The sequence below is a fragment of the Strix aluco genome, chromosome 1, assembly GCF_031877795.1.
Source record: "Strix aluco isolate bStrAlu1 chromosome 1, bStrAlu1.hap1, whole genome shotgun sequence".
NCBI classification, from domain to species: domain Eukaryota; kingdom Metazoa; phylum Chordata; class Aves; order Strigiformes; family Strigidae; genus Strix; species Strix aluco.
Genome location: NC_133931.1, coordinates 28298216 through 28370304, shown reverse-complemented (window position 1 = coordinate 28370304; position 72089 = coordinate 28298216).

The window sequence follows — 72089 nt, the reverse complement described above, 5'->3', positions numbered from 1 at the left end:
AGAACTAAGGCACTTTCATTACAATTAACACACCACTTATAAGAAATGTCCTCCCTTTGCAGCACTTGAGAGTGCCCAAAGAATAACAAATATTAGTTATTTAGTATTTAAGTGACAGATATGAGGTATTATTATTCCCATGAAATCTAGTAATAAAAAGGCAGCCATGACAGGCAGATCAAACTGATACCAAAATCTCCAGTGTGATTTGTCCCACAGAAAGAACTGACCTGATTTTTTACCTAGTTTTTCACAGCTTTCCTTTTTTGGGGGGAAGGAGGGGAGGCTTTTGTTTAAGTATTCTTAATTTAATGAGTTATATTTTCTATAAAGACATTTGTCAAAACAGTTGCCAATGCAGAAGATTCCAGATCCTTAAGTACTTAGAAAGGCTATGTGATATCATAGCTGTGCATATGCTTCAAATTAAGACATGGTTCTCACCAGTGTACATCTGTTGCCAGGCTAGTGTAGATGATTTTTTCTCATTGGAAGGGACCCCAGAATAGCAGTGGTCAGAATATAAATATGTTCTGACATTGCTATTTATCTCGAACCTCTTCATCTTATGTGAAAAACATCAGTGAACTTCAAATCAGATGTTAATACTTCTGCAGTAAAACTGGCCAAACTGCAGTAATAGTAACTGCAGTTACTATATAATTTTTGCTCCCATAAAAAATGAAAAGAGAGTTTGAAAGAGAATAGGTCTGCTAGTCTTTAACAAAGTTCAATCATAAATGTTAAAAATGCTGAACCCGTAGCTTGAGCAAACAACAGAATTCAGTTTGACTGCAATTTCCAAATCTTATTGATTAAAAAAAAGCCATGATTGGCATATATTTTGGGAATGGAATGGCTTGTAAAGTATGACAGCAGCAGCAATGCTGGTACATCTTAGGAAAAAACCCCATGATGCTCAGATGTTAGTTCAGCAGCTACTATCTAAAATATAATCTTTTTCATCTGTTGCAATTTCATCTTTTACTTCAGGGTTTCAGAGAATGGAGAATTGATTAATTCTAGAAGTTAGTGTAAGGTTACACTTCTTTAAATGAAAAATTAAATTGTGTCAAATTATATCACAAAGTCTAAGATGAATCTTAGATTTATCTTAGATTCCTAATACTTAGTATTAACAAATTCACAGTCACTGTTGATTTTCAAAAGATGAGAGAGATTAACATTATATTTGCACACAAATTTGGTGACACAAATATTTTTGCAGAATCACAAGATGGCTGAGATTGGAAGGGACCTCTGGAGGTCATCTGGTCCAAAGCCCAGACTCAAGCAGGGCCACCTATAGCTAGTTGTCCAGGGCCATGTCCAGATGACTTTTGAATGTCTCCAAGGATGGAGACTCCAAAACCCCTCTGGGGAATCTGTGCCAGTGTGCAGTCATCCTCACAGTGAAAAAGTGTTTCCCGATGCTCAGAGGGAACCTCTCATGTTTCAGTTTATGCCTGTTGCCTCTGATTGTCCATAAGTGAAATTACTCTTGAAGGAATGTGATATATATCAGGAAGATCATGCCAAAAAAGAAGAAAGACCTTAACTATGTTAGATGACCTATGTTTTGCAGAAAGAATACCATAGAAAAATGCCACTGACCTCTACTATCAACATGTTAACCTCCACCTTGTTTAAAATGTTATTTCCTTTAGTCATAGATGTTAATATTATTCTGTCTCTAGGTTATTAAAAAAATTACTAATTTTGCAAAAACACCTGTTAAATAATCCAATAATAACCTTTCCCCTGACCCTTAAATATAATTATCAACAAACACAAAAATTCTTTTTTGTACAAAGACAGTAAGGAAGAGTATTTGCTTCAAAACATACATCACTATGATAGCCCCTCTGACAACCACCAAGCTTTGAAAACAATGGGCTTCAAGGTCCATTGCACATCATACTTTCTAATTGCAGAACAGCTAACATTTCAGGCCTTAATTTCCAAAAAAAGGCCAGTACAGCCAGCTCTTCTGCTTTATGCTTCTTCCTCAGGGATCTGTTTTCTAGCAGAGATCAGCTTCATTTAAAATGTAGGTAAAGAAACATTTTTATTTCATAAACATACTCATCCACCTTTTCCATCCTTAGTTTTCCCTAATAGAAAGAGAAAGGATGGGAAAGTACTAGTCTTTCTTTTTTTAAAAAGGTATTTCAACTTCTAAAATATTTGACTCCAGTGAAAACATGTTAAATATTGAATTGATAGGCATATAAACTAGTGCAGCAGTGGTAGTATAAATTGATGCAGAGTCCTTCTTTCTATATTCCCACCACTGATTATGGCAAATGCCAGAACTTTCAAAAATATGATACCACAGCTGTAAACTTGTCTAATGTTACTGGTCATTGCTTGGTTCTCTGAGATAATATTCATGTAAGGAAGTGCATTACCTTATTCTAAGGCTCTTTCAGCAGGAGGAATTGAATTCAAAGGACTGCTTATTTGCAAAGTGAGCCTGAGGATCTGGAGTTTAAACTTGATTACTACACATGACTGCAATGCAGCTGGACACTGGACTTCTCCATTATGAGGTTTGGTATATCTTACCCAAACTATCTTATGGACTAATTCAGTCTGAATACAACAACTCCACTTGTGGAAAAGGGTATCATGTATTTTGCTCTAGACCACAGTTGTAAGGCATATTCAGGTAGTCGTTCCTGTGAATCTCTATGAAATCACTCAGACCAATAAGGTGCAGACAAAATAAGGTACAAGCACCTAATCAGCTACTGTTGCATTGACATTTTGTTCTGCTGCTTCCCAGCATCAGTGGTTTGCATGCCATGCTGAATTGCAAACAATTGGGTACTCGTGATATTATTTCAAAGTGTTGTCTATCTGCCTGCCGTAACAGCATCGACTTTCTGTAAATGACTTCTGTGCATACTTAGAAAAATTAACAATTACTTTCATTTATCAATGCAACTTTGAGTGTTCAGAGAGTTCCCAATCATACTTTTTTTTTTTTTTTCATTTTCCTTGTTATGTGCCCCAAGTTCAGGATGACAGAAATAGCATATCATTGGCAAATTAACAAGTTTATAGTTGGGCATATGTCTATCTCATTTTTGCAAATTGTGTACAGCAGAGAACTGAATGACTTCCCAAAATCCCAAACCAATTCCTCAAGTCCAGTTATACATAAATCATCTTACAATTGTTGCTTCCTTCCTATGAGGCCATTTCTCATTTATTCCTTCACAATGCCATGGATCTTGCCTGATATCATTTCTCTTAGTTGTAAAGGTGATATTTCCCTTCCCTGAGACAATCACAATTAGAGTTTATGGGACTGACCTGCTGCTTTTTACAGTCCGTTTTCTTTGGTTTAGCTTTTTTATTGAATAATTTCGGCAGTATATCACAGCTAGCAATCCTGTTAGTGTCAAAACCATTACATATAATATGAAATAAACATAGTATACATTATAATGCATATTATATATTCCTGTATATTGTGTTGGGGATGTAGTCAATGCTAGCAAAACCAAGACTACTTTTAATTATGTTTGAACTAGTTCTAAACAAATAAAACCATCCCTCTAAATCACCAACTTTGAAAAATTATAATGGTTATTAGGAAAATAAAATTAAAAGAGCATAATATAACAGAGCAATAGATATCAGTTCAGGGTAAAAACAAAATTGTTTTACTTAAATGTTTCTTCTGGATTACATTTTAAAGAAGCAGGTGAAAATTGCTGGAATATTTTTGCATTGTAATCCATGAGTATAAACAGTGGTAAACCTGGTAGCAAGTACAGAGCTCAGGGCCTGGTATAAACCTTATCTGTCTTTGTTGCCATGCTACTGGCAGAACCTAAATAAAAGGTATAAGCTGCAATCATACTTCACATCTTCTATCTTTTTACTTCCCAGAAAAAGGACAGAGATACAATTTATTGATAGAGATGTGGTCCAGCCATATTAAGAAGATATGCATTCACTTCAGAAATTCAGAAATTCTAAGTTCATAGTACATTGTGAGCACATTCTGAGTCTTTCATGATAAGTAACTGACTCCTTTTAGTAACATTTGGCTGAACTAAGCTGTTAATACTTACCAGTTCTTGGTTCAACAGTTCCTAAACTAAGTCCTGTCTTTTTTCCAGTTTCATGTGAGAAAATACTGTGTTATTTGGAATGTGCTGATCAGCACAAAGCATGAAGCTTTTGTAGTACAAGACTGGTAAACATAAATATGTGTAATGATTATATATATGTTTATGTGTGTATTATGTATGTCTGTTATAAGAATGTAATATTGGGTATGGATATACAATGTGTACATGTTATATGCATAAAATACATAAATTGCTATATTATATAGATTATATATATACTATACAGTATATAAGACATGCAATATATAACATACAGAAAATATAATAGTATGAAATAACCTATAATATGTTGCTGTTCTATAGACTGATATATGATTATGCAGTGTATTATGAAGTTTGTATTTTATATTTTATATTATGTATTATGTATCACATAGATGTTTTATATTCTCCATTCTATTCTATGAGCTATGTGTTATATAAATTATATAAATTATTATATTGTGTATATATTCATGTGTATTACAAAAATATATCCTTTATGAGGCTAGAGGACAATATATAATGTTCGAAATTGCTGGTTAAGAGTTTTAGAACTGCCTGAGAAATTTTAGCCATCTCCACTGGCTACTTCAACCTCAATTTAAAGCTGATGGGAGGCATTAGAGAGGTCTTAAAATGCTTTATGTGACTGAGGGCTACCTGCCTGTACAGGATGATTAAGTCCCATTTCTTGCACTTCCAAACTGAGGAGCTAGTCTGAAAATGTTGAGGCTTTTCTGGCTTATCACCCATCTTTTGGGAGTATCTTACTTAATTCAAAAAGAAGTTAAGTAACAGAGGTGGCAGACAGCAAAAGCATCAGGACTGAATACAGAGAAGTACCCCAAATTGCTCTGCATTGAAAGTTCTTTGCTCTTTAGGTTTGTAGTGCCTAAATGTAAACTGCTGTAACTAACACATAGAAACTGTAAAATCGTATATTGATGAAGGGTAGAGGTGAGCAATCAGAAGGAAGTGAGTACAAAGAGCTGTTTGCAAACTGCTTACATGTCCTTTCTTAGCCATTGCAGCTGCAATAGTGCTGCATCAGAGGTCACTAGGAAGAACTAAGATTCACTATCCATCCTTCTGTGACTTCCCCCCACTGATCTCCCAAAACCACACAGAGAGATGAGCTGAGTGATAATCTGGAGTCACTACTTGCCAGAGACCCTTCTGACACTGCAGAATTTATTCCTGCCTTACGGTCTACCCTCTACCAGAAAGACATCAGATGGAGCAGCCTCCCTGTTTATCCAACACATGAGGATTGCTAGTCCCAGAAGGATCTTGAAACCTTCTTTGAAAATGTACTTGAACTTTCAGTTCTTTACTGCTGTGCTGGGTTAGAGAAGGCCTTGGGGATGGTGTACAACCTACATGTACTTGGGTTCATTAGAAAAATGGGAATTCACACAGCTCATCACTGATGTTTGGAAATGCATTAGACATTTGATGAGCCTAAAATAAATGCAACAACCTATGTTCTGTTAAAACAGGAAGAGTTAGACCTTGGTTACAAATATTTGGAGAAACAAGTACAGAAGCATGTAAGGAACCAAACACAAAATGCACAGAAGGAAATTGGTTTAAGGTAGGTAATGGCCTCTATCTGCCATTACAGGACAGCACAGACTTTATGTTATATCAACCGACCACATGCAATGTCTTTGGATGCCTTAGGGAATCTAAAATAGTGCTAAATGCCCATGTTTGTGTTATGGAGTCCTACCCAAAGTATCGCGAAACTCTCATTCTAATTGTCAGGTCTGGATTTGTCATCAAATACTTCAGAAGAACCATGGTCCTTCCACAGGGCTCCATTTCTCCCAAGGCAGTATTACTGATGTATTTGTTTACTTCTAGATGTACTTAGGGCTTTTATTATTTCTGCTGAAGCTTTAAAGCATGTCTGAAGAACTCCCTTACTTCCCTACTCAGTCAAGAACCTCTTAGTGTTCTCATGTAGTTTTTAGCTGTTCTCTGAAAAAAGTGCCTGTGGCAGTAACTTTCTGAGCAAAAAAGACTGGAAATGTCTGATACCCCTCCTGTTTAATTCTAGCCTCAGGAAATCAGTCAACTTGTGAACAATAAGTAGTCCGAATACAACAAACACTGAAAGAGAGAAATATCACTGTGAGGAGAGATTTCATCTCTACATCTTTTCCTCTCATCTCTGCTTTTGGTGAAAAAAAAATAAGTAAATGGTTATGGAATACAGGTGCAGTGGACAATAGTGACCAGAATTAGGAATGAAATTAATAGAATATCCATCCTGTGTATAAAACAAATATATGCAAAACAAGGGATGAACATGCATAAACACTTTTATATATGTGGTCCTCATATAAAGTACTACATATAAGTACTACAGCACATACATACATAGAACGACACCGGGTGGTTTTTTGTGCAGAAGATGCACTGCATCTGGTATACACTGACACAATGTATGTGACATTGCTTTAAATGAGAATTGCATTTGACTACATTATAAAGGATTTGAGACTGTTTGCTGGTTTCAGTCTGAGTAATTCTATGAATTCTGTGACTTCAGACAGCATACAGAAAGGTGACAGGTAATTTTATAAAGCTAGATTTTATCATTTCTAAATCATCAATAATCTCACTCACCACTGACTGACAGTGAGAAAGTGGACCTCTGAAACTACGCTGTCTGATCCACTTTGCAACATGCAGTATTAGTGTGGCTGGGCTGGAGTTGAGTGCTAAGCATCAGAGAATCAGGGGTTAAAGACGATGACACTAGCAGAGACAAAAGGAGCTGCAGCATACCAGGCTGCTGGGGCAACACAATTTAGCCAATAACATTGTATTTCTTATCTAAACAAGTATAATTATCTGTCAGTGTTAATTATTGTGCTGGGGTCTAGATTAATGGAATCCTATAATGTAGCTTTTGTTACCTATAGCTCTGTCTTGTTCACATTTTATGTAAATCCTCACCCCATGTACTGTGTGATGCTGTCAGGCTGTGGTTTTAGTTTTGTAAGAAGACATGCATTTAACACAGATAAGATCATTAATATGTATTTTCAAAATGTTTATGTTTATTTCCAATTAAAACACTTCTGGTCTGGGATTTAAACATATTCCTGCTGTGTTTGGACCCTAAATATTGCAGTGTTGTGTCACCCTCCTGCAGATAACCCAGGGGTGACATTGATACATTTGTTTTATTTGTCCTAGATGAGAGAAATAGAAGGTAAACAAATCACCGTTAATAGTGAGAGATAATTGGGATTAAAAAAAAAATCCCTTCATTTATAAAAATTGGAGTTGTATCACAGAAAAAGTTACATATTCTAATAGAAGTTGTTTTTACTTAGTCATTGTCTTTTTAAATAATGTTATGGTGGTAGCATAACAATGCTCAAGCTCACTATTTCTTTGTCAAGAAGAAAATATAGAATCACTGCTTAAAGTACTGCAAGTTCCTTTTTTTACAAGAAACAGTCCTGCAGGTGACAGATACAGAGCATGTGGGACAGGTATGAGACTATATGCGGTATGAGATTAGTGATTGTTTTGGGTTCTTTCTCTGATGTGCTCTGTTCTTGTTGCCTTTGTGGGTTCCTGCTATGGTGAGCAGGGGACAAGCTTCAGACTGTAGTCAGGTCACAAGCAGTGAACTCCTCCCATTCATGTGAGGAGAGGTGGCAACATGGAAGGGGAGCTCATAAAAAACAAAACTACAGTGTCACTTAACAGACCAGAGGCAGAGCAGTACCAAAACCTCACTGTTCAGGCACATTGGCACTGAGTTTATCAGTACTAACCGATAAGCTTTGTCCATTGTTTGAACATCCACATTTAGTTTGTTTAAAATGTTTAATCAGCTTTGCCTCAAAAGTTGTCTTAAATCCTTCACCAGAACAAGCCCTTGGGCATGTCCTATTTCTTACAGGCAAGGACATACAGTAAGAAGGAAAGAACAGTTTCTGTAGTCTTGTGCAGTTTGACAGGCTTCCTGGAAGTGTTCTGTGTAGTAATTGTCACAAATACATGAATAATTTGTTTCATTACATTTCGAACAGTTTGGAAAAGAAAACAAGAATGCGTTCTCTGGCTTAAAATTTCTATGAGACGATGTGTTTCTTCATTTTATCTGTCCCAAAGATCCGGTATCTACCCATAGTCTTCTTTTCTTCAAATAAATAGCTCATCCTGTATAAATGTTTAAGAAAAATAATTTCCCGTGAAGACCTGAAGGATTTGGCACAGCATAAAACAAGACCTCAGTAGGAGTGATTGCTGCATCACTAACACAAAACTGAGTCATTTTGAGTTTGGGGATAACTTTTATCTATTGTAATTTCTTATTCATGTGAGTGACTTGTGTGACTAGATGCTCAAAGGACTAATTAACTAAACTATTTGAAAATCAAACAATGAATGATTATTTTTTAAAATTCCAGTTGTTCACTAAAGTGACATTCAGGAATGAGAAGCTTTTGAATTTTGTCTTCTTAGGTTGCAATAACCAAAGGGGGTCATTATGAGATTTGCTCCTGTGACACTACCTGATTAGGGACTTCTAGAAATTGAAATATCATCTGAATTCAAAAAACATAAACATCACAGTTATTTCTCTACCATTCAGTTTTCCAGTCTATCCAAAAAAGTCCCTAGATTTTTTCCTATGTCTGTCAAATATGATGGGAATTGCCCACCAAGCATTTATTTTAGAAGAAAGTAATGTTTGTTTGAAATAATTTGGGTTAGACTATCAAGTCTGCCTTGAATTTCCTATTCATTCGAGCAAACCTCTCAATTATAAAATTGTAGAACAATTTAGGTAGGAAGGGACCTCTTCAAGTCCCTAATCCAACCCCCTTTTTCAAAGCTAACTTCAGCTAGATGAGGTCACTCAGGGCCATGTCCATCTGAGGTCTGAAAGTTTCCAGGATGGAGATTTTATCACCTCCTGCTCTAATGGTGAATAATTTTTCTGTTTGTCTCTAATTGGGATTTCCCTTGTAGCAACCTGTTGTTCTTTCACTGTGCACCTCAGAGACACGTGTCTGGGTCCATCTTCCCTAAAACTTCCCTAAGTAGTGGACAATTGTGACTCAACATCTTCCAAGTCCTCTCGTCTCCTGGCTATCCCACGCCAGTTACCCCACAAGTAGGGTTTCAGGCCCTTCACCACCTTAGTGACCCTCCACTGACCTCTTGACAGTTTCTTTGATGTCACTTTTGTTACAGATAACAGGTAATATTGGGCACTATATCCTGGACATTGGGCTGTATTCCAGCCCTCACAAGGGCTGAAGAGAGGGATCCTGTGCAGTTTTTATCCTAAGGTTTAGAAGCATAGACTGGATAAAACCCTGAGCACCCTGGTCTGACCTCACAGCTGACCTCCTGCTCCCATCCTGAATTATCCTATGTCCCCGTGAGAGGTGACATCCCTTGACCTGCTGACTTCAATCCTGCTGATGCAGCCCACTCGGCAATTTGCACTGACCAACCCAAGGGCACATACCTGTCTCATGCCTCTGCTGCTCCTGTGAAGCTGAGATAACAAGAGGTATAACATAGCCCTGTCTCATTTGAGTACATTCATTAAGTTTGAGTAGTGATGGAGACCCACAAATCTATGAAGTGACAAAAGGCTAGCTAAGTGTTGAAAATGTAGAAATGACTAGGCAGTGCAGGTTAAATATGACATATGCAACAATGAGGTTATTTATTTCTCATTAAAAAAGCAGTTTCAATTTTATTTTCCTGTCAACATCTATTAAACTGAAGATGATTCCACAGTGTATGAGTGACAGTTTATTTGTCTGTAAAAACACTTTCACCCCTTTCCATCTTTTTTTTTCCTAAATTAAAAGAAAACCACAAATTTTTTTGCAAGTTTCTGACCTTTATATGACCCTATATTTACTTGCCAAACACATGCTAAGGCAGAGTGAAATTGCTTCTATTTCTGATATAGAACTACATGCTCTGTGGCCAAGTACTTTGTTAAGAAATAATACGTGGTCCGTTTTTCATTTTTGTAAAAAGAACAAAGAATCTGTTCATTTTCCAGAAATGAAAAAGGGACCAGGCATTATTTATAACATCTGCCAAAACTCTGGCCAGGCCACCACCTCTAGCAGCTTTGGAGCAAGGATAGTGTTGGCTGTATTTTCTCAACTCATCTGTGTACACATGCAGGAATTTCTAAATATGTTGATGACTTTTTGCATATCACTAATAAAATGCAAGAGAACAACAGAGCAATTAATAATGTTATGCAGTCATGCACTATTATAAGGCCACTAAAAGATTCAATGAGTGATTAATCAGCTGAATGGTTCATTTTCCTTGGGGGTCTAACGCACAATTAAGATTTATTAATGAACCAAATACTTTTTTTGTAAAAATATAAGTTGAAATGAACAAAGCTGTTGTCTGTCTGTCACCAGATTGTCCCTATGAAACTAATAAAAAATGCAAGATAAGAATGGGAAAAAAGAGATAAAAATCAGTGTAAGAGTCATTGGGTCACAGAGGGAAACTATAGCAGCTCTTTTGGTCTAAAAGCTACAACTATGAAAAAAAGTATCTTTATATTTCAAATTTCTAAGCAGAAGTCAGACATACAGGACCTGGCTGACAGCAGTGGGCTCACAATGGCCATTAAAACCCAAATGCGCTCCCTTACTCTAGGGTTCGAAGGATTCCTGTTCTTACAGCAACATCCTAGAAAAGTGTGAGTTGTCCCCAAAACTGAACGACTGTCACAGAAACTGCTCTGAAATCTATGGAAGAGATGGACACTGAGATATCTTCTATGTGATCCCTTCAAAGCTTCCTGTAGGACCCTGGAGCAATAATTAAACTTAATACTCTGCTTCAACACACTTGGCTTTCTTACTATTTTTTTTTTACAGAACCACAGTGCTTACAAGGCCAAATCACTGATATGTTATATAAAGCAGGGGGTAGATCCTGAAGAGAGCTGTCATTTCTATTAAATCCTTTTAAGAAATAATTAAATCCCTTTTCAATTAACTCCCTCTCCCCCAATGAGGGACTCAATTCCAGTGCCCAATATGAAATAACTTTCAGCCTAGAGATGGTACTAGGAACCAGAGAATATCCTCAGGTAGATGCCAAGTGTCTGACCTCTGGACTCTTAGGACATGGTTGCTTCTTATGGGGATGGCAGATTTTGGCTGGAACTGTTGGAAAAAAACCAGATCAAATAATTTTTTCACAGCCCTTTTCTACTGCATCACTTGGATCAATGCAAATAATAAATATGCTATTCATTTGGGGAATTTATTTCCTATTCTTTGAAGAGTTTACCATGATCCTATGGCATAACAAATTCTAATCAGGACAACAATTACTTAAGTCTTACAAAATATTTACTATGATTACTGCAAAGTACCTATCAGAACTATGCAAAGGTAACAATTATACTAACACTTCTTGCCCTCTGGACAAGAAAATAAGGCAAGAGCTTTTTTAATCATAGATGCTTTATAAACACCTTATATAATGGTAATTTTGTCCTTCTAGTACATGGGCAAAATACAGGTTAAAGAGAAAAACCCGGTGACGGAAAAAACTTAGGAAAAGCAGCTTGTTGGCTGGTGAAGATTTTTGTGTTCTTCAAACCCAGTGTCGCTGCCTTTTACACATATGAGTCTTGGTCTCAACTATCCAAGGCTCAATTCTGGATCATTAGTGAACTTAACAAAACTCCTCTTTCTTTTAGTCGTGCTTGCCTTTAAAGACACTCAGGCCTGATGAAGCACAACTACAGTAGTATGTAAATAAAGAGAACTGGGAAAGGTAAATAGTAAGAGAAGAGATGAAAAGGTGCTTTATGCTGCTGTGTACAATTAAAGTTGAAATACAAGGGCTTCAGCAGCAGGAGCAAAGCATAACACATCAGGGTTTTCTTTTTTCTTTTAACTCTGCAGTTTAGTCCTTTTCTTTGTCTTTCCCCCAGCTCAACAGCTGTGTTCATCAGTGTTCAGAGATAGCTGTGCCTCTTTCAGGTTTCATCTCTCAAGAAAAGGTCAACAAGAGGCAGGAGAAAACATTAAACTCGTTATTTAGTTTTTCGGATCAAATATAGAACTAAGAGTCTCCTGGTACCCACAAATTTCTGGAGACTGCAAATGTGGGCAGATGGGCAGGAGGTCTTAGAAAGTTAGTTAGAGGAGCTGATAAGGGAGAAAAATAGCTACACCAAAGAGATCAAATGAAAACATATTAAGTGCACAGGTTTTATTTAAATTGATATTACTTCCCAATTATTTGTCTAGTATTTTTTCTATTGCTTTTCCCAAACAATAGTCCCAAAAATGAAGGCTAAGGCAATGAAGGGCAATAATGTTTTTTTGTTAAAGAAGAACAAAACCTTCTGTTTACAGTAGTAACAGAACTGACTTTGTTTCTCTTCTACTAATACACTGGGCACAACACTGTGGGACAATTACTATATCTGTAGTATCATGTCAATATGATTTCATACACAGGCTTAAATCCCCTCATCATCCACCTGGCTACATATGCCCTGTCTCAAGTCTGGGGCAAGCCTGTTGGCTTTTTGGGATGGGAAACTTCAGCAAGAGGAGAGAAACACAATATCACAATGAAGAGGATGCACAGAACAGCAGCACCAGCTCACACCTCTGCAGTCCAGGGACTTGGGACCCACCTGAAGCAAGCCCTGCTCACCAGAGGTTGTACAGATACAGCCAAGGAGTCTCCAGTGAGGTCTGGCTGGAAGAAGCCTCTGCTTGTCAGACCTTTTGCATGACCACCACATGCTCCCTTCCAGGTCTTCTTCCCACCGCTTCTGCCCAGCCCCTGAATGGAGACCTCAGTTCCCTGTTATCCTCTCTGCCTTACTGCTCCCTCTTACTCATGCCACAAAGTACAGTGTGGGTGTTACCTTCAGATTCTCACACCAGTGGAACAGCAGAGAGGATCACAGTGATACCCCATGTAGTGACACCTTTTCAACTGGGGCAGGGAGGCCGAAACACAGAACAGCACCTCCTTCTCCCAAGGTCAGAGCATGGATGGGTTTGCCTTCACATCTGTTCTCAAGGTAAGTTAACAAGAAGATATGATCAGAAAATTTATTAGAACTATTTCTTGAATATCCAGGGGTTTTTTGGGAAGAGTTTTGTTCATTGTTGGATATTTCTGTCTGTCCTCCAAAGTCTTGACAAGATATTGACATTTTCCTTACTACTTATTGGGGAGTTAATAATGGCTTTTGGCATCTGTTCTTTTTCCCTGTTTGGATATACTAGGGCAAATAATTATATAATTAATGTTTCCTTTAAGTAACTTATTTTTGTCACTATTTTAAGTCCCACAGTCCTCAGGCTACTTTCTTCTCTTAATGTTTTTGAATTCATTCCCATTTTTACAGAAAGCTCATGTACATCCTTCTTTTCATCCCTGTGGTCTGCTTTTTTAAATTTGTTTTACAGTCTCAACTTTGTTCTGTAATTCTTTTGGTTTTCCTCCATACTTGAATAATTCCCTACATGAATCATACAGATTGTGAACTAAGCTGAATGTTACAAAATGCAAGAATATAAGATCCCTCCAGTAAATAAGGTATGCTACATTTCTGTAGTTTTAAACTAGCATGCCTGAATTACAAAAATATTTGTTGTCAAGAGCCTATATAAAAGCTGTGCTACAGAAAATTTGCATAGGCCTCTTCAAATTTTGAGGCAAGTCCACAATACCTGAATGACTCAAAACAAGTTCAGCCACAGTTTTTCTGACTGTTGAGGTCCAGAGATGCATATTCTGTGAATTAGTTTGTTAGTATATTCAAAGGGATACCATTCTTTTTGCTGCAACTGCACTGCTCTTCAAGGAAATAAGCACTAATTGATGCTGCTGTATAAGGAAAAGTAGCCATTCTTACCCTCACATTTATTCTTTCAATTCTCAGATTTCTTATTTTAATACTTCCCATCCCACCAGAACTTATGAAAGATGTATTTCCCTGTCTTTGAAACTGAGAGGCAATATACAGCTCTAAGCCTGTATTTTTAAGATGTTTCATGTTAAAAAACAGATGTTTGCTGTCACAAATTTATCATCTTTTATCAAATACAAATCAATAATGTAGGTACAAAACCACAATATAATTAAATAATTCTCAAAGAGCATTCAGAGTATTTGTGGCCATCAACTTCTCTCTTCTTCCCTCTTTCCAGTTCTGCACGATAGTTTCTCCCATATTTCCTATTCAGGAGCTGAGCCTATTTCATCCATGATGGAGAAAATCTGTTGATATTTTGATGAGCTGCTCCTGATTTATTTGAGTGAAAGGCTAACTTCCTGCTGCTCCTCTAATTTCAGTTCATAATGTCTTGTATTTGTTTTCCATCTCAGCTAGGTACCATGATTCCCATTCTCCAATATCCTCATCGTTTACCCTTACCAAATGTTTACACAATTTCTTCCATGTTTCATGACATCTGAAATTTGGTAGGTGTCCTTAATAGGACTGGAAGCTTTGCTATAGTAAGTCCTGTCTTCTGACTTTGTCAGCCTGAAGTTTTGCACATAAATGCAGAAAATGTTCTCAGTATTTCAAACACAAAGAAAATTGATAACCTAGAGGAGGCTTTCTAACCTACTCCAAGCTGCATGGAGTAGTGACAGTCAAGAAGTACCTTGTTAACTGCAAACAGACCTTGAATATAGAAAAAACCCATTACTGATAATGGCACAAACCTTTTAAAACAATCTTAATTATTGTAGAAGATCAGCAGATAACCAGTTTGACCTTTTACCTTATGTTAGTTTATGACCCTCATCCTTGAGAGCTCTAGTATTTCCTAACACTCCCCTGATAGTAACTACACTGAGTATTATGACAGCAACAAGTCAAGGGTCAAATACAGCAGGAGAACTGATGTTCAGAAGTATATTTAGGGACACAGTGAACTGATGTCATAAAGAAAACCAAGGGAGTGATCAGAAGAATGCAGGGACTCCTGAGGTGTCTGAACATAAAACAATCTATGAAATTTCACTAAGTAATCTCTGTTAAAATAAGTAAGAAAGTGGGTAGAATTATATTAGATTATGTAATCTCAAATATCTTTCTAACTTTTAAAAAATAGTAAAAGATTATGGTGGTAGTTTTTCACACCTTCTGAAAGGAGACAGGAGGATTCTCCTTATCCTTGCTGGTACCTTTCATAGCATCTGCAACTAAAGTTTAAAAGGGCACACAAAAGCAACTTTACATGGCAGATCTGTCATGAGTACATACTGGATGAAATAAAGAAGATAGTGTAGATACACACAAGTACATATTAGTGTTTTAAAGATTAAAAAAAAATCTGCAAGACTAGGTACAAAGAAGCACCTCTGGGCATAAGGACCATTTGTAATACAGTGCCAGAAGATAAATCCATTTGAACAAGAACATCAACAGCATGAAGTGAGGCAATGAATCTGACAAATGTCCAGTGTGGGTGCATATCCACTCCCAGATGGGGAGGTAGGAACACTCCAGGTTACGGTATCAACCGAAAAACACACAGATGCAGTCTCTATGGATTAGAGAACTAAGCAGAGGAACGTATAATGTTTGCCTCAGAAGGATTTACTGACCATTCGCTTTGTCTTAATGGCACTGGCAGAAAAACCCAGGGATGGTATGGCTGGCTACCGCCCCTTCCTCCCCATATTCCTCCCAGTACTGGGAGGAGAAAGAGTCCAGGCACAGATGTATGTCAAGAAGGGGCTGTAATTCAGACTTCCGCTTGAAAGAACAGCATAGAGAGCCACAGAAATCACAGAAATTGTGAGAAGCTCCTATGCCACTCTCAATGTTGTCAACACTGAAAATATACCTCAGGGTCCTTTATTTTTGAGTACTTGCACTGTGAAAGTCTATCTTTCAGAGAATAGGTTCTCAATGGTTTTCGAAAGTCAGGTCCATTGATGTGCGTTAAAATGAACACCAGTATTTTGAGGCATTTAAAGCACCAAGTCACTTCTGAAAAATGTTATTAAGCCTTTGTCTCCATATATATACACTTACCAGCCTTGGACATCAGCCACAAAAATGATTACAAAATCCTTAAGCACTTTTAAAGCCCTGATTATCAGTGACTGGAAAGTTTACAACCTCTCTTGAGCCTTGTTGGTGGAAACATAATGAAATACTGCCCTGGTGCACAGCTGACATTTTCAGATGTGTGAATCTTGAGTTTCCCAACATCCTTGACTTCTACAAACAGGAAGATTTGCTGCAAATCCTTAGAAAATTTTCCTTCAACCCTTTTATAATCTGCAACATTAGTTACTGCTGTTGCATTTTCTTCACCTTCTTTGAGGTATGGGTATCAGCTTTATCATGGGCTCTTTGCCTGCAGTCTGACTTGCAACAGAAATTTGCCCTTATTGCTTTATGCCATGCATCACTCAGTGTGTTTGGTGAATTAGTCACAGTATTAACAAATTAACAGGAAAAAAAAGGCATAATAGTGATACTATGCTACAAGAAAGATGAAGAACTGGGCTCAAGCATATGAGCATCTCCTTAAAAACTGTGAGTGAGGAGGGAAAAAGATAACAAAGGAACTGAAGCAAATTGAACAGTTCAATACTTTGTAGAGAGATGTGGGTTGACTTAGTTCTTCTGTGTCACTAGAGTAAATAACAGCCATGCAGGTTCTGAGCAAAATACTCCAGTAAGTAATTACTATTTCCTAGAAATGGATTGAGCCTGGCACCACTGGAGCAGTTGCATGAGCAATATCTAAAATAGCAGTAACAGCAGGCCATGGTAAAATCCAATTGTTTACTCAATTCCATTCTGCTTTGTTCTGCTGTGAGCCCTGTTGAAAGCTGCCTGTAATGAAACACAAGAGACCTACATAAACTCAGATTTAACTTATTTGAAGGAGTTAAGGAGAATGCTCACTTCAATTTAGCAAAGACATTCATTCATCCTCATCTCACTGGATTAACAGTTGTAAATTCCCAAATAATAGACATGCAATAGCAGCATGGTCATGCAATTAAAGCAATGTTATAAAGATAGCTAGAGAGTGTAGTGATTAAGCAGTGTTATTTTAATTATATATTCCATTACTGTCCTTTGTTAAACAGGAAGTATCATGCAGTCATTGAACAGGAACAGAACATTTCAGGTGCGAGACAATACTTTTTAGAAGTGACAGGATGGAATTGCAAGGGCATAGAAAAACTGTGAATTGTTTCTCTGAGATACAGACATAATCAAGGGACTAATATTCCCTGAAATTATGTGAAGTGTAGGCAGATACCCATGAAGTTGCAGAGAGAGGACTGTGTCATTCACAGATCTGAGATTTTGGAAAATGTATGTTAGGAAAGTCACTTTTACATGCCCAGAAGGTGTATAGGAAAAGAATATGTAGATTAGAGTCTGAAGAGGTGACCTGGCTGTGTGCTCTACAGACCCATAGGAACACCACTATCAGCAACAAATTTGGTTTTTTTTCAAGTGGCATGGGTTTTTCATTCAGTCATTACCATTCCCTTTCAAAGGATGGTAGAGGAGAAGTCTGAGCAATGGTTCTACATCTTCCCTTCCTCTTTTTGCAACCAAACAATTTGAAGTCCTGGTGGGTGGGGTATTTGCAGCTTGGAATAAGTCATTTTAGTCATATTTCACTGAGCAGAGTTAGGAAATTCATCAGACTTCTGAAGGGCAGCAAAGACTAACATGGCCAAGATGCAGTAGCCAGTTTGTAGACCTAAATGTTAACAATAGGAGGCAGTAAAATAACATGAAAAACTTAACAGCAACTCTGGGAAAAGGAAAATATTTTAGGAAACATGGCAAGAAGTTTATATATACAAAATGGTCATCAAATAGGGTACCAAGTAAGAAAATGTCTCAAGGACATAAAGATGTAAAGGAATTCATAAGAAAACATTCAAATTAAATATGATCCTGTTTGGAAATAGTACAGCATATAGAGCAAAGAAAATTTCATCTGTTTTAGGAATAGATGTGTAAGCCTGTGCTTGAAAATAACCATTTCAAGAGGCAATACATTCAACCCTCTATAAGAATAAGCCATAGAAAGGAATAGACTCTCCCAAGTTTTTAGCCCACCAACCTCTTCTGAACTCTTTCCTTCAAAGAGGAGAGTTTGTTTCTCCAAAGAGTAACATATTCTGCTGATGTAAAGTCATTACATTGGAATTGTTTATGGGAGGGAAATGCAGAAATACTGAAGAGATTGGAAGCATAAATGAAAATACTTGCTCCTAAAAATTCTATCTGTCTTGGAAAACTCCATCCCTTCCATTTTAGAAAAATAACAATATCATCTGTCTATACAAATTTGACAGGTGCTCTTGCATTCACATTGCTTTTCCAATATTCTGGGGAAAGAAAGTTCTGGAAAAATAGATAGAAAAAATATTGTTAAGAAAATGTGAAATTCCATACAGAGTTCAGAGCAGTTTCATCTATATGATGAAACTCAGATCTGAGAGCTCCAACATCCCTGTGAAAGCTTGGAGGACAGAAGAAACATCTCAGAGGCACAAGGGGACTTGTTGGTCCAGGTCCCATGGAAAGTCAGTGGGGCAGGTTCCTCACCTTCCTACATGCCTTTGAATTTCTCCCAGCAGGCAACATAACAGAAATGTTCTGATGGCCTTTTCTGCATTCAGTCATTTGTATGTATTTTATTATGGGTGAAGGCAGCAATAACAAGTTACAGGGAAAAGGGAATTGCTCAGCAGTGCAGCCTAAGATCTATATCCATGTCTTCTTTTAAATAAGTTTGTTTTCATTTTTGAATAAATGTTCCTTTCATGTCTATTGCTCTGATCCAGTGATTTGTACTCAGTAGGTGTTCCTACGTCAGGCAAGTTGCAGCAATAGTGCCAAACTGATTTGTCTTTGCAATCAGATTTGTCTGGTTTCTACCAGACTGCCCAGAACATCTGTTACCCTGCATCCAGAGTTCGCCAACACAGAAGTGCCTGCATTTTTATGGAGGCAAAGATAAGTACAAATAGTATTATTTTGCAGTTCCAAGCCACAGATTTCTAATAAAAGCACTTACTGTAAAGCCCACTCACACGAAAGAGTGTATTTCCAGGCTTCAGAGGTCTATAAGGCAGTTCAAAATTTGGATCCAATATTCTCCACAGCACTGAGTGTTATTTAGTTTCTCATTGCATATAAGAAGGCCACTTGTAAAATCCAGTTCCAGCTTGGATCTTACTTTCTACATAGTTTTAAGATCTTTGTTTTCATAGTTTTAGATGGACATACATGTGGGTCTTAAACATTGCTAAAAAGGAGTCTACTGACTCTTGAAATGACACAGACTCTTTTGAAACCTGAAACTATCTGAACAAGCATGAGCAGTTGCTATTATCTTTCCAAGAGGAAAAAGTCTCTTGGATATTTCACTATAGAATTACATGGTGTTTACATATGCTAATGCCTCCTTATTTCAAGGACATTTGTTTGTTATTTTAAAAAATGTTTAAATATTTTATTAGCTCTGTTTGATAAATGAGCATCATGTCTGGCAGGTAACTCCCACACTAATGCCTACAATAGAGGACATTTGTAAAACAAACATTTAAGCCCTTGGATTCTTTCAAAGATTAAAGTAATCTAATTACTTTCATTGATTTTTTCATGTAGTTAGAGATAACTTCAGCCTTTGACTATAGTCTAACAAAGCCATGTAACTTTAAGAACTCAGTACTGTTAGCATATCATATGTGATAAGAACTTCAACCCAAGTTTTTAAAAAAATTCTCTCTTCTGTGTGTCTATTTCTGTTGTACACAGAAATTCTCCAGAGTTTATTCTGCAAAGCTGTCTACAACTTTTCCTATAGAAACGACCACAGACTTCAGATCTGCAAAATTCACAGATTTTGAAGCAACTGTCAGATGCCCAGGCTTTCCTTAAGGAAATTCCTTGCCTTCTTTCTGTCACAGACCTTTCCATTTTTCTGGCATAAAGGTATGCTGGCAAAGACTTCCCTTCCTGCTTAGAACAGTGCATCCCTCAGAGAGAATTTCAATGACAGGAGGAGGTAAAATCCCATACTGACTCCAGAGTTCCTTCTATCTGAGGAATATCCAAAGTGTGGATAAAGAGTAGCCCTGGTTCCACAGATCGCCAGTAGAGATTCCCCATCTATGCAAAATCACCCAGAAAGAGAAGGAAAACCCCAGCCATAGTACTCTTAAATTAATTACAGGCTCTGTTGCTCTAAATAGGTACACAGATAAATAGTACAAGCAAGCCAAAAACATCACAAAATAAAATAAAATCTGCCACAACATTTGCATAAAGCTAGTATGAAAACAAGCTTTTTCTTCCATTTACAGTAAAATACTTGTAAACTAAACTTGGGATTCAGAAAACATATTTGGACCTCAGATGTATGTGAAGTTCCCGCCTGAATGGAATGTGCAAGATTCAGTTATATGCCTTCATAATAAAATGCTGGCAGGCTCTTAATTTTATGGTAACATCACCAAGTAGCAATGCTAGCAGGTGGTTTTGGAGCTCAGGACAAGTGATAAAAAGTTCCTTTCAGCTCTTGTTCTTTCATTTCTGAAGTGTATGACCTGCCTTGGCTATCCTGTTACTTCAAGGAAGCTGAAGGCTCTTTTGGACTTACAGTTTTCCTTTACTGAACCTCACATTTTCAGATGCATGCACACCTCAGATTTTGAGTGCATAAATACTAAGACAGAGGGCTGGTGAGCCAGAAATGCTGAAGACTTACAGCCACAAGGGCAGTTCCTAAGACATGCAATATGATTGCACATGATAGCCAAGGTTCCTCAAGCCAACTGTTTTCAGATCTCATAGTAGGCACAGTTTGACATGACTGAAATAGAAAGGATGTAAAACAAATGTCTATAAAAGGGTTGATCTACTACATTATTAATCCTATCACAGGAAAATCATTTCATCAATCTGCATTTTGTTTAGATTGGTGTTGACCAGTATCACTTGTGACAGCCATGTGCTTGTCCAGCTGAGAAAGGCACTAGTGTTCCCAGAAAGGATACAGAGGATTGGATTAGTCACAAAAGGTTTATAAGACATAATATTAAACATAACTCATATTTTTAATAACCAATCATTCCTTCTTCCCATTTACAATTTCTAAAAAGGAGTTGAAGGCACAGGTTCTGGTTTTACATACTTCCCTGCATGTCACAAATGCCAGTAACTCTATCCCCTTCCTTAGAGTAATTCCAGATCATCATATAAATACTAAAAAAAAAAAAAAATAATAAAAATTCATACACATATTTCTTTCATTTAATTTTCCTAGGGAATTTATCAAAATTGTGGTCAGATGTTTGCTATATGATATTCTTGCTAAGCATTAACATCTGATGCAGTGTGATGTTAATGAACAGTCTGAAAATATAAATTGCAGCACAGTACACACTGTTACTACAATGAATCAAACTGATTGTAGAAAGCCCTGTTATCAGATCTCCCTTTTTATAGTCGAACTTCACACTAATACTGCAGTAGGTATTACTGCTGCTAATTCAGAAGCTTTATTGTGCTTCCTCCTGTATGTTTCTACTCAGCTAATCAATTATCCAAGTGAAAAATATCTCTTTCTCATTTCTATAACATTGAAAAAAAATCTGTTTCTGAAGTTCTTTCACCTTCCTGGAAACTGATATTGACACATTTTGGAGGTTAGTGCAGTGAAACCTTACTAACTCTTGATACTTTTGTTTACTAGTCTTCATTCAGATGAATAAAAATTAGTATATGCATTGCTTCAGTATATACTTCTGCAAGTATATACTTTTCACTTAATAAGTTGAGGGTTTTTCACAGAAAAAAAGTGATTTGACAAAAGAAGTAGCAAAACAAAAAATGATTTTCAGGTAAGACTTAAGCACAAGAAATGTGGTCACAGCCATACTGCTGTAAGAAGAGCAGAAGGAAAAGATTAAGGGTCTGAGCAATTGGTTTGGATTAGGAATGCCCAAAATATTGAAGTTCCAAAGACCCAACTAAGTGGGCCTTTTCCCCTCCCAAGTTTTAGGAATCAAAACATTCAAAGAGTTTGCTGGAACCCTCTGAGCTAAGAGAGGGTCCTCTGTACATGACAAACTTCCCCTCCAAATGACACTCTGCATTTAGGACTACAGGATGACTGATGGTGTTGACTTTTATCTCATTTTGGCTGTAATCCAGTGTTAACGCCCAGATTCATTTCTGAATGACTTTTCACTCACAGTACTGTACCCACAAAAAGTCTTGATCACGACACTGAAAGCATTGTTCTCTCTGTATTTTTCTAGTGCTTTCTCTTTGCTTCATGTACAAGGGATGACATGGAGAAAAATGACAGGAAAACACATTTCTGCTTCCTGCCAGACAGCAGAAGCAATGCCACATGAGCAGTGTACACTTCCAGTGATGAAGATGGGGATTTGCTAATGGAAGGGGAAGAGAGATGGGGGGCACTGATTTTGTGTAATAGATTCAGATGGGACAAGGAATGAGAGTTGAAAGAGTTAGTTTGAGATCATTTACCATAGTATTATTGTTCCTTGGATGAGATCAGAGTTTTGAAAGGATAGCCAATACACAAAAAGGAAGCCTACAGAGCATGGAAGCAAGAACAGATAGCCTTGGTGGAATACAGAGAAACTGTCCAAGCAGACAGGGATCAGGTTAGGAAAGCCATAGCCTTGATAGAATTAAATCTGGCCAGGGACATCAAGAGTAACAAGAAAAGTTTCTATAGGTACGTCAGTGATAAAAGGAAGACTAAGGAAAATGTGGACTCTCTCCAGAAGGAAACAGAAAACCTGATTACCTGGGATATGGAGAAGGCTGAGATACTCAACGACTTCTTTACCTCAGTCTTCACCAACCAGTGCACCAGCCACACCTTGCAAGACGCAGAAGACAAAGGCAGGTAGTGGGAGAATGAAGAACTGCCCACTGTAGGAGAAGATGAAGTTCAAGATCATCTAAGGAACCTGAAGGTATACAAGTCCGTGGGACCTGATGAGATGCATCTGCAGCTCCTGAGGGAACTGATGGATGAAGTGGCTAAGCCACCATTCATTATATTTGAGAAGTTGTGGCAGTCCAGTGAAGTTCCCGCTGAGCAGAAAACCCCATTTTTAAAAAGAAAAAAAAAGGAAGACCCAGGGAACTACAGGCCAATCAGTCTCACCTCTGTGCCCAGCAAGATCATGGAGCAGATCCTCCTGGGAATTATGCTAGGGCACATGGAAAATAAGTAGATGATTGGTGATAGTCAACGTGGCTTCACTAAGGGTAAATTATGCCTGACAAATTTGGTGGCCGCCTGGGTCACAGTTTTGATGGATAAGAGCAACTGATGTCATCTACCTGGACTTGTGCAAAGCAACTGACACTATCTCACACAACATTCTTGTCCCTAAGTTGGAGAGACATGGATTTGATGGATGGACCACTTGGTGAATATGGAATTGACTGGATGGTCACACTCAAAGACTTGTGGTCATTGGCTCAATGTCCAAGTGGGGAGCAGTGATGACTGGCCTTCCTCAGGAGTTGGAGTTGGGGCCAGTGCTGTTTAACATCTTTGTTGGCAACATAGACAGTGGGATTGGGTGCACCCTCAGCAAGTATACTGATGACACCAACTTGTGTGATGGAGGTACACATGCTGGAGGGAAGGGATGCCATCCAGAGGGACCTTGACCGGCTTGAGAGGTGGGCCTGTACAAACCTCATGAAGTTCAGGTGCAAGGTCCTTGTGAGAGACTGAAATGTCATATGACTGTCTCAAAGCTTGCTTGTGTCTGGGCAGACCTCCAAGAGAAGCTGCTGCGGCCTGTGGATTGGTCTGGGGGATGTCGCCCAGAGAAGCGGGAGTGTATTGAAGGATGCACCCCCCCACTTCTTTGCAGCTGCATTGTCCGGACTCTTTAGACAAGCCTCAAAGGGGCAGACCCGTACTGAGTTGGCCCCATCCTGTAGCCATTTGTGGCTCTATTGTGTAGGCTAGACCCCATGCATGCCATTGCTAATGAACTGACAACAGGCAAACGTTCCTGCCCTGAAGCCAGATGCAACAAAACCTGTGGGACCAGAGAAAAAAAAACTAAAGGTGGGCAGATATGCTAATCAGCGGATACGATGAACTTAAAAAGGCAACAGAAAACTTTGCTCCATGTGCATCCACCATCGAAGCCAGATCCGTGTGCACCCACCACCGAAGAACTGAAGACTGAGGACCAACGGGACGCCGCTGGATCCATGGTGGTGACTATTCTTGCAGCCCTATCCCACACCCTTGCTTTATTTCTGTCTTTTCCTCCCATTCTGTCCTATTGCTACCCCTCTTCACTTTTTTAATAATAAAAATCTGTTTTGGGTATACGGCATTTGACCTCGTTTGTGTCTCAATCTCACTCTTGGGATCATATCGAAACCTCCCCCAACACTGGATCAGGACAGACCTGCACATGGGTCAAGGCAATCTCATGCAGAAATATAGTCTGGGCTATGAGTGGATTGGGAGCAGCCCTGCAGAGAAGGACTTGGGGGTATTGGTGAATGGAAAACTGCCTATGAATCAGCAATGTGTGCTCACAGCCCAGGAAGCAAACTATATCCTAGGTTGCATCAAGAGCAGTGTGGCCCGCAGGTTGCGGGAGGTGATTCTCCCCCTCTACTCCACTCTCGTGAGACCCCACCTGGAGGACTGTGTCCAGCTCTGGTGCCCCCCAACATAAGAAGGACGTAGACATGCTCAAGCAGGTGCAGAGGAGGGCCACAAAGATCAATAGGGTGCTGGAGCACCTCCCTTATGAGGACAGGCTGAGAGTTGGTGTTTTTCAACCTAAAGAAGAGAAGCCTCCAGGAACACCTTCTAGCAGCCTTCCTGTACTTAAAGGGGGCCTACAGGAAAGATGGGGAGGGACTCTTTATCAGGGACTGTAGTGATAGGATGAGGGGTAACTGTTTTAAACTGAAAGAGGGTAGAATTAGTTTAGATATCAGGCAATTCTTTACAGTGAGACACTGGCACAGGTTGCCCAGAGAAGCTGTGAATGTTCCCTCCCTGGCAGTGTTCAAGGCCAGGTTGGACGGGGCTTTGAGCAACCTGGCCTAGTGGAAGGTGTCCCTGCCCATGTGTGGTGGTGCAATTCCTCCCCCACCTCCTGGCCACTCGGTGATTAATGTGATTGCTCCCCCCTCCTGGGACACATATCAACCTGCCGAGGTAAGTACTGCTAATGGCAGTAAACAGAGCATTAAGGCACCCCTTTGACAAGCCTGGCTCTGCCCTCCTTATCACTTGGGAATGGTTATAACAGCCCATCATCTCCTAACAGTCCAGTACACTTGTAGAGGGAGAACAATAACAGAATTACACACCCATCAAGTTCTTGCAAATGGGAAGACACCAGAACACTTCATTGTCTGAGCTAGGCCAGAGTTATAAGTATCTGACAAAAGTCAATTATCTGAACCCTATAAACAGTGACCCCAAGTGAGACCTTTTGAGCTCTCCTGGATCACAGCGGGCCTGTGACCAGCATCTCCCCTGAGCTGGGATGCCTCTCAGGTATCAACTCCTCCAGGTACTGTCCACTGATAGAGTCAACGGACGGCCAGGGCAAAGTCAACCCACTCGAGTCTCAATTATCGTCCATTGAGGAATGCCAGTGTATTGTGAGTATTTACTCTAAAGGCAAGAAGAGGGAAATTTTAACTGAAATAGCTTTTCTTTCACCCACTCTCTCTCTGCTTACCAATGTGTTTGGGTATACACAGTTATTTTCACAAGTGTGGGGACATACATATTTTACTGGATCCAAATACTTTTGTCTGTCTGTATGATTGTACATTTTGTATATATGAATGCGTATAAATATATGTATATAGATTTAAGATACTGTATAGTAAGTTAGTGTGAATCTCGTCATCTTCAAATCTGTAGTTAAGTCACTATTTTAATCATAATATATTTTATTGAATTAGTTTGTAAATATATAAATTGGTTAATGATTAAGTACTGCTAGTCATTAATAAATCTTAATTTGCTGATAAATCACTACCACGTTAATACTTCTATCCATGATGTCATGGCAGAGAGATTGGAACTAGATGATCTTTAAGGTCCCTTCCAACACAAACCGTTCTATAATTCATTCTATATCTGCTCAGCTGCTAGAAAAGTGGAAAGATCTATAACACAGAAAGTTCAAAATTTTGTGGTTTATATTGATATTACCCTGAGTAGATTTTTTTCTGAGATTTGGAAAACAATAGCCCCCCCCCCTTCTGTATTCACTGATTAGATTGAGGGAGAAATTATGGCACCACAGTTACAATATATAACATTGGATTTTCTCTTCTCAAAAGGAAAAGTAAAATTTGAATGGTGATGTCTACAACGCTCTGGATGACTGTATGGCGGCATAAAAATTATTTGAACAAAGAAACAAAAAAAGTACCATAGATCAGGTAAATTGGGATGTCAAATGACCTGAAAAGAATAAGATCCAGCTGAGTGCACTACAGAGCAAATTTGTGTTCAACTTCTTGGACAGACGTGACAATCCTGATACATCCAAAATTCACCAGAATTGATCCACATATGTTGATTATTTGTGCAATGCACATACAACACATCTGCTACTCCCAGAACTGTTTGATTCATCACACATGTCCACTCAGCCATTTAGATTTTCCAGACAAAAATATGTGATCTTGTACATAAGTGAATTAGCTGATTAATACACCACAGGGAAGTAACTGTGCATTCACTAGAGGTGGCGTGGAGCTACGTATGAAAGCTGTAGTGGGAAATTTTGGGAAAGGAGTTCCTGCCTCCCACAGTCCTTAATTCCATAAGATTGGCAAGGCAAATCCCACAAGATCTTTTCATTTCATTGTCTTCATCTTCTTAAGAAGAGTTGGCTAAGAAGGAAAGGAAATTTGTGTACTCCAAAATAAAGGACATTCATTTCGTTAGTAATTCAGAGAATCACTAATGAGAGTAACTCTCTTATGCCAGTAGAAAATATTGCAGTACATACAGAAACATATATATTAAATACATGCATGTGTTATTACAAAGTCTCTTCTCTGATAAACTTGCATTTTCCCAATTAAGAATAAAATTTAATTTCATGTGCAAAGTCTGTGTGCACCTCTTTTTCCTCTCTGGCTTTGACATCATCCTGCAGCTCTAGTTATTACTGTGTAATTGTCTTGAAATGTAGTTATTGTTAGGAATCGTTGCAGATGTTCCCTGTGTAATTCAAACTAAATGAATATGGAATTAAATTACCAGTGCAAAGCTTTACCACCAAAAGTTGCAGTAAAAATGGTAAATTATTCTCTCTCTTTAGAGGAAACTATCCAAAAATGTAATGGGAAGTTAAGTAAGCAGTATTTCTTACTCGGGAATCTAGAAAGATTCAAAACAGAATGTCAGAGTTAGTGCTGAATAACTTAATATATTGTCCCCGTTCAAGAGATATAACAGTGAAGTACAGTTGCTCTGTGACTCTGATTAGGGAGAAGTCAATAAAAATGCACCAGAAGCTGCCTTACAATTTATTGGGACCTAGGATACTACCATGGACTGGAGGACTTTGTGGGTATTTTATATTATATTCAATGGCTTCTAGGACTTTCAGTTCTCTTTGAGCAAGCTTAAAATGTTCTAAAGACCCTGATGACTGTGAGTACTTCCCCAGCAATCAGACCACAAGGAGGCAACAATTATCAAATACATCACTTTCAAGAGATGTATCTCCAGACCTGTAAATCAGACTAGCCACACTGTCTACAATTAAAGAGATGCATACTCATATGCAAGTTATGCGCATGGCAAACATCAGCATTTCAAGGTACACTTTAGAGCTGGTGTTCCCTTAGTACCAATTATGAGTGATACTTGCATTCAATAACTATTCAAAGGCCAATACAGAAATGAAAAGAGCAATTTATAATCTTAAAGGAGGTATGCACTCAAAACTAAGGGTTCAGTAGAGAAGGTGCATATGTCAACAGATTTTAGATGAATGTATGTGGATAATAGTGCTCAGAGTGAATCATTAATGACAAAATTGAGTTTTGGGCAGCTGCATGGAATGAGCAACCCATGAATGTCTCTGCTTTACCCTATTAGCATCACTTTATTTCTCTTTGAAAAACAGTCAGAGGTGAGTAGGAGCCACTCTATTCTTAATTTTCTGAAAGTGAAAGGTCATTTTGGACAACTTTGGACCCTGAGTGGGGCCAAATAGCCTGTGTGGGGGAAATCCAATGAATGTACCAGATGAAAAATGTGAAGCTACATGTATCTGGATGAACTTTAAGTTGTTTCAAGTTGTTTTTTTTTTTTTATTTGTTTCCCATGACTATTCTGTATTTGGAACATTTCAAACCATGCTAGGACTGGTACTTTCAAATAGGTCTTGATTTTGTGAACACAGCTAATGTAATTAGTAAAATCTGGATTTTTTCCAGTGTACCACTTTTATTCCGGTAGAAGTCAGCGATAGCTGTATTAGCTCTCCAGGCTTCCACTGAAGTCAATGACAAAAATCCCATCAGCTTTGAAGGGTAGAGGTTTTACTTCTTAATGGAACTGAATGTTACTGGGGTTTTGTTTTGTTGGTTTTGGCTTTTTTTTAATACGACTCATTCAAGACAGATTTGAAGAGAAATCTGGGTTCTTCATTAGTCCCTAACTCTTTTTAGAAAAGGGATTGAGAATTTGATATCTGAACTTAGAATTATGCCCAAAGCAGAAACTAACCTGTTTCTAAATCAAGTTCAACAGACATTATAGGAGATACATTACAAGCACATTCCTTGAACTATCAACTTATACTGATTACTTGCATAAAAGAGAAGTGAAGTAGCCACAGAGTTTGGCTCAATTTAGATCATTAATTCCTCTGTTAACCCCTTGGCTCAGTCAGTCTATAGGGTCAGAAAGCATAGGTTCAGAGTATAAGACTGGATGATCCACTTTGCCTCTCAAGTTCTTTCCCTCAAGCTGCACAAGATATGCAGAGCAATAACTTCAAAAGTTGCCCTGTAGCACCTTACTTGTTTTTTAAGATCTCAGCCTCGTACTTCCTTGCCTTTTAAGCAACCCACAAAAATGTCTTCTGGAAGCATCAACATGCCATTGCTCAAAACCTTAAAGTAGATATTAAAGCTAACTGCTGATATTCTTTGAAATCAATTTATTTAACTAAATGAATAGGTTTATAAATTAAAACATAGTAAGTAGGTTGAGTAAACAGATTGCAATAAGGAAATGTAACTTTCTTTTTGCTAAATATTACTGATGTCATTTTAATTAATTAAGCTGTTATTGAAAAATATTTTTAAAATAGTATATGTAGAAGACTAGATGTTATTCTAGGACATGATCCCATGAAACAGTCTGCAGAGATTCACTAACCTGCCTGACCAGCAAAGGTTGAGTGGGTAAGTACAGTGCAGACTTCCAACAACATGTGTGGCCACTTCCTTACATAGTTTCAACCTACAATATGTTGTTGAAGCAAATTATCTCATACTTATTCAGTGTAGTTTATTAAACTGTTTGAAAATTGGTTTTGGTATTTGTATTTTAAATCTCATACCTTTTCTGTGTTTCCAGGTTGCAACAGGAGGCACAGCTTCCTTGTTTTCATAGATAGTTTTGACAAATTTGCATGAGAGTTTGTGTTTTCCTGAACAAAACTTTTGATGAATGTCTGTGTTGCTCTATCATTTATCTGCAAGTTTATTTATTGTCTGTTCTTTAATTTTTCCATTTCTTTTTACAAGCATCATCTTCCTTGACATTAAGATCTGCAAGATGAGTGGCCATCTTTGACTTTTTTACTTCTCTACCACTTCCAAGGTGCATCCAAATCTTATCACTTCTCTCTGTGAAAGAGTAAAGTCTTGTGTACATACAACCTTGTGTAGTTAATGGTCTAAATAATCAGTGCAAGCTTACAGCTGTCTGCCTTGATTACTTTAGCATTCAAATATCTCTTCTCTGGTTTTATTTTTTTTTTCAAATTGCTGCCAAAGTGATCTTTCCTATGCATAAATCTGTTCTTATCTTTTAAACACACATCCTGAAGTTTTAAACATTCATCTTTTTCTAATCAGTCTTATCGGCTCTATATCACTTTTCCTGATGACCCCACCAATTAAAAACATTACTTTTAGGAAGTCCTCAAGAAATTATTTGGGGTGAGGGAAACTAATGCTGAGTAAGACTTCAGTTCAAGGGTATTAAATGCATAAAATGCATGGAGCACTTTCAGTACCTAGTGTTCACATTAAGGCATGAAATTTGGTATCTAGCTGAATCAGAGCCCAAATAAATATAATATTAATTTATCTTTGTCTAATACATCAGATTAGCATTTCTAGACTACCAAGAGCATTGTTTGTGCTAAACAAATAACACTAAGCCAGACTGCTACAAATTTTTACTGTGATGTTTTGCACTTAGAATATCATCTGTCAAAAGATTGCTCTCAAAGCACTTTACAGACATTAACTAATTAGGCCTAATGACACTTCTCTGGAAGTAGTGAAGTGTAATTAATTCCCTTTTATGAAAAGGGAATTAAGGCACAGAGAGATCAAATGATTTTTCCAAGGTCATGAAGGATGTTACAGAAGTTATGGGAACACAACCCAAATAGACCAATCCTGTGCTTCAGGCACAGGAACACAGCTATCAGCTGTGGGAGGAGGACAGTTCTTCCTTTCCTTTCTTTGTTATTACAGAAGTACAGGAAATTAATTGCTGCACAGACATGCTTTCATTAATTCCACACTAATGGCCTGAAAAGGGTGCCTGTAATAGTCCATTAGGAAGGAAGTTATCTACATCCTCCAAGTTCTGTGTGTAAACAGCAGTGAAGAAATCTGCAGAGGACAAAGTATTGTTCATGTTATCCATTTTTATTAATAATGTTATTTACTATTTATTGTAGTTGTGTTTTTAATCCTGTGCATTTGTATTCCTCAGAGTAAAATCTTACAGTGACAAGAAAAAGGTCACAGAATTTCAATATGTGTAAGAGGTTATTTCAATGACTTTTGTAGATATGTAAATTCATGTCTTAGCTTTTGCTATAAACTTTGAGGATTTCTTTTATTTTTTTTTTAAACTTAAGCTGTAAAGTAAGAATTTTCCTGGCCTGCACTGAGCCAACAGTGGTTAGCAGAAAGAAGAGACAAATAACCTCCATCTACAGGCAACAGCTAATGCATTATTGCGTTAAAAAGGAAGAATATGAACTAAGTGTTATGGTTTAGAAGTCAGTTTCCCCCTCTTCTCTGTTTAAAACGCCAAGTGTCCTCTTAGTGTATATAAGTAAAATAAGTAAATATGGTCAGACTTTCAAAGGTGTTTAGGTATCTAACTCTGTGGGCAGGTCTTTGTGAGGTCTTCATACAAGTAAGGACACCTGAATTCCACTGGATAGATAATAAAGACAGGAATGGGCAGCTCCACAGAGACATGTCCTTTGATTTCACACAAACTGTCTTTGCATATCACGTTTTTAACTGTCTTTTGTGCCTTGAGATTTTGGCTGGCTGTTTTAACCCACTCTTAGTAAAACTGATATAATGAAGCAGAAAAAAGAGAGCTGCTGAGCAGGAACCCTTCTGTCTGTACCTGCTGTACTCAAAGGTTAAGAAAATGGGAACTTAATCTTTGAAGCTTTGCTGATGGAAACTGATTGACTGTCTTTTACATACTTTTTAGTGTATTTCCAATGTTAACAGGCTTGCTGGATAGAATTTTATTGTAGTTCATGCTAAAAGGTAACCAGTATTACCTCTGGAAACTATAGCTGAACTTGCTGAGAGAGGATTTACAGGGATCTTTGTACACAAATAAGAGCCTCTTTTCCATTCTCCTGTACAACCTGATAGGAATTTGCACCTCACTTTGCACTGATAAATCACTGATCAAAATGTATAGCAGGGAGCAAAGAGAGCAACACCCAGGATGCACCCACAGTAAGATAAAGAATTAAATCAATACACTGCAGAAATATGAACTTTTTTTTTTAAAATAACCACACGTTTTTTGTTGTACTCACTATATGGATTTAGCAGCTGAACTGGGCAACAAACAGTATGTGAACCAAAAAGCAGTTTATAAAAGGTTCCCCATATGAATAGAAAAATATTTTTTTTCTATAAAATAAGAATTTATTTTATGAGTTTATAAACTGTGACCCTTAAACTCTTCATTGAGAAATTGACTATAACCTAACTGCAGTTCTTTTAAAGACTACAAAGAAATATTTCATTTTAAATGGATATCATTGACTTTCCCCCACACTGACTTCTCTTCTGACAATTATTTTCTACTGATGTTGTAACTATTAGCAGTGTGGCAGCACTTGGAACTTGAGATCAAGGTACATTACATTTGCTGTTGCTGCTGTAAACCTTTGCTGTCCTCAGTTTGAACCTAGGTGAGTGAAAATGGCTGTTTTAGAAAACTAGAGATACAATCTCCAGGATTCCAGATATCCAGCAAGGCTATTACAGCCTAATACTTTAGTATCTAATTCCAAGGGCATCCAGCAACAGGCAGGGCTCAGAATGACTCCCAGCTGGCAGTGCTTCTAAAAGAAACCAGACATTGTCTTAACTTCATTCCAAGTTTACAGATGTAATTGTGTACTGATGGCCATGTGGCTTCTTAAAACAGAGCATTTAAATAATGAGGATTTAGCATGTACCTTAAGGTTATGATGCTAACTCCTTTCTCTCTTCTTGCACCAGAGCTGTTGAATCCCGATACAAAAAATGTTTGCCTATCTTTTCACGTTGCCCAGGTGTCATAAAACAATCAATGTTTTCTTTGTCTAGTCATGCTATGTTTTCAATTTCTCCCAAGATCCATTATGTCCCAGTTAGTTTCTTAGCTTGGACCTTGATCCCGCAACTGGACCCTACCCCCTAAAAAGCATTAATATATGAGAGAGCACCACTGCAAGTCCTCTCCTCTCTGCTCCTTTCCTCCCAGACTCCCTACAAGATCAGAGCTCTCCTACCTGAGGCTGGCAGCCCTACTTCCCTGTTCACTGCTGAGGTTGTAACCTTCAACGGGACAAACCATGGTGTTCTGCTGGCATGTATGCAGCAGCTCCTTCACCAGTCCCACCTGGCACAAGACAGGACAGCCTGGCTATTTGGAACCAAGAAAGAGGGGGAAAAGTATTTTGCTGATCATTCAGAAGATCTAGGAAGTATTCTAAGGACCTGAGGGAAAAATTCCTTTCTGTTGTTCCCTGAGGGTAGTCATCCCTCTGCTATACACAGACCCTCATGTACGAGAAAAAAACCCTTGCACACGGAATTGGAAACCACAGCCTCTGGTCCAGTGGTCATATCCATCTGCCAGATTTCTGCCCCTAGACATTTCAGTGCAGAACTAAATTACTTCATCTTTGGAAGATGATTTTTTTCTTTTTTTTCATTATACTTATATTAGTCCACCACATATTCCAGACTGTCTGAACGGTTTGTGCAAAATCCGTAGAGACCACTGAGTTACATATCATCTCAGAAATGCACAACCTGAAAGCAGAGACTTAAAATGGAGACAGTTCGTCAGCAGTCTCTTCACTTCCTCTTGCTAATAATATGATTGCATTGTAGTACTCATAGCATAAACTCTTGTAATGACATTACTAGAATTACTGTAGAAGCATAATATATCTTAAGGTATATTTATTATAATGCTAACATTCCTGATAGCCATAAATTTGTCTGTCAAAGCTTTCATGATGAGACTATTTTTCTTCTAGCATATGAGAGAAAACTGGTAATATGCTGGTTTATGTTTGTGTTTCCATATCTCAGAAACAGATTAAAATTCACTCTAATACTGTAGGATTTAAATTAATGCTTGAGCCCTTAATTTACCTTTCCCATGTGTAAAATAGGAATATTTATCTATGATACATTTAATATCCATCTTTCAAAAATGATGCTATAAAAATGTACAACAATTTGGAAGAAGAAAATATAAGAGCCTCCAAACTGTATTTCGATTAGAGGACTATGCCAAAACACATAATATCATATCACTAACAGAGCTGCACTAAAAAAGAAATCAGATTAACCGAAAAAACAGATAAAAAAATTACTTTATTGGCCCATATTGCTGTGCCTGAGTTGGATGGCATTCAGAAATCATGCTTGCTGAATTATTGAATAATACAAAGATCTCTTTGTTGTTAAAGAACTATATTGAAACCAATATTATAGAAAACCAGAGGCCACACCAAAATGGTGATAAATGAATATTAAAGAAAAAGTTCAAATTAAATGATTTAAATAACTGATACTTATGTGTGTTGGTGGAATACATCTCATCTGGCTTCAGCTTCCTCAAAGTTAGCCTGAGTCAGTATTAACTTTGGTACCAACCAGACTGCCATTTACCTCCCTCATTTTAGACAAGTACCTTAGGGTGGGCTGAGCTGCCTCTGAGCATCATGAAGGAGGAACCTGGCAAACTAGTCTAGAGTAGTTTATACTCGTGTTTAAAGTAGATAGAATAAAGGGAGAATAATTGTATCTAAAGGCCTGTATATGTAATACTGATGGGAATTTTTATAGTAACTTCCACAGGGACCTGACCCTGGAATGGTATGACCAAATCAGTGAATTTGTGGTAAAGGAGACTGGTCTAAACTTGAGATATGTTTTTCATTATGTGGCAAAACTCCTCTAGTTCTCAAAGTGACAATGCTGCCAAAAGTGATTTTGAGCTTTCAAATTATATCTGGCCACATCTCTGCCGAGATTTCAGCTAATTATACAGTGGATGTTTAAAGGTAGTTTTTAATTCCATAATGGACACACCACAAGTCTTTTTTTGCTATGAAAAGTGCTGAATATAGACCACATGCCACTTTTGCAGAGAGATGAGTGTAGGAAAGACTATAGGTGTCACAAAGCATCTTAGTTTTATCTGAAGTGATAACTAGCCAAATTCAATTTACCTGCAATAAGATTTTTTTCAGAAGTGTAATAAATTTAGAGGGGAGAACTCTGTAAGGAAAGCACAAACCCAGATACACCCATATGCATAACATACAGCTGTATGTACCCCTTCGAAAGTATGCATTAAGCTACACAAAAACACTCTAAACAGAGTGTACTCTTCTGAAGGAGCAGCTGGCCAAGTTGGACAAGATATCCTCAAGTAGTCGAGTTTGATGAAGAAGATTATGTGCTTCCACTTTTAACTCAGCACATGTATCAAAACCATCCGGAGATGCCATGATATTCTCTTTTGTTCAACAGTTGTGTCTCAAGGTCTGTTCTTAGTCTTCATCCTCTGGCCCCATCAGGTCTGATTGCTTTCTCAGTTACATGCTTCTGTGTTCTCATTGTTATGCCTGTACCAGTTTTACCCAGCTCTCAAAGTTGCATTTCTTCAACGACTGCTAACCTGTTTTCAGGCTGTGCTCATCTTTTCATTTTCCTGCGTTGTTTTTTGGAGGTTGTGCTCCACAGGAGAGCAGAGAGCAGTTCCAGGCTCCTGTTCACACAACCAGCTATTGCAAGCTCAGCCCAATGGCACATCTAACTGGTCACGATCCCAACACCCTGTTAAGGTGGGGGCTGTGAGCAGCAATGACTGCTATGACTGGACCATGGGGCAGAAAGTGCACTTCTCTTAGTTCTACAAAGCACTTCTCTCCACAACACAACCTGCATCAAGAGAAGGGAAATGAGAAAACATGCAGCTAAGGAGAGCTATATGGCCATAACTCTACTGATTTATTTTTAGTCCTTGCTTCACTCAGAAAGCTACATACAGTTCATATACTATGGAGAGAAGGTCTTTATTTACATTATCAGCACATTAGATTGGCAGATATCTATTTGCCCCTTTTCACGTCATCTGAACATGGGGGGGTCTCTGAGCCTCTTGCTGTCACTATTGGCCTTAGCACTGCCTGTGGTGGGTCCTGATGCTCTTTATGAACCATCCACCCTGCTATCTCAGTAAGACGTTCCTTCAAACAGGCTTGTGAGGAGACAGTGCTGTTTGGGAAACCTGGAAGTTTCTGTAAAAGAGCTCAATGCTTTAAATACAGCTATCTGAGGCTGTTCCTGAGCCAGGGCTTAATTTTCTCACACAATAAGGGGAAGTCATGAACCTCTCCCTTTTACTATCAGGGTATGAGAGATGTTCAGTAGCCTCTGTGACTCACTCCTATATTATAAATCAGTGGGCTGTCATAGTATTTTCAGATGCCTGCTGTCATTAACAGAGGAGAAATCTGTATCCTGCCCACAAACCAGGAAAAAAATTCAGGAAATGATTGCTGTGTTTCTGGAGAGTAGAAAATAATGTAGAGTCAAAATTTTCATTTCCAGCAAATCTTTAATTAACATTCATACATCAGGAATTAGCATGCACATCCAAGCTATTCATGCATATTTTTATCTTTTCAGTGCAGGTGCACCAAAATCAGTTTGGTTCCTCTTTCCAGCTCTGAGCCTATTATAGAGACCATGCAATTCCCTTAGGCAGCTATTGGGAACCAAGGGTGCTTGCCTCATGTTAAGGTGCTCATTAAAAAAGAATACCCTGGGAATAAATGGATGCCATCAGAGTTGGGAGCCTCCTTTAGGGAAACCTTATTATAATGACACTGTATGTAGCTGAACTTACAAAAAATACATGTGTAGAGAGGCATAGACAGGAGAATTCTTTGAGCAAACCTTCAGGTAGTTAATGGACTAACTCCCAAATTACATATTTAGGACTCCTGGACAATCCAGAAAGCAGAAAATGTACCAATTTTTCTTTCATATCTGATAGAAATGCATATCTGAACACAAAAATATCATTTCAGTTCATTTGCATAATGTGGTCATTTGGAAATAGTTTCTTTCATTCATCTGTAATCTTTGTAGAGGAGGCTATGAAATATAATTTGGAACACTAAAGCAATCAAGAATTTATAACTGTATCAAAATTGAAATGTCCTACTGTGTATGGAGAAGCAGAACCTTAAACTCAGAGACATTTCAAACCATAAAGCCCTTACAAGTGTGCACAGGATTTGGTCCAAGCAAAGCCCTCCTGCAAATTCCTGAGCAAAGTCCATGGAAAAGATCTGAGATTTTCCATATATTCTCTCTGACAAGAACTCTGCTGTGGTTCAAGATTTAGTAACAGAACATTAATATGGATTTTCTATTCGCACTGAAATTAGTAGGATAAAATGTCCCTTGACCCACAGGTTCCATGCAGTGGTCTTCTTTGTCTGGAGCTTGGGAAAAGCAACCATATCACATCTACTGAAGTCAGTAGGAGTTTTGACCCTAACATCACTGTTAAATATCTCATGTTTACTGCCACTGATCCATTTTGTGGCCTAAACTAGGTCATGAAGTCTGAAAACCTTTTAGGCCAAGCATGTATAAACATGTTTGCATCCTTAGCATACATAGTTACAAGCAAACATACATGCCAGCAAATCAAGTGTTTATGTAGAGAGATGATTCATCATATACCTAAAGGGCTAATATGTGGGTTTGAATCTTTTATTTAATCTTAAAAAGTCTTCTGTGCAACTATTACTATTAATTGTCATTATTAACACCAGTAGGGGGTCTCTCAAGCTACATGGGACTAAATTTGCTGCTTCTGACAGAGCAGAGAGAAGCATCTAATATAGTCAGTGTTTCCAGGAACTACACTGCCGCTTCTGAGCAGGGTTTGGTTTTGTTTTGTTTTGCTTTTCTTCATATCTTTACCCCCTGCTGCATCTTGTAGTTTGTTTTTTTTTACTCTTTCCTTCTTTTTGGTGTAATTAAGTGAATTGAAGTGAACAAACAAAGCCTCAGACACTTGTAAATTCCCGGCTACCACAATACTGAGCATTCCACATCCATGGAAATTGCTTTTTGCATCTTTAATTTGCAGGCTGTATGTAATAGGGGTGTAAGCAGGGTCTGTCCCAAAGGATTATTAGACAGATGAAAAATGTGATTCAATAATAGTGGATTAAATAGAACAACAAAGCAATGAAAGAACAGCTAGAGAGAGCAGATTATTTGGAAATAGTTATATGCCATGTAGCAAAGAACGTTATTCTGATCCCTTCTGAGTTGACAGAAGTGCTGGCAGGAAAAAAAAGGTGTTTCTATACATTTGATGCCTGAATTTTCAATCCACTGAGAAAATGATTAAGATAAACAAATGGAGCCAAGCATGTCCAATCAGCGATTAGTCACTTTCAGTGTTTTTTTCAACAGTTGTAATTGTGATAACAAAATCCAAACCAGTCTTTTACTATCAAGTAACAGAACAGACATCCCTGGATATTTTATGACTATTCTAATGGTGACCAAACAGAGGAAATTATTTTAATCTTATATATATGGATCAGAAAACACACAAAAAATATAATTGAGTCATTAAGTATATGAAGGACTCTCAGTAAGACAGTGGTTAGAGTAAATAAGAAGATGGAGAGCTGTTCAACAGACTCTAAGGGTCAACAAAGTCATATATTTGTGCTGACAAGGGACATTTGTAGCAATATCTGCACAAGCAGACAATCCAGTAAGATGCAAGCTTAAAATCATGAGTGTTGTGTAGGTCTGTCCTTGAGAATTGACAGTACTGACCTGGGACTTTGCATGCTCCTCTGTCTGCTGCTCAAGCTGTACCATTCACAGGGAGTGGCTTCAGAGCCATGTACATTTTTAAATGTTCAGTAAGTAATGTCAGAGACTTAATTATCTCCAAAATAGGTCAAAATGTGACTGGCTTGAAAATAAAGGGCTACATTAATCAAGGAACATTAATTAGCCCCATACAGCTCCTGTCTGATAAACTGGTTAGGAAAGATATACTGAAAAAGAGGCCTGGTAAAACAGAATAAAACCAATCTCATACATATCTCTATAACACTACTGATTTTTAACTCAGGACAGGAATTTGTCCTGAAGAACTGAAACTCTAGAACCAAATAGTTTAGCAATCTGAAAGAGGAGAACAAAAGTGAAGATTATTGGTAAAATGTACGTAGAACATCTGAGATGGAACAGCAGAGGCTCTTGGAAGAAAAACTAAAGACAACTGAAAGGTGAAAAGCTGGTAAAAACAACCTGTGAAGCAGATAATCTCCAGCATAGTAGATAAGTAGATGGCCATAAGAACATCAATAATTTCCGTTCACATTGCACTTTCTCAAACTGCAACATTTCAAGGTGACCTATGCAACTGCTTGAACCGGGGTGATGAGGAGTTGATTTTGACTTTGTACTTAATTACAGCATTTACATTAATTATTATTCAATGACAAAGAAAAGAGTTGTTGCAAGAAAAAGTTGTAAGGCAAGAGTTTGTTTTGGAGCTTTTCAACATCTTTTTTTTGGTCAAAGTAGAGCTATTGCATATCTTAAAGAATGCCTTTGAAACAACATATACATTTGAAAGAAAAGTAGCTAACATTTATTGTTTACACTATTACTGTGTTTGATAGATTCAAGAAAAAATGCTAGGACAGAGGAAGTAAAACAAAGATTTTGCTCTTAGAAAACACTCTGAGAAACAAATAATAGGATGTGGACATGAACATCAATGAATCATCTTAATCTTCCATGGAAGTGTCATGCCACATGAAGCCCCATTTCAACTCAAATGGCTTGAAAGGTGATTGCTGGTTCCTCAGCAGAAAGAGGAAATTTTGAACAATAAAGTTTGCAAAAACCTGAAGACCAAAAATGTATTTTCATGCCTGACAACAAAACTTTTATTTAGCATCTCTTGTCTTACCTGTCCTACTCCTACAGAGAGTAACATAATAATACTGTGGATGACCCAACAGGAATTTAAAGCCATATGTATATGAGAGAAAATTCAAACATCTAGAGTATTATAATTTTGATGCCATTTACTGTTATTTCAGTAAACTCTTATTAGGCACTATGAACCTATTTACTAATATCTGAGATCTGGCTCTTGAGACCATTATTGTCCTTTCAAAATTTTATGCTGGTTTCAAACACGTACTGAAAGGTATAAGCAACTTTGGTTTTTGCTTGGATCTTTTGACATTGTCTTCTCACTCTCAGTTATGACAACTCTGGGCTGTTACATTTTGGAAAATAAGATATTTTAATCATATCTCCTCAGAATTTCTACTGACAATCTCTTCCTCACATTTATTAACACTTATTCTTTTGAGACCTGTCAGTTCTGCATCTGCTTGGTTTCTAAGACAACATACAGTGCATCTGTTCATTAAATCCCAGGAGTCATACTCTTCTTTAGAAGCTGATACTACCAATGCAGAGATTCTATTGTGAAATCTTTATTTCTTGCAAGATTGATTATGGCAAGTTTTAATACATAGATTTCTTAAACCTGCCTGGCTCAATTTATAGTCCCTGATTTTTCTTGTCCTTAAGGCTGCAGCATGTTCCTACGTTGCTAGGGATTTCTGTTTTATGAAGAGAATGAACAGGTGATATGTGGGCACTTGAAAACCATACACTCTTTCCAAGGTTTCCACCCTAGTTTCCAATCTTTCACTGTTTTCCAGGTCCTGGTCTGGCTCCTTGTCCCCAGATACCATTCTTCCTCAGGGCACTACCTTCCTTTGTTTCACTCAAGTGTGGAAAATCCTTTCTGAAAAGTCACCAGATTTATAACATCACACTATTAATACTTCAACCTCAAAGATTCCCCTGAATACATCAGCCTTGGTGCTGATACTGTGAAGGTCTAGCAAATACTGCTCGGAGACTCCAGAGCCAGTCTGAAACAAGACCTGGTGCCTTTGACTAGGTCTACAATAGAAAGAAGACTGGTCCAACAGAAGCAGATTTTTTGGCAAAACAACTGCATTGAGGACTCCTTTTGGGAGAACTGAGAGGCCTGCCTTCAAGGCAATGGGAAGATACATTTGGAAATGGTTGGATTGTTTTCAGCTGGCAACAGTTTTTGTCACTGATAATTATTCATAACAAACTCTTGTCCCTGGAAACTCTTCAAAACAGTGCTCTAAGGAAACCTTCCTGGTTGTCCCTGTTGCCAGGTGTGTTCTCTGAGAGACTTCCACTTCTGCAGATCTTGTCATGTTTTTCTTGGCTTTTACTAGGTGGAAAAGTGTCAGCAGTTGAAAGATGCCAAATAGGTTATTCAACTGCTGTTGAAATAGCCCCTGACCACCAGGTTTTGTGGCACACACAGCCAGATATCTCTGTCCTTGTGGAACAAAACACACAAGTGTTCCAGCTTCTCTCTGGGGAGAGGAGACAGGGCTTCAGACTGCTTTCTGTGAACCTGTTCCTGGTGGTTGTGTCAGAATTGTTGCTTTGTGTGTTTAGTTTTTACCAGCAAATAACACAAATGCTATACTTCTTTGAGGTTCTGAGCTGACTTCATAAACTGCAAAGACTGGGAGGACACATGCCGAGCATCCGGAAGCAGGAAGACCAGCTCCCCCCATGGAGTCACTTATGTCAAAAGGAACTTGCAAACGGGAAGATGACATGTCTGGATAGGCAGATGTGCTAGTTTGCTCTCTCATTTGCACCTACTGTTCCAGCCTTGATATGCTTATTCCCTACTTTTCTCCATGTCTAAACTGGTCTAAGGTTTCAGAGCAGAAACATCTACTTCACTGTTCTCTAATATGCAAATCAGATCATGTTTAGTTCATCTTTTGTAACACTGGCTATTTTCTGCTTTAGCTCAACTGAGACTAGTACTTATCAGATTAATTTCTGCTTTATAGATGTAACCAATGTAATATCCATGTAATTATACCAAAAATTAATTTTGCCTATTATATTTAAATATTTATATGTACATAGTCTCCATCCTCCTCATTTAAATATTTCCTTCTCTCACTTAGATATTGTCATGGTTTAACTCTAGCTGGCAACTAAACACCACACAGCCACTCGCTCACTCCCCACCAGTGGGACGGGGGAAAGAATCAGATGGGTAAAAGTGAGAAAACTCATGGGTTGAGATAAAGACAGAGTAATAGGCAAAGCAAAAGCCGCACGTGAAAGCAAAGCAAAACCAGGAATTCACTCACCACTTCCCATGGGCAGGCAGGTGTTCAGCCATCTCCAGGAAAGCAGGGCTCCATCCTGTGCAATGGTTACTTGGGAAGACAAATGCCATTGCTCCAACGTCCCCCCTTCCTTCTTCTTACCCAAGCTTTATATTGCTGAGCATGATGTCATATGGTATGGAATATCCCTTTGGTCAGTTGGGGTCAGATGTCCCAGCTGTGTCCCCTCCCAACTTCTTGTGCACCCCCAGTCTGCTCACTGGTGGGGTGGGATGAGAAGCAGAAAAGACCTTGACTCTGTGTAAGCACTGCTCAGCAGTAACAAAAACATCCCTGTGTTATCAACACTGTTTTCAGCACAACTCCAAAACATAGCCCCATACCAGCTACTGTGAAGAAAATTAACTCTATCCCAGCCAAAACTGGAACAGATAGAAAAGATCTAAGACTGACAACACCCTGATTGTCATTGTACTCAGTACATTATCAATTACATTTAGGCCCCCACAGAGAGGAAATCAGCCAGTGTAAGGGATTCCTTTTCCAAATTAGATTCTTGGAATACAGAAAATGGAAAAAAACATGAAAATCCATTATTTCAAATGTCTGCCTGCATTAGAAAGCCTCCACAAAAATCACAGGATGTGTCATAATTAAACGGCTTGAAAATAATTTCTTGAGAGCAGAAATTTTATATTGTCATGCATAGCATCACATAGTTTTTCCCATCAAAAAGCTTCTTTTCATTATGTTATTATACTCCCAAGAAAACAGGATCTGCTATGAATCCAAAACAGAATTAAAACCTTTGAGCATTCAAAGGTTTTTTTTTATGGAGATGGAGGTAACTAATCACTGAATTTCCAGGTTCTGACCCCTGAGGGATTCTTTTTTCTGTACTAATGTTTAAGTCACATGCCAATAAAATGCTTGCTGGTCACCTGAGTAATAGAACACAAAGGAGCTCGAGTCATAGAGTTTGTCATTGCTCAGACTCTCCTGAGCAAGTTTCTTCTCTCCCGGGGATGTTTCTTCTACATGAAGAGCAAGACCATGTCTTTCCTTTTGTACCCTCACCCAACATGCCAGAGGTGGCTGAAGAGAAAGTAGATCGGCAAGCATTCCTGATATGAATCTAGATTGAGGGATGTGAGTCAGGTGCCAGACATACTTGTTTTACAGGTAGTGCACGAGAGTCTGACACTTAACTAAGTGATGGCCCCACAGTCATAATTCCACAATGCTCCCTGAGGGAAAAAACACTGCATTTCTATGCATCCCTGTGAAAAATCAGTATTTCTTTGCAAGATCTAGGCCTAAAACCAGAGGTGAATGAATCAGGAGGAGCCAGGTGAAATGCATTTAAAACAGTAACTTCTTGAAGTTGCAGCTTACAGTGTTTATGAAAGTAGATTAGCTAAATGTTTGGGCAGAACAACGCTCAGTCTATTTAAAAGACACAAAACTTGTAAGAGGGGATATCATATCACAAATGGGCAACAACATGCTTAGACTAGACATTGAAGTTTTCCTCTATTCCAAAGATATTAATCATAGCAGGAAAAAGGAATCTATTTGTCTGTCATCCTTAGAGAAAAGTGTTAAAATGTGTAAAAGTTCAATAAACAACTTCAGATGACATCAACACAGTTCAGCTGAATGAAAACTTTCAGATCTTTCAGTCCTGTATAAAAAGTCATCAGCTTTTGAAATGTACATACTAAAAGAAATGCAGACATGATGGTTGTGAATACAGAAAACTATTTGTACACAATCAAGTTAGGTAATGGTGCAAAAAATTGCTCTATAAATCAATCAGCCCTCTATACTTGTTTCATTAAGGAATAATATAAATCTGATATAATTTCACTAAAGTTGGCTAAGCTTCTCATATTTGATTTCTATCCAATTTTTTTAGCAGAACTCAGCATTTTAGAAACAAAGGAAAGAGAAAAATCCAGTGCAGATGTACATTTTCATGATATTTAATGCAGAACAGCAAGGTTGCAGTACATTAGTCATCATGGCAAGCAGCCTATATGGAATATTCACTAAACTTTGAAGAAAAGCTGTATTTGTTCTAAATGCCTATACTGGTGTTTGCAGAACATTTGAGTATTCCAAAGTGAGTGTGAGAGTTATCATTAAGACTCCCCATAACCTCTCTCCTTAAGCAAACTTGTGCAGCCCTAACTGACAGTAATATGTAACCACACAATCAGATCTTAAGTCAATTTTTGCCTCATATTTCCATCCTGATTTGTACATCTTTATTCTGAAAAGCTGTGTACAGAATGAGAAAGACAGCCATTGATATTTCCTGGTTCATGGCAACACCTCATTTCTGATTCACCTCCTGCACATTCTTCGCTTGATCCTGTTAATGAACCACAACTCTTGTAGAAGCTGGTAAGCTCTCTCTGTTACCATTTAGTTCAATGAGGTGACAGGAGATTTTGACCAAATGTGTGATCATGTCATGTTCAAGATCACTTAGATTTTGAGTGAGGTGAGAACATGTGGATCCTTATAATCAGCTTGTATCAAGTTTAAAAGGGTGTATATAACATTTCACACATACAATCATTAGTCATCTGATACATTAAAAATAAACACACCCTCAAAAATATCAGCTTACCCCCAATCCTCTGCTTTGATGATGTAAAGTAAAATCCATCAGACTATTATGTTGGAGGTTCTTTTCTGAATGGTAAACCACAGTATCTGTTCCCAAGTGTGCAAAAATTGTACTGATACATGATGGATAATTTCCATTTCAACTCTTGGATGTATGAAAAATCATGCAAATAAGCAATTGACATGATTATGCTTTTAGTGCTGCACAAGCTAACAGTTGTAAAGTAATTTTTGCCACTGATGTTATTTTGTAAGTTAAAGTAATAAGTTAGGTAAATACATGTTTTTAAACACTCTTCTTGGTGTAATCATATTTTCACTCTAATACTGATCTTTTATGTCTGTATCCTTAATCCATTTCTACAACACAGTTTGGTATATTTTTGTTCATTATCCTACATATATTCACTTGCATTCTGATTTACCTTCTCCCTCATGCTGTGATATATTTCTCCATCTCTCTACATCATGAAGGACTTTTTCTTCATTGATCTGCTGATCTAGACATAGCTTCTTCTCTATCTTGACTTGTTCTTTTTTCAGCCCACGAATAATTAGGTTCCACTTAGTTCTGAGGAAGGTAAATCTCACCTCAGAAGGTAGTTGTCCAAGTAGCAAATACATTACACAAGAGTTAGCAAAGTCCACCCTATTTATCAGAGACTCCTGAACTATTTAGCAATGCACTCCTTCCCATGTTCTCCACCACATGACACAGCAAAATCTGGCTATGGCTATCTCTACTCAGCAGAGGCCTATCTCCTACAGACAAGGACCAACGTTATTTGTGTTTCATGTGTTCTTTCATGTGCCAAACACTCACATCCAGATTCCTGGGTCTGAGTCCATGCTGCCTGGTTCACGTGGTACTCAGATTTACAATCTATCCTGTAAATCCTTACAGCTCTTTGAAGTATATGGCCCCAATCCTCAGACTTCAAAGCATAGTCCAATCTGGATAAACACATACTGCCTAAATCAATCTCCCTGCACTCTGCAATTTTACTGTAATAAAATATGTTTGAATTTTTTTCCTTCTCCCCCACCTTAGTGGAAGGCTTAGGAGCAGGTGTTTTACTGACAGGAAGGGTGAAAAGACATTCCAGTTTTTCATCCCTTCTACACCAGGTCAATCATCATCAGAATTCAGCTAGCAGAATCATAACTGCTAATGCAGCTACCAGAACTGCAATGAAATATGCCTCGGGTTAGCTAGACAGGAGGAGGTTAGCGTGCAGATGTAGACATGGCTTATAGGTAAATATGTCAAAAGAAGTGTGAAGCAGTAGCTGTTGTAAAATAAGGCAACTGGAAGGGAACAGCTGACAACAGAACATAGACAATGAAAGTGAAAAAGGAAAGGAAGAGTGAAGGTATAAATCTGCTGAGTTACAGCAGAATCACCTTTTTCTTCAGGTCTTATTCAACTAGAAAACGTATATTTTTGAACAGGAGGTGCACTGTACCTTTCTGATGCTAAGAAAAGTGTTAAATCTATAATCTAATCAGCTATTTGGATAGTTAGGGTGCTGCCCTGTGTTTAGGCAGCAGCAGCTGGAGTAAAGATTAAATTGCTTCAAACCAGAACAGGGACAGCCTGTAATTATTCCAGTCCTCTGAACCCAGACTTTTACTTTCTATGGGCAGCTGCATGATAGCTAGACAGCCGCTCTCTGCCATTAACAGACAGATCAGTGGGGTTTTTTTTCCATTTCCAAAATCATATTGATCTTCAATTGACAAACATCCAAACCCTTCTGTACCATTCTGCCTGTTAGAAAGGGAAAGCAATGAAGTTGATTGATGAAAAAAAAGGTACCTGAGATCTATGCATCCCAGACAAGTAATTAAATATTCTAATTTCCAGCCAGGAAATTTTAGTCCAGGCTGAAGATATAAGCACCCAGAGAGGACTGACAGTATGGGTGACTGCTTGATAAGGAAAGAACAAATCATGTGGGTCTAAAATTCAAGTATTTCTCCAGGGCAACCTTTGAATCAAGAAGGCAACAGATTGACCTTGTAGACTAACAAATGATATGATATACGGGTTTGAAATATTCCATGAAAAGAAGAAATAGTTTAAGGTCTCTTACTTAAAGAGAAGGGTTAACAACCTACTAGGATCAAAAGAGATTGACTTTGCAGAAACAGTTTCAGTTTGGGATGAAAAGAGTAATTGAAAGAGTCTTAATTTCCTTTTATGGCTCCACAGTCTGAGTTCATACAGACAAAATAGATAAGAACTGTAATGGTTAGAGAAAAAGGTGTTGAGTTTCTAAATGAAGTCAGTGTGGAAACCTTTTCTTACTACACATTTTTTTAAAAGTGAATGGAAAGGACAAAGAACAGGATAAATGTGTTTTACAAATGCTAGAAACATATGTAACAAGATTGTTGTATTAGAAACATATGTTGAGAGAAAATTATGACTACATTGAAATGACAAAGACTTGGTTAAATCAAGCTATCAACTGGGAGATAAAATTACCAATGTATAAAGTTTGCAGACGGGTGAGGTAAAACAAAAGTAATGAGGGAGAGAGTAATTTGCGTATAGGGAGAATACTGAATAAACAGAAATAAATGACACTAGGATTTTAGCTGATGCAACAGGGACTATTTGAAGTAAACTGAAGAATGAGATATGGAAAAAGTTAAGTCTTTGGATCTTGCCAGAGACCTTCAAAAGAGAATGAGAAAGCATATCAGGAAATGTTTTTGCAGATGAAGGAAGTCTGTATAAAACCTGATGTAACGATCATGGTCGGAGTTCAGTTGCCTAGACATTTCCTAGGAAAGTATTAGTGGGAAAAAGTAGGAAGGAAGCATGATTATGAAAGTAATACAGGATTACTTCCTGTAAAGGAAAAGGGTAATGTGGATATAGTGACTAGAATAAAGCAGATATGATGAATACAGTCAAAGCTGGGAAGAACAGTGCATTAATTAGTGCAATACCCTGGCTGAAATGCCAATAAGACTGTAAAAAAGTAAGTATCAATTGTATTTTAGTAGAATCAGACTCTGAATGAGTATTCATGAATTAAAAGTAGCCTGAAAGAATTCAGCTCTGACAAAGAAAATTCAGAAACATACCCATGATATATTTAAGAAGGATATATTCAAAATACAAATAATATATCAGAAATGAAGACAGAACAAACACTGCATTTGTGTCAGGGGAGGTATAATGCAGTATCTACTCCCATTCACAGAACAAGTATAGAAGGATTTTGTGGCCAGTAATGCAAGTTTCCGACAGCTTAAACAACTTATGAGCTGGTGTGCATCTATTGTGTTACCCCTGCTGAAGGAAAATCAGGAGAAGGGACTGGAGTCCTAGGTAAGAGATTGGGTGTGAAGAGGAAAATGACAAATGTATAAATGTATTCTCCCACATTTCCCTGCTTCTGGGGGATGAGGTTCACAAAAGAGCTTGGGTGCCATGCACAAAGCCTAACAGTAATCCTCCACTGCACATTACAAGTGAGCACTCATGTCAGATGTGGGGAACCTGGATTCAAGACCATATTTTGTCTAATAGAGGTGGACTCAACTCTGAGGAAACTACTTTCTCATGAACAACCAGGTAGCCTGGGGTAGAGTGCTCTTACCTTTTCATTCTGAAGATGATACAACTGTGTCAATAATGCAACAATTGCTGTTTGTTGAGTGTTGGCTATCAGAAGGATGGTAACTGATTGTCAAGGAGTGCCAGGACAAAGTTTCAGTGCATGGAATGATTTCAACCACAAATGTTGAAGCAGTTCTAAATTTCTTATTGCCCTGCAGCTGGTATCCTGCATTCTTCTCTGGAGACAAGAAAATAAGTTCAAGCTGTTATTCCAACTCAATGAAGAAATGTGAAGCTGTACCTGCCATACGTTGGTCATGCTCCTTATTTTCCCAGCAAAGCCTTCCTTCTTCACTTCTGTCACTGGATCCAAAGGGCTATTGCTGAACCTCCTCCTTTGTTCATAGTTCTACTTTTATTTAAACTAACAAATGCATTGCAAATTCCACTGGAACTAGGCCTGGGTTTAAATCATCTGTGGTATATTAATTTAATATGTACAAAACTCTTTTGTTTCACATTATCCTATATTGCTTCTTTTCTCTCCAAATTGCCACGGAATAATAAAATGAACAGAAATTATTTCCACCCTCCCGACTGTCATCACTTTTATATGAGGAAACTGCTTTTTTCCCATTTTTGTACAAAGTTCAGAGCCAACACACTTGTGCTGACCAGCTCAGCCAAAATCCCTTTGCATTCCTGTCTAGACACAGGACTAGATTCTGTCTGAGGCAACCATTCCTAGGGCCACGAGGGATCCAGAGGACACCTCCTGGAGTTACCTAATAGCGGACTGCGCAGGTATTCTGATGATTTCCCCTGTGCAGGGAGAACACTACTCCCTCAGAAATACAAACAGGACCCCTCAGCATAAAACTCTTCTTAAAAAATTGTCAACTTTGTGAAAAGTAACAACTTGGTTATAAGGAAGTTTAAGTACACAAGAATATTCACACATGTAAAGAGTAAAAATCAGGTTGAACCTTTATTAAGTGGCAGTCTTAGTCATAACTCTAGATCAAGACCACATATCTCAAAAATCTTCATCATGTGTTTATTTACTCCTATTAACTTTCTTGTATGGCTCAGTTATTAGCTCTTCTCCAGTTGTGTACAATTGACCTCTTGGCAATTAAACATTTGTACTATTTGTATAATTGACCATTAGACTTTTAACAAAAAGGATGTGCAACTTGTACTGAAATATTAAGTCAATTTCCATCCAGTTTCATCCCCACTTCTACTTTGGATGAGTAAATTTTGCATGTCCATTTAACTCCCATCTCAAAAATCTGTTATAATTTTTGGCTTCCTAAGCAGCTTCCAAAGGTCTCAAGCTGATCATCAGGTTGAGTACTAAATACTACAGAAATTCTGCAAAGATACTACTAAATACTACAGAAAAAGGAGTATACAATTTCTTCCTTCTAAAGAAAAAAATATCTTGGGGGGAAAAACAGAAAGAAGAGATACATGGATAAGCAACATGGGCCACAGTATGACCACCTAGATTGCTATATTTGTGAAGTAAGGGTATGTGTACTCTGTCTTACATCTGTCTTTACAGAGCAAAAGGCTCAGACATTCTCTTTCTGGAACAAGTTAAGAAATAAGAGTATCAGTAGGTTGTTTGGGGTTTTTTTCATCTTCATTCTGAGGTGAATGGAACTAATGTGGAGGTTGAAAGCCCATTGCTCTAAGGATTAAAACATACGGATGGACTAGGTGATCTTCAGGGTCTTTTCCAACCCAGATGATTCTGTGATTCTGTGATATTTTTAACATTTTGAATATTCCTTGACATCCACGGATCAGTGTTAGAAGGTTAGTCTCACAACTGTTTTCCTCCAGATTTCTGATAATCCCACACATTTCCCCTTTCATTCGTAACAGCCTCACATTCATATGCAACAGACTGGTAGTAGCAAGCACTGGTCCCTGCCGTATAATTATCAAGACAGGAAAGATCTGAGAAACATTTTAAATGCATACTGCTGAGTTTTGTAATGATTGTAAAAAAATCTGGGTAGAAAGATTTAAGATCATACCTGTGCAGGGAAAGTGATTAGTTCCTGTTTCAAGAACCTCTTAGCACTGAGCCAAAGCATCAAGAAAGAAAAACTCCCACAACTTTCAGGTTTATTTTTGAGGATCTGAATAACTCATTATGTCTACTCATTTTATCCCTTATAAGGCAGTGTTGTCATTCACTCACTTTTCTCCAGCAATGAGAAAAGAAAATGGCAAAAAAGTTGGAAAATAATCTCTATAAAACACAAGTTTTGTCAGGGAGAGTTGGCTGGTCTTGTGCCAGAAAACCATCAAATCTCAAAATACAGTCTGTTATAAAACTCTATTCCTTACCCCCAAAGAAGTATAAAATAGTGACAGAGGCATTCCCCAAGCTCTGAACACCAGCGCATTTGGCAGTGTCTGAATTGTAGCACCACACTGCAGTCTGCCTGAATAGACCTGTTGTCCCACATGGACCCTACTATAGTTAGCAGGACTCCAAACATCTGCAAGAAAGTACAGGAGGACATCAGAACCTTAATTATTCCCAACCACTGCCATTTATTTATATTCAGAAATATAACTGAGAATTTCATTTTCTGCTTATATTTATGTGTGGAAATTAATCATTTGGGATTGTAATTATACATATGATGCTCGGGGAAATTATGAAAACATCCTAGGTACCACATCTTTAGAGTGCATTTTGGTTTAGACATGTTAGATAATGCTTAATGAAGCATTTTACATAATATTAAAGCTTTATAGAACACACTACCTCCTTCTAAAAAATGCTTAGAGTCAGTACCTAACTGCATCTTAAAATCAGATACACTTATAAAATATAAACATATTGTATAATTTTCCTACATCTTCAAGTTAATGCAACTTATTAGAGAAATACAGAGCTCTGTGTATTTGGTGCAGTATTCACAATAATAACTGCTAGAGGTAAAACATGCTAGCTGGAGATCGGGTAGCATTTGTGTACTGTTACATTACAGTTACCAGGATTTTGATATATGACTGAAATAAATATACTTAAATGCAATATTTATTTAATGTGATGCACCTGTATGCAATTTCTATTAATAAATGATTGTGGTGGGCTGTCCCTGGCTGGATGCCAGGTGCCCACCAAAGCTGCTCTATCACTTCCCTCCTCAACTGAACACAGGAGAGGAAATATACGGAAGGGCTCCTGGGTTGAAATAAGGACAGGGAGAGTGGGCTACTCTCTCTCCACAGGTCCTGCCAGGATCCTGCTCCAGTGCAGGCTTCCCACAGTGTCACAGCCTCCTTTGGGCATCTATCTACTCTGCTGTGGGGTCCTCCATGGGCTGCAGGTGGAGATCTGCTCCACCATTAACCTCCCTGTGCTGCAGAGGCACAGCCTGACTCACCATGGGCTGCACCATGGGCTCCGGTGCCTGGAGCACCTCCTCCCCCTCCTTCTTCACTGACCCTGGTGTCTGCAGAGCGGTTTCTTTCACATATTCTCACTTCTCTCTCCCAGCTGCCATTGTGCAGCAGTTATTACCCTTTCTTAAATATGTTATTACAGAGGTGCTACCAGCATCACTGATGGGCTCGTCCTTGGCCAGCAGTGGGTCAATCTTGGAGCCGACTGGCACTGGTTCTACTGGACATGGGGGAAGCTTCTAGTAGCTTCTCACAGAAGCCACCCCTATATCTCTCCTTGCTACCAAAACCTTGCCATGCAAACCCAATACAATGATCATATGCTATAAAGATTTCTAATTTCTTAATATAAAAGTATTATTCTAGACAATGCATACACACATGCAGAAGCATTTTGGAAGTCTTTAGACTTAAACACACTAGTACCACTTGTCAAGAAATGTATGTTTTATAAAAATTAACAACATGAGTTGCTGAGGAGAGGGGCTGCAAAGAGGAGGATAGTGGCGGGGGACCCTTCTGAAAGCATCAAAAAACCCGCAGCAAAACCGCAAGCCGAGAAGGCAGAAGCCCAGGGAAGTGGGAGTGCCTCAAGCCACCTCCCCTCTGAGCGGGAAGAGTGAGCTGCTGCGAATGAGGGTTCTGGGAACTCAGAGCGGGAGGAGACTGGAGTGATGATGCCCAACGTCCTTCACGTACAAGCGCAGCCCCCAGGGAGCACAAGCGACCAGGAGTGCGGTGACCAGAATGGGGGAACAGGGCGTGGAGTGTCAGAAGGGTGTGGCGTGGCAGTTTGCACAGCAGTGGACAGTCCATCCACTAGACCATCTAGACACAGTCCATCTCCTGGGTCTAGAGCTTATCTGAGCTAGTTGTCATCTTATCGCCCTCCAAGAGTAAACTGAACCATGGTCTCCACTCGTGTCAAAACCACCACCAGAAAGAACATGGTGACCCAGACGGAGCTGCCACACAAACATGCAGCAGTCCAGGTCCCGGGCTGCAGGGAGTGCCTGAGCCTGTCAATGCTGGCAGAGGGCAGCAGTGACAGCACCTGTGTGTGCTGCGATCAGCTGGATGACCTGCTCAGCCTGGTGGTGGAACTCAAAGAGGAGGTTGAAAGATTAAGAAGTATTAGGGAGTCCAAAAGGGAAATTGATTGGTGGAGTAACACCTTAGCACCCCTGAGGCAACAGGAGCAAATGGAGGCTCCAAATGAGGCAGGTAATCCCTCACCCTCTTGCTACCAGGCAGAAGGAGGGGACCTAAGAGATGGGGGAGGCTGGAAACAGGTCCCTGCTCAGGGAGGCAGGAAAATCCTCTCCTGACCACCCTCATTTTCAATGGTGTCCCTTCACAATAGATTCGGGGCCCTGGAACTTTTGAATGAAGCAGAGAAGGATGAAGAGAATGAGTCAAACAAGGAGGAGGATGAAGGTCCACTGAGGCTGGGTCGCTCTAGAACAGGTATTAAAACCAATTCTAAAAAGAACACCAGAAGGGTCATTGTAGTGGGTGACTCCATTCTGAGGGGTGTCAAAGGCCCAATATGCAGACCAGACCCACTTCATAGGGAAGTCTGCTGCCTCCCTGGGGCCCAGGCAAAGGACCCCACAGCAAAACTCCCCACTGTAGTGAGACCTTACTAAGGACTACTACCCTCTCTTGGTTTTTCAGGTAGGTACTGATGATATTACCAGGAGAAGTCCTAAAACAATGAAGAGAGATTTCAGGGCCTTGGGGAAACTGGTTAAGGGGTTGGGGGCACAAACAGTGTTCTCCTCCATCCCTTCAGTTGCAGGGATGGATGAAGATTACAGGAGAACTCAGCAGATGAACTTGTGGCTCTGAGACTGGTTTTACCAAGACTGGTGTTACCAGCAGGGCTTTGGATTTTTCAATCATGGCTTAGTATACAGGATACCAGACCTTTTGGCATCAGATGGGATGCACCTGTTCCAGAGGGCGAAAAGGATCTTGGGGCAGGAGTTAGATGGGCTCATTGAGAGAGCTTTAAACTAGATTTGAAGGGGGAGGGGGACAAAACTGGAACTCCCAGACATAAGCCCCAGAGTAGATTACCAGAGTTCGTGGGTTGCTGTGCCAGCAATGACCCTCACCCTGCCATCTCAGTGGAGGAAAGGGATGGAGACATGCAGCACAACAAATGTGCAAGGGATATTGATGGATCAGTAACTGTGGTAACGCCTGTGAAAGCTCAGGCCGGACCTCTAAATGCGAAAAGGTGCTGGGGACATCAGCCCATCTGAAGTGCATGTATACCAATGCACACAGCATGGGTGACAAACAGGAGGAGCTTGAAGCCATGATGAAACAGGAAAATTATGATTTTATTACAGAAACATGGTGGGATGTCTCCTATGACTGGAGAGCACCAACTGATGGCTACAAGCTCTTTAGGAGGGATAGACAAGGAAGGAGAGGCGGTGGGGTGGTGCTGTATGTTAGGGACTGTTATGATTGCTTTGAGTACAAGTGTAGTGAAGACAGGGTGGAGTGTCTTTGCATTAGAATCAGGGGGAAGGCCAACAGGGCAGATGTTTAGTAGGAGTCTGCTATAGGCCACCCAACCAGGACAGAGAGGTGGATGCAGTATTCTATAGGCACTTAGGAGAAATCTCACGATTGCTTGACCTTGTTCTTGTGGGAGAATTTAACTTCCCAGACATCTGCTGGAAATACAACACAGCAGAGCGGGACCAGTCCCAGAGATTCCTGGAATGTGTGGAAGATAACTGACACAGCTGGTGAATGAACCGACCAGAGAAGGTGCCCTGCTGGATCTCCTCTTTATGAACAGAGAAGGACTCATGGATGATGTGGCAGTTGGAGGACAACTAGGGCACAGCGATCATAAAATAATAGAGTTGTCTATTCTTAGAGAGGCCAGGAGAGGGGGCAGCAGAACTGACATCCTGGACTTCCAAAGGGCTGACTTTGACTTGTTTAGGCGTCTGCTTGACAGGATCCCTTGGGAGATGGTTCTGAAGGGTATAGGGGTCCAGGAAGGCTGGGCACTCTTCAAGAAGGAAGTCTTAATGGCACAGGAGCAGGCGGTCCCCAGGTGCTGTAAGAGAAGCCGATGCCAGAGAAGACCACCCTGGCTGAACAGGGCGCTTTGGCTGGAACTCAGGGAGACAAGGAAAGTTTACAGCCTTTGGAAGAAGGGTCTAGCCACTCACAATGATTACAAAGACACTGTGAGGCTATGCAGGGCAGAAATCAGGAGGTCTAAAGCCAAGGTAGAAATTAATCTGGCTTCAGCAGTCAAGGATAACAAGAAATGTTTCTACAGCAAAAGAAAGAACAGGGAGAGTATCCATCCCCTGCTAGACGCAGGAGGAAACATGGTAACAAGTGATGAGGAAAAGGCTGAGGTGCTTAATGCCTTCTTTGCCTCAGTCTTTAATAACAAGACTAGTTGTACTGATGGAATCCAGCCTCCTCAGCCAGAAGACAGAGACTGGGAGAATGACCCCCCAGCAATCCAGGAGGAGACAGTCAGTGACCTACTGCATCACATAGACATACACAAGTCTATGGGACCATATGGGATACACCCGAGGGTGCTGAAGGAGCTGGCTGGGGTGCTCACCAAGCTGCTTTCCATCATTTACCAGCAGTCCTGGCTGACCGGGGAGGTCCTGACTGATTGGAAACTGGCCAATGTGATGCCCATCTATAAGAACGGTCAGAAGGATGATCTGGGAAATTACAGGCCTGTCACCTTGACTTCGGTGCCTGGGAAGCTGATGGATCAGCTCATCCTGAGTACATCACACAACACGTGCGGGACAACCAGATGATCAGGCCCAGTCAGCATGGGTTTATGAAAGGCAGGTCCTGCTTGACAAACCTGATCTCCTTCTACAACAGGGTGACGTGCTTATTGGATGAGGGAAAGGCTGGGGATGTTGTCTACCTTGACTTCAGTAAGGCCTTTGACACCGTTTCTCACAGCATTCTCCTGGCAAACCTGGCTGCTTGAGGCTTGGATGGGCACACGCTTTGCTGGGTAAAAAACTGGCTGGATGGCCGGGCCCAAAGAGTTGAAGTGAATGGAGTTAAATCCAGTTGGCGGCCAGTCACGAGTGGTGTCCCCCAGGGCTCGGTTTTGGGGTCACTCCTGTTTAACATCTTTATTGATGATCTGGACGAGGGGATTGAGTGCACCCTCAGTAAATTTGTAGATGACACCAAGTTGGGTGGGAGTGTTGATCTGCTCGAGGGTAGGGAGGCTCTGCAGAGAGATCTGGACAGGCTGGAGCGATGGGCTAAGGCCAACTGTATGAGCTTCAATAAGGCCAAATGCCGGGTTCTGCACTTCGGCCACAACAACCCCCAGCAGTGCTACAGGCTTGGGGAGGAGTGGCTGGAGAGCTGCCAGTCAGAGAGGGACCTGGGAGTGTTGATTGACAGCCGGCTGAACATGAGCCAGCAGTGTGCCCAGGTGGCCAAGAAGGCCAAAGGCATCCTGGCTTGTATCAGAAATAGCGTGGCCATCAGGAACAGGGAAGTGATCTTACCCCTGTACTCGGCACTGGTGAGGCCGCACCTCGATTACTGTGTTCAGTTTTGGGCCCCTCACTACAAAAAGGACATTGAATTACTCGAGTGTGTCCAAAGAAGAGCAACGAAGCTGGTGAAGGGTCTGGAGCACATGTCGTACGAGGAGCGGCTGAGGGAACTGGGGTTGTTTAGTCTGGAGAAGAGGAGGCTGAGGGGAGACCTCATCGCCCTCTACAACTACCTGAAAGATGGTTGCAGAGAGCTGGGGATGAGTCTCTTTAACCAAGTAACAAATGATAGGACAAGAGGTAATGGCCTCAAGTTGCGCCAGGGAAGGTTTAGACTAGATATTAGGAAGCATTTCTTTACAGAACAGGTTGTTAGGCGTTGGAATGGGCTGCCCAGGGAGGTGGTAGAGTCCCCATCCCTGGAGGTGTTTAAGAGTAGGGTCGACATAGCGCTTAGGGATCTGGTGTAGTTGAGAATGGTCAGTGTTAGGTTAATGGTTGGACGAGGTGATCTTCAAGGTCTTTTCCAACCTAGATGATTCTGTGATTCTGTTTGATTATTTCAAACAAGTGCGTACTGATCACTTAAGTATGGGGCAGATATCACATCTGGATCCACCCTTTATAGTTAAATCTCACTGATGTTAGTAGGGCAATATAACTCGCCCCAGGTAAAGGCAAATATAAAAAGAAAAAGGCAGAAGGGAGGGAAACATTTGTGGAGAAGATGAGAAGATTACACCAGATTCCATGATTTTTAAAAAAGCAGTATTTTTGCTGTGCTGTAATTCTCCATTTCTGATTTAAAATTTACCATGAGATGAAGTTTTATCTGACCCAAATGATTCATTCCAAAGTTATCTTCAGCAACTGTGATTTGATCAAATTTGAACTACCACTAATAGAAGAGGTAAGAGCCCCATCCTCAATGCTAGAGAAACCTACTGCTGAATTCCAAGTCCTTGCTCCAAGCACTGATTTTATTGGAGAACAACTGGGAACAGTTCCAACCTGGGAACAGTTTTGCTACCTCCATTCTTGCAAACTGATAAGCTGAAACTATCCAAACATTTCAACTAGAGACAGATCACTAGCCTAGCATGTTTCAGCCTAAATTATTAAAATTATAAGCAACTAAAACAAGGTTCTTATAGTATGGTGATAACCATAGATGTTGTGACATTATGTGTCAATTCTGATGGAAGAAATCAAATATAAAGGTTTACTACTATCTTTATCACAACTGTAGTGGCAGAAATCCCCACCTAACCATCACAAAGCTCTCTTGATAAGATTCTCCAGCCATACTGATGGAACCTCCTGCCTGTGTTAAAAATGAACATACTTATGATCAAATGGTTCCAATTAGATCAAGTAGTTTCACGTCTATTTTAGGCATCACTTAAAGCAAATAGTCTGTCATTTCTTGTGATAAAGCAGCCAGTGCTGCTTAACAAGCTCATTTTTAAACAAATCAAAAGATATGATTTAACTTTTAATTTATCCCTACTCAAGCAGAACATTCCCCAAACTTGTCTCTCAAGATAGCTTTCAATTTGCATTTTTACTTGAGGGCTTAAAGTGCAATTCAGCCAGAGGCAAAGAGCTAGCACAAGGCTGTGTACCATGTAAAGCCTATACTGAAGTGAAAAACTGTGATATCCTCTTCCTGGTTTTCTTCATAGAAGTGAATTCTACTTTCCTCAAGGGCTTGACCCAGAGTAGTGTGTAGAAGTCCTCAAAGCTGAACCTGTCACTATATAATAATAATTCATTATGGAATTAAACCTGCTAAAGCAGAGCTCATAAGGGAGATTATTTTATAAGTGAAGTGTCACCAAAACTCTGAAACAAATAGAATACATAAACTTCTTAGATACATTATGTTTTACAAATATGGGGGTGAGCATCTCCTGTGCCCTCAAGAGATTAACAAGAAAGTCACTGCTGTGTAGGCACACCCCTAAAACCATACTAAAGCTGTTAATTCATCCAGTCTTGCATCCTCTCTCCAGCAAGACCAGTACCTACTGCAGTAGAGGAAGGCAAAAACTTCCAGTGTTTAATGATGATCCTAATGAGGTTTCATCTGTAATAGCTGACAGCAGAATAGAAAAGTCTCAAACAACAACAACAAAAAGTAACAGGGCTCTTAATGAAGACAGGGGGAGGGTGTTTTCATGTTTAATTTCTCTGCCAAAAATGTTTTGTACTTCAGAATATTTGTATGAGTCTTTGCACTAAGACTACAGAAGTCATTTAATTAATATCTACCTCTTGTACCTTGGCATTCCTGCTCCTCTTCAGTGTCTTCATCTGCAGTGACACTGCCATCAAATTGAAGCAAAAATTCATTGAAACACTTACATGCAAAGTTCAGGAATGAAAGCTTCAGGCTAATGGAAGTGATCCAACTGGCTGCCTCTCATTAAATGCTCAGAGAAAGAGTGTATTGGGTTTACATGACAAGGTTTTGGTAGCAGGGAGGGCTATAGGGGTGGCTTCTGTGAGAAGCTACCAGAAGCTTCCCCCATGTCCAATAAAGCTAATAGCAGCCGGCTCCAAGACAGACCCACCACTGGCCAAGGCTGAGCAAATCAGCAACACTGGTAGTGCCTCTGTGATAGCATATTTAACGGTAATAACTGCTGCACAACCGCAGCTGCAGCTGGAGGAGAAGAGTGACAGTATATGAGAGAAACCACCCTGCAGACACCAGGGTCAGTGAAGAAGGAGGGGGAGGAGGTGCTTCAGGTGCTGGAGCAGAGATTCCCCTGCAGCCCATGGTGCAGTCCATGGTGAGGCAGGCTATGCCTCTGCAGCCTGTGGATGTTAACGGTGGAGCAGATCTCCACCTGCAGCCCATGGAGGACCCCACGCCAGAGCAGGTGGATGCCCAAAGGAGGCTGTGGCCCCATGGGAAGCACTTGCTGGAGCAGGCTCCTGGCAGGACCCATGGCCCCATGGAGAGAGAAGCCCATGCTGGAGCAGGTTTGCTGGCAGGACTGGTGACCCTGTGGGGGACCCACACCGGAGCAGTCTGTTCCTGAAGGTCTGCACCCTGTGGAAAGGCCCCACGCTGGAGCAGTTTGTGAAGAACAGCAGCCCATGGGAAGGACTCACATTGGAGAAGTTTGTGGAGGACTGTCTCCCATGGGAGGGGCTCCACGCTGGAGCAGGAGAAGAGTGTGAGGAGTCCTCTCCCTGAGGAGGAAGGAGCAGCAGAGGCTGATGGCAATGCCCATTTCCCATCCCCCTGTGCTGCTGTGGGGAAGAAGGTAGAAATTGGAAGTGAAGTTGAGCCTGGGAAGAAGAGAGGGGTGGGGAGAAGGTGTTTTTCTAAGATTTGGGTTTATTTCTCATTATCTTACTCTGATTTGATTGGTAATAAATTAAATTAACTTTTTTCCCCAAGTCAAATCTGTTTTGCCTGTGACAGTAATTGGGGAATGATCTCGCCCCATCCTTATTTCAACCCATTCAACCCTTTCAATATATTTTCTCTCCTGTGTCCAGTTGAGGAGAGTAGTGATAGAGCATCTTTGGTGGGCACCTGGCATCTCGCCAGTGTCAACCTACCACAGAGAGTTGTTATGTTTCTTTAAAGAAGCTGTTCTTTCAGCAGTAGAACAAAAAAAGGAAAAAATTCTCCAGTCTTCAGCATTTTCTTTCAAAAAAAGAAAACAGAGCAACTTATGTCAATGCACAGTCAATCATCATAATAATAGCACCTGTCAGCTTGAGTGGATCAGAACTGAAGGATAAAAATATATTTTGCCTTGATAAATGATTTGTTAAAAGATAGGTTTTTTCATTTATACACAGAGAACAGGAGGAAAAAGGGAATGAAAAAAGACACCCTCAGTAAGCAAGACTGGGCTCATGGTTAGAAAAGAAAGGAGGATGTATTTTGGTTTCCAGTTCCGATGAGGTTCTGGTATACACAAAAAATGATAAAATAGATGAAACCTCATGATCTTGATTAAAGCTGGGTATAGACAACTAAAACCCTCATAAGCGGCACACAGTTCAGTCAACAGGTCACTTTTAGGTCTCCTTACATTACCTAAAGTACCTTCCTATTTAGTCTAAAAGTTTCCTAGGTTCTTGTACCCAAAGAACACTGGGAAAATAGGTGTCTCTCTTATCTACAACTATCTAAGTAAAAGCAAAGAGCCACCAGTATTCAGCCCATTTCCCATGGCAAGGCCTCCAACTAAATCCACCTATAGGAGAAATAAAGGTAGTTTCCACTTTCATGTGACCATCCTACCAGAAGACAGGAGCCCTGGGCTGTAGTCTGCATGATCTACATCTCAAGCATCACATACAACCACTGTAATTTGCATAAGGGAAGAAAGCATACTTCAGTCCTCCAGCTGAAGCTGAGCCACCGTGCCAGTAATGTCAGGGACATGGAGGCTCCATGGAGAGCTGCAAGGGGAAGCTCCTCTCCATCTTGATAATTAACTGGGATTATCCTGAAAACAGACCCGCTGAGTGGCTCCCTGGGAGTTAGCAGGATTTAGGTGTTTATAACTAAACTTGGGTAGATTTAGGCAGGTAAAATCCCACTCATAAATTAGGCAGACTGAATCCCACCCTAGAGGCTGTATATTCTTGCTCAAGTCTTGAAGAGCTTTACAGCTAAAGAAACATGGCAACTCCTTGGTGACAAAGACAATTCCAGGGAATTTTGCCTAACCCCACTGTAGAGTCTGAAAATACTTGTCAACTACACTGTGTGAGCAAGACGGTATCACACATTTTGAATCATAAATGGATGAATCCTCTATCTTTTTTTTTCCAAACATTCATAATTCCTGCTAATCTCTCTCTCCTCCTCTGTCTTTTTTTCTCCATAACTGTGTTTTTTCCCGCTGCCCCTCCCCTTTCCTTCTTGCTCTGTAGATGTAACAAAAGGATGGGGTATGGTTAAGGACTGCAGCCGCTGCCTGGCCCCAGGGATCATGCAGTAGTCACTTTCTCACTTTTCTGTCAAAATGCAAACTACCTGCATACAACACAGCATCACAGGCCTCATGCTGTTCAGGACTCAGTTCCCTTCTCTAAAAAAAAAAAAAGGTTAAATATGGCCATCATACTGAATCATACTTTTTAAATGTCAAATGGAGGATGCTGTAATTGCCATCCATTACATTACATTTGTACTAATTTCTAACCTTAAACATATTGATTCGGGGAAAGAGAAAAGAGGCAAAGATTTTAAAGATCCATGGAATTACAGGGATCTACATTATGTTCACAAAAATGCATTCCATGGCTCTAGTCCGTGTTTAGGAATGTGCCTCACCAGACCCACTCATCACATTAGTGACGTTGATTTCATGTAATTGATTCAAACATTTGACAAATTATTACCAAAATTATTACCACACTTTTTCCACCAACTTCTTTGAGTGAAAGAGCTAGAGTTGATCTGAATAACTGATATGGTATGATGCATTTCTAAAACTAAACCTGAGGTTTTTTCCTTCAGTGTTTTGTGCTAAGTATCCTGTAGATCATTATTTTACCTGGAATAGCCCCCATCTCCATAAATGACCCCATTTACATAAAATAAAATGGAAACAAAAATTTTTGTTTTGCTGGGGTTTTTTACCTATTTATCCCAGGCTAAACAAAATCCTCACAGATCAAGACAGTTCTAGCTGTGGCTGAAATCAATAAGGCCCACTTTCCAGCTAATCCCTAACATAAATAGCCATTCTTGACAAACCTGCAGAACAACACGTAATTCCTCATAACTTTCTGCCTGCTAATGGTATCTCTTATGCAATCACTGGAGTAAATCAAAATAATGAACTGCTTAAAGGTAAGAGAAGTATCACTGATAATTTTGTTTCAGTGCAGTAAAATTTGTGATGAGCATGAGTTTTATGATTTGGACTGTGACGCTCCTTTTACAAGTTACGGGGCATTTAGAGTCAGGGTTTTGATTCAGATCCTAGTCTTAATTAAACAATTTCATTATTAATCCTTGCTACTAAATGAGTTTGCTTTATCATTATGCTCATCCGTACTGTAATAACTGATAATATGAACAAATCACTGCACTGTCTGGAGACATCTGGCAGTTTTGATCAGAAGCACTTATATTACTGCAAGGGAAAAAGTACCTTTTCAAAATTGGCAGTAGATGAGCTTTTGCTTGCCTGAGTCATATATTTAAACCACTTATACTTCATTTATGAATTGCAACAGGTGAGCTGCACCATCTCTTTCATGACAGTCAATAGGGCTGGTTGGATAAGGTTTAGTGGAAAATTTCCATCAAAATCAAAATTTCAGAAACAATGAGTTTCTCAAACTTAACATTAGGAAGAAATTAATGTGAGAAGTTTGCTGAAATATTCTATTGCAAAATTTTCAGAAAAATACTTTTTTTTTTAGAAAAAATACACACTGACATACTCTGTACCACTTTATATTGACAGAAAATCAAAACAAAATACCTTAGAGTTTTATGCTTACTAAATCAACCAGTCCTAAAAAAAAGACCTTCACAGAAAATTAAAAGAAATTCAGTATTTGATAACTTTGTTCCAATATGAATTTAAATTAGATTTTGAAATCATGAGTACTGGGAACCTCAGAAGCTCCAAGAAAGAAAATTATTTTCTCTCCTTGTTGTGGTTTGAACTCAGCTGGTAGCCAATCACCACGTGGGAAGTTGTTTACTTCCCCCCACTCCCCCCCGCCCCGTCCCCTGGTGAAATAGGGGAGGGACAAAAGAAGACATTCGTAGGTTGAATTAAAAAAAATTAGTAATAGTAACAAAAACAACAGTAACAATAGTAAGTCCAAAATGGGTAAAATGCAGCAGTGGCTCACCAAGCGGTGACCAGTATGGAGCCCATCCCCAGCAACAATCCTGACTGCACCAGAAAATCCAGCCACACTGACCTGGAAAATGAAATGGCGCGCAAGAGAGCATGTGTTCGCCTATATACTGAGCATAACGTCACATGATATGGAATGATCCAGTGATCGATCCTGACCGGGCCCTCTAGCTGTGCTCCCTCTCAGCCCAAGGAAAGCTAACTCTAACCTGGCCAAAAACAGGACACTCCTTTTCTGACCACAATACTTAGTACAGATATGTTACACCAAAACTGTAAAAGTAGTCTTCAGGAAAGTGGTTTTTCACTATGGGAATCATGCTCAGAGATAAAATGAATTGCAAACCTCAAATCTTTCAAAACTAAGGGGTTTTGAGTGTACTCTGGAAATAAAAAATATCCTGGGGAGAAAATCATTAATTAAATTAATAAACTCATTTTTCCCCACAGGCTGTGAACAAAACAAAAACAAAACAAAACAAAACAAAACAAAACAAAACAAAACAAAACAAAACAAAAAAAGAAGGGCACAATCAAGTGTTAGTGCTGTTGTTTTTTAAGATTTCTTTGAAGTTAGTACCCTGCAAGGTTTCTCTTCTCTAGAGGTACAAGAGCCTCTCCTCTCCTCTCCTCTCCTCTCCTCTCCTCTCCTCTCCTCTCCTCTCCTCTCCTCTCCTCTCCTCTCCTCTCCTCTCCTCTCCTCTCCTCTCCTCTCCTCTCCTCTCCTCTCCTCTCCTCTCCTCTCCTCTCCTCTCCTCTCCTCTCCTCTCCTCTCCTCTCCTCTCCTCTCCTCTCCTCTCCTCTCCTCTCCTCTCTCCTCATCCTTGCCCTCACCTTCACCCTTACCTTTGCCTATCTCATAGGCCCATCCATAGAGACAAAATTATCTAATATTATAGGCAAATCTTACTTTTACATGATCACACAGGAGCTTCCAGTCAAGATAGCCTTCTTTGTGACCATTAAGAGTTCCATTCAATTTTTCCTTCTCATTATTCATTTTCACACCTTCCACTAGCATTTCTCCTCCCTTACCTTTTCCGCACCACACATACAGTTGCTCCTTAAATATAAACATAAACCTTGGCCAAAAAAGAACTTGAGGTGTTGTAAAGGATGGTCTGTGAGATTATAATGATTACAAAGTCTCCATCAACAAAAATTTCCCTCATGATTGCATGTTTTCAGAATGTTGATTGCCATTGAAATATTTTCTTTAAACTTAAAAATTTAAACTCAGCTTACAGGTCTTTGCTGAAAAATGCAGTTTACAACTAAATCAAAAATACTGTGCAATAAGCCTGGTCGAAGGAAGACTTTCCTCCTCCTTAGCTGGAAGGAAGGACATGAGTGAGTTCCAAGCAGCTTGATTCTTCAAGATAGATTTACTGAAGAACTAATGCATTTTCATGATTGACTTGAGATATCTCATTTTGTGTGTCTACGCTAAGAGCTTCATTTTCCTCAGCTCTTCACAGCAATATGTTTGTTATCTATGGTACACATTGCTCCTATTCTCCATATCATCTGGTTCTTCCAGTGAGGAGAGAGACTTCACTCAAAATATTCAACCAAATTGCAGTATGTGGTAGTATCCCAGTATTTTGGGTCCCTATATTATACTGGGCTTGCTGAGCTCTAGAAACAGGTTTGGTTCCAAGCCTAACTCAAAATCAGTCAGCTCTGATTATCATTTTAGGTCATTTTCTGTAATACTAATACTAGCTTCTATGTCATGTTACATTTCCTTTTCATTGTTTTCACCAGCACTTCTCCCTTTCATTCAGTAACACTCTCATCTTTACTCTGTGTTTTGCATAGGGATGAATCATCAATACATCATTTTTCACCACCATTATTACTGCTACTTTCATATTAACAAGAAGTTGGTTGTTGCTAAATGCCTACACTTGATAAGGTCAGAATTTGCATGCATCTTTCTCCTTACCCTGGTTCAGTTGTTACAAATGCTAAAATAAGAATTATATCCTGAATCATCTATTTAAGAAAGGGAATATTTTTGTTCTTTCTTTTTCCTTCTTATTCACAAGCTGAGAAAGAGAATGAGAATCTCTTAAAATCTTCCATACCTTCTTTTGGAAAAGAGATAAACTGGGGGCAAAATCTTACCCCACTCAACATTGGTGGGAGTGAGATGGGCATTAACTTCAAGGATGAATTCTGCCATATTATAACAGCCAGTATCTTGGAGTATTTACAATCCAAGATTTTTGAGGCAGTCTTGAATTACCTCTTAACATAATAACATCAAGAAGAATTATCAAAAGGTGGTTCAATGTTTCAGAAAGTCATTTATATTTTTTTCAGGAACTACAGTTTTCCATTTTCACTCTTCTTTTATTGACTGAAGATTAGAAGCTTGATTAGAAAACACATAATCCTTAGAGAAACAAGTTTCACTTGCTGCAAATGCTCTGTCTGCTCATTTGGTTCAGGCCACTTATGCACAACAACTGCTATGTAGAAAATATAAAATCCTTTATGGACAGAGGAAAGCATATGTAAGACACAGACTTCTGGTCTCTCTCCCTCTGAAGAGAACTAGTAAGGTAGAATATATAGAGGAGGCCCAAACTGCCCTCAGACATGTACTGATCAACAACATAAATCATTTGTATGAGTTTTGTTGGTCAGATTCCTCTCATGATTTTCACAGTGTAAAAAATATCTGTAGATGCTCAGAGACAAAAACAAAATGACCCCAAAATAATGGAAATTAAAATCTGGTGAGCTCAGAATTTTCGTATGAGCACAGGGAGGACCTGACCTTTTCCCCTCTCCCTTTCATATATACATGCATACATTGACACAGGTATGAATTATCTATGCTCATGGAGTGAGATCTGGAGAGTGGGAATTTTCAAAAGTAACAATCTCAATTGGACTGATTTCCCCAGCTATAAATTGTAAGTCAGAAAATAACAGTTATCAGTCTTCCAGAATATCCGATATTAGACGTGTTCTGCTTTTAACTGGTAGCTGTACTTACATGTGTATGGTTCAACAACTGTGTGCCTTCACAAGGAAACCAAGCAATCTAAACCCAGTCTTTGTCTAAGTCAATTAGGTATGCTGATTTGTTTTATCGATCTCTCTTTTTCCATGGTTTCAATACTGATCTGAAGGTAAATAATGCTTTTGACCTATGTAAAAAAAGGTTTGTTAAGTGAAATCTCCACTTCTGTTAGCCCAGATATTATGGACCACTGTTAAATATTCAAACAGAGTGTCCAGGAGAAAGTTACTCATCTGGATGAGTACTCCAGAGGGACTTGAATGTAAACACAACATTTTTGTTCAATCACAGACCCACAAAAAAAGTATTAGTGAAAAGCTGATATATCGTGAAGGCTGTTAAGTAATGCATTGGTGAAATGTTTTCAATATTATATGATACCATTTTTTGAGACCAGATACAGTAGTGGTTTAATTGGGATGAATTGTTCAACATAGCTGGAAATAAAAGGTCAGGGAGAAATGTATTTTCCTGACTGAACTGGTGTGATTAGAAAGAGAAATAGGAAGGAACAGAGCTGCCTGTAAAGGGAAGGATTTATAATCATGTTTCTGTTTTCTGTGTAGGAAACATTCTCAATTTTTTGAATAGTGATTCTAGACACTTTGACACTTATGTCTGTGTAACTGCTTTGTTAAACACACACTGATGTAAAACTATTTTAATAATAATTAAGCAAGTCTGACTTATTCTGAAAGCTATCTTTAATTTAGATTTAGTTTTTTGAACAAGGTAAGTATTTAAATTAATACAGTTAACACTTTCTGAGAAGTCAGCGAAAGCAATAATTTCATGCTTATGATGCCTTTAATTTTCACGCATCTATGAGTCACAGTTTTGGCTTTATAACTGCTTAAGAATGATATGACCCCAGAACTTCTTTATCACATTAACAAAATCATATATATTAGGTTAAATCGTAGAATCAAAGAACAATTGATGTTGGAAAGAACTTCCAGACATCATCTAGACCCACGAATTCATAGAATCATGGAAGGGTTTGGGTTTGAAGGGACCTTAAAGATCATCTAGTTCCCAACCCACTGCCATGGGCAGGGACACCTTCCACTAGACCAGGTTGTTCAAAGCCCCGTCCAGCCTGGCCTTGAACACTGCCAGGGAGGGAATATCTACAGCTTCTCTGGGCAACCTCTTCCAGTGTCTCACCACTCTGACAGTAAAGAATTTCTGCCTGATATCTAAACTAATTCTACCCTCCTTCAGGTTAAAACAGTTACCCCTCATCCTATCACTACAGTCCCTGATAAAGAGTCCCTCCCCATCTTTCCTGCAGGCTCCCTTTAAGTGCAGGAAGGCTGCTAGAAGGTCTCCCTGGAGCCTTCTCTTCTCTAGGATGAATGACGCCAACTGTCTCAGCCTGTCTTCATAAGGGAGGTGCTCCAGCACCCTATTGATCTTTGTGGCCCTCCTCTGGACCTGCTCAAGCAGGTCCATGTCATTCTTACATTGGGAGCCCCAGAGCTGGACACAGGACTGCAGGTGGGGTCTCACAAGAGTCAAGTAGAGGGGGAGAATCACCTCCCGCAACCTGCTGGCCACACTTCTCTTGATGCAGCCTAGGATACAGTTGGCTTTCTGGGCTGTGAGCACACATTGCTGATTCATAGGCAGTTTTCCATCCACCAATACCCCCAAGTCCTTCTCTGCAGGGCTGCTCCCAATCCACTCGTAGCCCAGACTATATTTCTGCATGAGATTGCCTTGACCCACAGGCAGGACCTTGCACTTGGCCTTGTTGAACTTCGTGAGTTTTGCATGGGCTCACCTCTCAAGCCTGTCAAGGTTCTTCTGGATGGATCCCTTCTCTCCAGTGTATCGACCGCACCACACAGCTTGGTGTCATCGGCAAACTTGTTGAGGGTGCACTCAATCCCACTGTCCATGTTACCAACAAAGATGTTAAACAGCACTGGTCCTAACTCCAACCCCTGGGGAAGGCCAGTCATCACTGCTCCCCACTTGGACATCAAGCTGTTGACCACAACAGCCCATCGAGTGTGACCATCCAGCCAATTCCTTATCCACCAAGTGGTCCATCCATCAAATCCATGTCTCTCCAATTTAGGGACAAGGATGTTGTGTGGGACAGTGTCAAATGCTTTGCACAAGTCCACGTAGATAATTAACCCACTAGCTCTTCCAATAGTGCCTATTATTTCTTTCAAGGAAACTGTGTAGACCTTCTTGGAAATTTTCTGAGAGAATAGGCACAAATTGAAACACAGGATGTTCCCTCTGAACATCAGGAAACAATTTTCACTGTGAGGATGACTGAGAATTGGCACAGGTTGCCCAGGGAGGTCATGGAGACTTCATCCTTGGAGTTATTCAAGAGCCCCTAGATACAGTCCTGGGCAACTGGCTTTAGGTGGCCCTCCTTGAGCAGGGAGTTTGGACCAGATGACCTCCAGAGGTCCCTTCCAACCTCAGTCATCCTGTGATTCTGTGATCCTGGATGCCAAAAAACTGGAAAGCAGCTTTCAGAAAAGGAACTGGAGGTCCTGGTAACTTTGATGCTATCCCTGCTTTAAGCAGAAGATTGGCCCAGATGACCTCCATAGAGCTGTTCCAAGGTAAATTTTTCTGTGTTTCTATCATATTTTCATGAAACCTTCAAAGAATAGACTGAAAACTCTCCACTAGTTTTCTACTGTTTTACTGAAGAATGATAGCAGTTACCACTGGAGAATAGTTATTGTATAAGTAACTGAGGTGAAACTTCAAGCAGAGAATTATAGAATTGTAACATGTAAAACAGAACTAGAGCTAAATCTGTAAAGTAAATTATATAGTGCCAGGCATCAGACTGTTTGTAGAACTGACCTTGACATACTTTTGACCTATGTCAACTTGCACACACACAAATTATTCCTGGGCATAATGGAGAAAATAGCATAAGCAGGGGACCATTCCCAATAGGCAGTCCACATGCAGCCAGCCTGCTACGGAGGGTAAAGGAGTTCAAGAATACAGATAAGGCTTATGGTTCATTTGCCTGGTAATGACAAGTTTTGCTTATGGAGAAACTATGCAAAAGGACAACCAGGGAACCAGAGATGCACCATTCAAGGACACTGTAGGTGGTGTTAATTCAGTTTCACTTTGTCTATTCATCAGACATCAGAGTGTGTTCAGAAAATAATCAACGGGAAAAATCATCTAGAATACAGACACACTGTTGCCAGGTAGTTGCCTGTACATCTTAGTTTAAGCAAAAGGAGAGTGATCTCTTCTCTGTTCCTGGTTCTTCCTGACAAGCATAACAAGCAGCTTTCTGCCCCAATCATTTTGCTGAGAATGTGTGGTTGTTTTGGATTCAAAGATTTTACTTTCCCAGATGATGATGTGGTCCAGTGACACCTCAGTCCTGTGCTGAGGTGGGAGATTTTCTAGGTCTGTTTCACACCTCCATTCTCCCTCGCCTATTCCTCCTTCCCCAGTAGAAATCTAACCCATTCCATTCTCTCTTCTCCCCAGCTTTGCAGTCCTGCCCCCTCTCTTTGACCAGCTCTGGCTTCTGTCAGGTCCTTTGTAAATCACTCTAATTCATTAGCAGGGCACAAAATCAACCAGCTTTCTAGTTTTGCTTTCTGCACATTAAGCATGTTGAAGTGGCTCCCAGAGGGATCTGGTAAGTGTTGAGACTGTACAAAATAAGCAGCAGGACTGCATGTGTAAGAGTGAGGTGGGAAAAAAGAGAGGATAACCAGAAGATACCCCTTTCAGCAGGGTTTTTGTTGCTGGCATCTGACTTTGTGACACTGTCTGAGAAAATTAATTGTTTTGCTGGTGACTGTGCAAGTTGCTACTAGCACACATTCTGTTTCTGTTTTTCAAGTGAAGACCTTTGTATAGTGCAAATAAAAGAAGTATATTCATCTGCCACCATGCTCCACAGAGAAAGTTGGCAGTTCGAGTTAACCCTCAAAAGAGAATAAAAAATAAAGACTGACTCTTCTTGCTTGTGTTGTTTTTCTTTGTCCTTTATTCTGCCTGATTTAATTCATTCATTCAGAGCATGCAGTCTGAAAAGTTGCATGAAATCGCCAGACTCAATCTCTGTTGATTGAGAAGTCTTGGTGGCTATTCATATTCATTTCCCTTCCTCATTCACCCCTCTTTGCTTTCAGATATTCCCAGACACATGCTTTAATTCAGGTGCTTTCTATTTTATGCTTTGCAATGCATTAATCATAGTAGTGCCTAGGTGACACTGTCATATGGAAATTAGTCATCTCCTATTCGTTGATTTGCCAGTAATTTGAGTTGTCTGACTCTCAGACTGATTTAAGAAGGTATCTAATTATCCCAGGAAAATTTCTTTGAAAACATATGAACGGATTTTTCAGTTCATTAAAATTACTGTGATTTCTTTATAGATAACTCTTCCAATAGATAATTGCAATCTATATTTAAATAATGTAAATCTTTATACTTTGCTAGAACTTTAACTTTCTGCTTGAAATGGCTGAATAGACCCCAGGAATTCTCACAGAAACTAACTTTAGTTTATTAAGGCTCATCTTTTCAGGCTGTCTTCAAAGCCAATGGAGAGGTGGGTTTCCAAGGACAAGTCAGAGTAAGAGGCTTTCTTAGGTGAACTAGCCACCCAGTACATTAGAAGTCTGATAGGTCTGCATTGCCTTTGATAATAAGCTCAAACACTTAAGGGGGCTGACTCAGATTTTTATCCTGCAAAGATGTTTAAATAGAATCTCTTGCAATTTACTGGGTCTGGGTGAGTAAGTATCTTGCATCTGAGGTATCCTATATCATGTGTGGATACATGATCTTGTATCTTGCACATGAAAAATCACAGAGCAAGTTACAAATGTATAGGAAAATGTTTGGGCCAATATTTGTTGTCCTCATTGTGCCTCAGTCCATTTCATTGTCATCTTATCTGTGGTGGCTAACAACGTACTGAGCCATTGAGACCATGTACAGTACCATTTAAATGATGAAAAAATTGGTGAGGGAATTCAGAAAGTTCAGAGCCTTACAGTGGAAGGTGATCTAAGCCCATAGAATTGTATCGTGTTAGGAATGGGTAGCAATACAAAGGCAGCAGGTATGACAGTCTGAAAAGGTGATCTTATTGGCAATACACGAGAAAAGTAGTTAACAAATTTGAGGTCACAATCCCAAAAGGTGGGAGTCCTGAAAGCATGATATTTTCAGTCCCAAAAGGGGAATTGCTGGACTAGATCAATCCAAACAAACCACTAAGACAAAAGACTCCTGCAAAAAGGAGAGAGAAAGAGTCTGAAGAGGGAAAGTTTCCATGCTATTGATATACAACACTGTACACTGGACTTTGGACTGAAGAAAACAAGGGGAAAACAAGATTTTGGTCTCAATCCTCTGTGTTTCTTCATGTGTACTCAGAGAAGAACAAGGGAGTCATTGAGCAGGGCAAGAAAACATGCAGAAGTACAGTATGGCAATCAATGAACACAGAACAACTATTTCCAAATGGCAAACCTGAATAGGTAGTTTTCATGGGAGACATAGACCCTCACCAATGGATTGAGGAGTGAAACAGGTTTTACAGTAACTAATCAAAAAAGGAATAAATCACATTCTCTTTCCAAGTGGATAAAGGTGACTGCTCTGCCATGTTTACTCCTGAGGATGAAATGCGGAAAACAAAAGAATAAACAAGAGGAAAACATTTGATATCCAAAAGGCTCAGAGGGGCTACCAACTGCA